The sequence below is a fragment of the Trachemys scripta genome, chromosome 2, assembly GCF_013100865.1.
Source record: "Trachemys scripta elegans isolate TJP31775 chromosome 2, CAS_Tse_1.0, whole genome shotgun sequence".
NCBI classification, from domain to species: domain Eukaryota; kingdom Metazoa; phylum Chordata; order Testudines; family Emydidae; genus Trachemys; species Trachemys scripta.
This window is the reverse complement of record NC_048299.1, coordinates 9295637-9367725: the sequence shown is the minus strand read 5'-3', so window position 1 is coordinate 9367725 and position 72089 is coordinate 9295637. Positions and strand designations below refer to the sequence as shown.

General features: G+C 46.4%; 2 protein-coding genes across 8 annotated transcripts in view; one reads left to right on the top strand and one right to left on the bottom strand.

The window, feature by feature from the left end:
* Positions 1-3803, top strand: part of ADCYAP1R1 (ADCYAP receptor type I) — a 179722-nt gene extending 175919 nt beyond the window's left edge. For 4 of the 7 annotated variants that reach the window (XM_034759877.1, XM_034759876.1, XM_034759878.1 and 1 more), the window contains one exon: positions 2968-3803. In XM_034759877.1, coding sequence (XP_034615768.1) covers positions 2968-3177 — 210 coding nt within the window. In that variant the 3' untranslated portion in view covers positions 3178-3803. The remainder of the gene's footprint in view (positions 1-2967) is intronic. The other 3 variants (XM_034759880.1, XM_034759879.1, XM_034759875.1) reach the window with 1 other exon arrangement.
* A 22542-nt stretch (positions 3804-26345) lies between these two features.
* Positions 26346-60740, bottom strand: LOC117871970 (vasoactive intestinal polypeptide receptor 1-like). The gene is given in 12 exon segments (XM_034759873.1): positions 26346-26717; positions 29716-29757; positions 31742-31871; positions 33034-33125; positions 34394-34496; positions 35612-35802; positions 36939-37071; positions 38273-38370; positions 42039-42148; positions 45634-45741; positions 47782-47881; positions 60672-60740. Coding segments are annotated over 12 exon segments (1329 nt in total). The 5' UTR covers positions 60705-60740; the 3' UTR covers positions 26346-26528.
* Positions 60741-72089: the final 11349 nt, after the last annotated feature.

Sequence of the window (72089 nt, the reverse complement as noted above, 5' to 3'; positions counted from 1 at the left end):
CCATAGCTTTACCCCTTCTTCATCCAGCCAGCCTTTTTCATTCACATGTACAAAACAACCAACAGGGAACTTGAATTTCGGCATTGTTTTTCTTTTAAAAATAATCATTGGTCTCAGTTTGGCACCATCAGCTGTGCATCCTAGTACCACTGTAAAACTGGACTTCTCATGTCCTGTTGTTTTAATTAAAATTGTTTTTTCACCTTTTTGATGGACAGTTTTATTTCCAACCATATCAAAATTCATTGGAGTTTCATCCATATTTCCAATACTACTTAACGCATAGCCATGTTTAGTGCGCTGTTGTATTACGTATCGATGGAAACTATTTACTTTGCTATCAAGATCTGCAGGTAATTTTGGGGCGATTTTCATCTTTTGCCTCAGTACCATATTATGCCTTCCCATGAATCTAGTACACCAGGATACAGTGGCCTTAAATCTGTTGCTGTGATCTGGGTTAGATTTGGCCCACTGAAGTGCAAACAAATGTATTTTATTTCGTGTCACTACATAACCGTTTTGGCGATGCTCATTCACCATGTCTGCTACATGTTTTTCGAGTTCTGGCCAATGTGGAGTGCCTCTTCTTAATACACACTTACCCCTTGGCATACTCTTTAATGCTTTTTCATTTGCTTTCCAGTCCCGAACCATCTTTTCTGTTACTCCATATTGTCTTGCAGCAGCGCAGTTATTATGTTCCATGGCAAAGTTTACAACTTTAAGTTTGAAACTGGCTTCATATTTCTTTCTTCTTGCCGGTGGAGCCATGATGGGGTTTTGACTGTTGGACATTTGTATACTGTACTGTATGTACTGGTGCTATACTGTATGAACAGGTACAGATACTGGTGCTGTACTGTATGCGGTACCCAGTATACAACAACCACCCAATCACGGCAAGCGATGTACCTTACCGGCGATTGGCTGGTTGTTGTATACAAAGCCTGCTTGGATTGGTCAGCTCTCCCTGCCTACCCAGCCCTCCCTGTCTCCAAGACTATCAGAGCGGTAGCGCAAACACACCTCTTTCACCCGTCTGGCCCGCCCTTGTATCCTATTACCTCCTTCTCTGCCTCTCAGATCTCGCACATGCGCGCCTGCGCCGCTTCACTGCAGTCCTCTGGAGCGAGATCTGAGAGGCAGAGAAGGAGGTACAGTAATAGGATACAAGGGCGGGCCAGACGGGTGAAAGAGGCGTGTTTTTCTGGGCACAGTGCCGCTCTATCTCTTTTTTCCATACCCCGGGCGTCCCGGACGCTTGCAGCTTGCTCCGCCCTTCACTTACACCTTCCCGGTGAGGCGCCCCCTCACCTCGTCATCGGGCGGGGATGCGGCCGCGGCCGTTTTTGAGCTCCCCCCACCATATGCAGCGACCGCAGATTCTCCAGTCCGGCTCGGAAGTTTCAGCACCCGCCCTATAAGACGACACCTGGCGTATAAGACGACCCCCGACTTCTGAGAAGATTTTCCTGGGTTAAAAAGTAGTCTTATACGCCAGAAAATACAGTACTTGTTCATCTTCCAACTGTACCTGTCATAGCATGTCCTATTATTGTGCCGTTTAGGTGACATACCAGGATGATGCTAGAAAGGGTAGCATACACACTTTCATATCTAAGAATAATAATAAATGGAGATATCCTATCTCCTAGAACTAGAAAGGTCATTGAGTCCAGCCCCCTGCCTTCACTAGCAGGACCAAGTACTGATTTTGCCCCAGATCCCTAAGTGGCCCCCTCAAGGATTGAGCTCACAACCCTGGCTTTAGCAGGCCAATGCACAAACCACTGAGCTATCCCTCTACCTGCTGTCACCCCTTTGTGGGGAAATGAGAGAGGAGAATGCAGGGTTTTCATTAGCCATACATCCACAAAAGGCGGATGGGGACAAGATGGGGATGAGATGTGTATGAAGCATATTCCATCTTGACTGGTTCGCCAAGGGCCCAATCCAAAGTCAATGCCAATCAAAGGGGAAGTCTTTCTATTGACTTCACTGGGTGGGGTGGTTCATGCCCAAGGAAAGATTAACTCAATAAATGCCAAATGCAATAGAGAGCAAAAAAGGCAAGCATGATGATGCAGATTGTTTCCACTCATAAGGGAAAGACTCCGATCTGATCTGAGGATGGTGGGGCCACAAAGTTGCAGCCCATTGTTTCAGAACTGAAAAAAAAATATCACCGACCGTTTCATCCCTCTGCTCTGGATATGGGGGTGAAATCCTGGCCACACTGAAGTCAATAGCAAAGTTCAACAAGGTCAGGATTTCACCTGGAGTATCCAAGCTGACCACTAACTGCCTGGAGTTAGGAAGAAAGTACCCTTAAGGGCAGAGGAGTCCATACTTGTTCATTACACGATTTCATGGCTAAGCTTCTTCTAAAGTATCTGGTATTAGCCGCTGTCATAGACAGGATATTGACCAGAGTCATGACCCAGATACTATGGGAGTCGGTGGGCTTAGGAACATTATTAATGTTATTGTTGCATTTTTATTTATTATTTGTATTATCATAATGCCAAGCAATCCTAGTCATGGACCAGGACCCCACTTTGCTAGATGCTGTACAAACACAGAAAAACAAAACAGTCCTGTCCCCAAAGAGCTTACCATCTCAGTGTAAGACAAGAGACAACAGATGGGGGAGTACAAGAAATCAGCGAGACAGTAGTCAGCATGGTAGGCAGTGGACATGACAGGACCTCAATGCACCCCTGGTCTGATTCATGGTGGCAACTCATCTTCTCTGATGTCAGTGAGCATAGACTGAGTGTACAATAGGGTTGCATTGCATTTCCCCACTGCCTCCACCCCGTGCACATCTAGAATTCTCCCTAGAGTTCACTGAGGGGAGAAGTTCAAGACGGGTCTTAAACAAGCATTGTTTATTTTTGAAACTTGATTGTCTGTCAGCATGTACCCGAGCGGCTAAGTACATAAAAAAATGACCTTTTAAAGTTTCTCCCTAAAGGTGCAATCAGAAATAAAGAGAAAATGGAGGAGCTGGAAAGTCAACCGGTATTTTGCTGTGGATTTCAAACATCGCCATCCCTCTCTGGCGAGCAGCGGAGTGAACGGGGGGACACAACTCTCCATTCTGAGCAAGAGCAGCTCTCAGATTCGGATGTCCAGCATAAATGCGGAGAATCTAGTGACATGAGCAACTAAATAACCCCTCCCCCGAATAAAACCCAAGACACCCCTTTAAAAAGAAAAAAAAATCATAATTTTGGTGGTGTGGGTTTTCTTTTTTAACGATTATTATTATGATTTTTTTAATGTAAGATGTGTCCAAAAGCATGAAACAAAACATCCCTGGCGTTTTGCAGAGAAGAAAAAAAGGATATTTTTTTAACGATCATTGTAAATACACCACTAAGATCCATGCCATTGACAAAAAAAATCAATAAAACGCCAAGCCCACCCCCACACACCCATTTAGAGCATCTGCAAGTAATCCATTGTCAGCCAAGTGTATCAAGTGATTGCTGTGCAGTTGTGAACATTGGTTGCCAAACTGATATAAATCTGTCTGTGCATGGACTTCATTGTTGTTATTTTTGGGGTCTGGGTTTGTTTGTTTTTTCTAATCCAATGCATCGTCACTATGCCTCATTCCCATCTTTGTTGTCTGAATATTCTCAGTCTCTTTGGAGTCTTAGGATATAGCTATAACGTTGGGATTAATAATGCCGGCCAGTTCACCAAGGACTCTGGAAATGGATTTCATGGCTGGATTTGGTCAGAAGAACTCAGCGGACTTAGAACATCTGCTGTGACTGTGTGAGACAGCATACCTGGAGAGAGGAATCCATGCAGCAGAGATGGGATCTGCTATTTTAGGTTCTAGCTAAGCTGTGAATTTTCTAAGAGGGCCATCCATTTGAGAGAGATCTATATTTTTGGGGTTGATAGGTTGGAGTTTTGAGTAATGTGAACAAAGATTTCTCCCCCCATTTCCCCCCCACCCCACTAAGAGGCAAAGGTCAGTTCCAGGATTCTCGCTTCCTCTGAATTACACTGAAACTCCTGCATCAGTGTCTGATCATTGTACTGCGACTTGTAGTGGCATGACGTGTGTGTGTGACCTCTGCGACCAGGCTGGCATTGACAGTGTTACGCCTCAAGTTTGCGAGCACAAGAGACTCAACAGGGGTCCAACACGGTGGTGCAGGAAGATTAATGTCCTCAGTGTCTGTGGAGCACCTAAGCTGAACAATAAGATACTATGGAAGGGAATGATAAAGACTTTGGATGATTGACCATATCTGGCAGTTTCTTCTGTCATTGGATCTTTTGTTTGTTCACCAACAGATATCATTAATGCCAATGTCAGAGAGACAAAAGAAAACGTCCTTTCCAACTTTGCCTTGTAGTAGAGCCACGACTGGATACATATCTACTTCAGTCAAACATCAATGATGTCAATTATTTCTTGAGAGGTTTTATGTGATGCATAAAGGCTTTAAGGACTGTATTTGCTCTTATTTCTTTGTGGATTTATATGTGAGTGTATTAAAAAACAAAATGACATTTAAATATGATGGTTTGGACTCAAACTAACAACAACCAGGGAATTCAAAATTATGGTTAGCTCTTTGTTCTTAATTGAAATGAAAAAGAAAGTGGGGGGGAAGATATAGACACAAAATTTTCCTGTCGGCAGAGATTTTGATTTCACTGGGTTTTGTTAGTTTAGTTCAAAACTTATAATGCCATTTTAAATATAGTTTTTTTTTAAAAATAGTTTCCTTGTTTTTAAAAGGAAAAAGTAATGAAAAGTTATGAAAGAAGTATTAATTATAATACTTAACACTCAGTGCTTTATGGGACGTATTCTGCTCTTAGTTACAGCAGTGTAAATCTAAAATAATCCCAGTAGAGTTAGGGGTCAATCCTGCAATCCATTGATATGGATGGATCACTTAATGATTACCTGTTGTGTTCATTCCCTCTGAAGCACCTGGCATTGACCACCGTCGGAAGACAGAATACTGGGCCAGATGGACCTTTGGTCTGACCCGGTATGGCCGTTTTTATGTTCTTATGAAATAAATGAGAATGCTGCCCTGACTACAGTGGGTGCAGGAGCAGAATTTATTCCAGATTCACACCACTATAAGGGTAAAATTCACTCTTGTACAGAAGACCAGTAAAAGGACTATGTACGGCTTAAATGTACTTTGAGGTCTTAAGTGGGATTTATATGATGTACAGGCTTTTTGCCAGTCCTCTGCATGGGATTGACCCTAACCGAGAGTAGAATTTGGCCCCCTATGTTCCAGACGTTGTGCAAAAATTACGTAAGTACTTTTTAACTGATAGATTGGAAACTTTTCTCTCATCAGATGCTGTAAATAGCTATTTTAGCCAGTTTCCCAATGAATCATGTTCTTAATGGACCAGAAAAGACACTGAAGAGGGAGAGGGGTAAAGTCAGATCTATCCGGTAAATATATACTTATAATTTTTTAAACAAAACTATCTAATATTAAATGAACAGATGAAATTTAGTTTTGTATTTTCTGTAGTATGGACTTTCACAAGGTTAATACTGACAATACTGTAAGTGTATTATAAAAAGAAATAATGGACAAAGCATATTTTGCATGAATGGTGACTAGCCAATTTTCAGCCATTGATCACTATATTTAAAACTTGCCTCTGGTTGGAGGCCTTTTTTGTGCCACATTTCAATCCAGAGCAAGAGGCTTTTCTCTGGCAGTTCTAAAATCCTCTCCTATTTGAGTTGGTGGGTCTCAGTCCAGTGCCTTGTGGGCAAGAGTCCACATCACAAAACCACTCTTGCAATTGGCACACATTGGAGGCTAGATCCTCAGCTGGGGTAAATCAGTGCACACCCTTGGTGTCCATGCAGCTACGTTGGTTTACCTCAGCCGAGGATCTGGCATGGGTCCATTATTATTTTTGAAAGTCTCGGCAAGAGAGGCCAAGGGCTGAAGGTCCTGGAGACTGAATTCACCTCTTGATTCTTAGAGGCCAAACTCAGGATTGAGGCAGGTTGATGGGATGTTGTGTTGGAAGCTTCCACACTATATGCTGTACTTGTTCAGTAGACCAGTAGTTCTCAACCTGCAGGTTGCTTGCGGCCCAAGCAGCACACAGCTGCAGCCCATGTAACATCCTCAGGGCCATACAGGTAGTATATATACTGTGTGGATGCAGCCCACATAACCCAGAGAGAGCTTCATATGAAACCCACAATGGTAAATAGGTTGAGAACCACTACAGTAGACCGATAGAGGACTTCAGTCTTTGAGATTTTCCATCCAGTATCATTCACCAGCAATGAATTTACTAAAAGTTGTAGCTCTCTATATACTTAATATATTCTATAAAGTACAGGCAAATCCCTTCTAGTGGGATTTTTTACTGGAAGTGCTGACCACTCTTACAGTGGTGGCATTCATGTGGCCACTCTAATGTTCAGTGTTACTCGAAAGATCATACTTCAGGTATATATAGAGAAACCAGTAGTTATCTAAACAAAGATTCTAATGCCATTGCACAAAATATGCTCTTGGGTAGCTTTATGTCGAATGTAAATTGAAGATGCTAGATGTGCATGTCACCACTTCTGGTGACCAGCATAACTAAGCGTCAAGATAGAAGGAACCAAAAGGAAGAATTGCTTCAAAGCGTGTGTAAATATCTATTCACGTGTAACAGTGTTTGTTTTATTTCTACTGTGAAATATATTTTGGAGTTAGAAAGTACATGTTATTAAAACAAAATGTAACTTAAAAAAATGTGTGCTATGCTCCTTGAGCCATTTTTATAATATGCCAATAATACATTTCCTGTCTAATTTTCTTATTTGGCTTTTGTAAATGTACAAAATCTTCTGTACTGCAGCTTTTGTGGGCCTGTAGCGCATAGAGCTACTGTTTCATTGTCTACCGTTGAATGGGGAGATCTGCTACGAGATGTATTTTAAAATCCTGAAAGAAATACTGTGTAAGAGAGGTGTGATTTTTTCAGTGGTGTTGGGCACCCTTATCTCCCTTGGACTTTATTTGGATTTGTGGGTGCTCGGCACTTCTGAAAATCAGACCTTGGGTGCCAAAATCTAGGCACCTCAATAAAAGAAGCCTGAATTTCAGAGGCACTAAGGGTGAAAAATCCGTCCGCTTTGCCTAACTTAAGTACTCATGTTTGAAAAAATTGAGCTTAAGATTTTAATGGCGCAATCTCAGTGATGTTCAGGAAAGACCCTCGCTTTTCTTTTTAGTCTGTGGCAGACGATTCCCATTGGATATGGAGGTCTAATGGAAGTTACCTCGTTACTGTAGTAGGTTCAGAGAAGAACAACCCAAGTAGATCAGTCCTGAAGTTGTTTCTGTGTTACAGTGTATGAGAAACCGTGTCCCTACAGCACTGGCACAAAGAACTAATTGCATGCAGCACTGTTAATACAGTGTTATGAGCCATTCTTTTCTAAGGGACCAGTCATCAAAGATGCTGAGTGGTGTTCAGCAGTTTGCAGGATCCTAATATTTATTTTTTTCTACAAGGGCTTTACCAGAACACTAAAACCAATGGACAACATGAAGTAGGCTAGGGTTTGCTTGGAAGATCCATGCCATGATTCCCACTGCACGTGGACATCAGTTAATCAAAGCTAAAGTTCTTCTGGATGTAAAACTCAGAATTCAAACTCTCTTTCTGTGTATTCCCAAAGGTGACAAGTTATGCCTATGTTGCTTACATTGCTGGTCGTTACATTAAGAGGGCTAGACAAATTATATTTTTGTGGCAGTTATCAGAGGTAGAGGTTCCTCAAGTGCCTTTTAGGACCAGACAGCAGTTGGGAGGAGGGAGGGAAGGGGGTAAAATCAATTTAAGATTATTTTTAACTGCAGCAAGCACGTTATCTCTTCTAATATATAAATTCATGATCAGTATGACCTCATACTACAACACAGTAAATAATAATATGCTGGAATTATAAGAGAAAGCCTACCTGGACCGTGATAGTATCCTTCTGCTTAGAGTCTATGAGAGTTTTGCCCTTGCAATGGGAATGGAATTAGGCTCTTTATGATTGTGGAATCAGATCCGAAGCTCACTGAAATCAACGGGAGTCTTGACACGAACTTCAGTGAGCTTTGAACAGGCCCATAATATAGGCCCTAATCTGGATTCTGGTCTCAACACCACTGGTGTAAATCTGGCATAACTCTGTTGACTTTACTTATGCTGATGTGAGGTCGGAACTGGCATGGCTGCCTTGAAACCTTGTAACAAGATGGTGGAATCTCATTAGTTCCAAGGTCTCATGAAATCTCCACCATTTGAGTTGGCAGAAATGTCACGGGATCAGCTGGTGAGATTTCAGCAGTGTTGCATCTGAAGTTGACTCTCAGCCATAATTTAGACTCCAAAGTGAACTGGCAGAAAGTTCCAGTCCTCTGATTAGTATGAGTCTAGATCTTAACATTATCTCCCTGGCCCATACGTACCAGAAAATAGATGCCGACAATGTAGGGAGTCCAGCAAAGCCATTCAGATGATTTAACGATGTAACAGCAAAAATAATGAAGGGAACTAGCTAGAGTTACATCTAGACAGAGTCTAGTCTCAACACAGATAACAGTTCCTTGTTTAACTCACATCACCACAATGTATGCTCTTGCTGTCTCTTGTTCCTGTAGGAAAGGTGTAATGTTCAAAATGTTCATCTTCTGGGAAACTTTGAATTGTCACTTCTGCTGAGAATCTCTTACATGTTCTGCTTTTTTTTCTTCCCCGCTTAAAAAAGTATTTATTTCCAAGATGCCAGAGGCAATATCTCAAAGCAGAAAGGGTCAGCTTGGAACTGCAGTTCTGGTTAATGCCTTCACCATGAAGTCCTCAAATCAGCAAAACTGTCTCTAAATAGAACTTCTGATGGAGTTTTCCATGGCTTCAGATGATCTTTAGTTAACTTCATCTTTCTGAAAGTGCCAAATGTACATTATGGTGGCTTCTTCTGGGGATGGGGAAGATCAAAGTAGACTAACCTGCTACCATCCGACTAGGTGCTCCTCTTCATCAGCAGAGCTAGATTCTTCATCAGGGTCAAGACAAAGGCAGGGCTGTAACCATGCCCCTCCTCTTTCCGCAGTAGCCAACGGAGCTGCGATCGTGCAGGGCAAAGCACAGGCTGCATCCTGTTAGAGGAAGTTGCAGCACTAGCACTGGTGTGTGCTCCTTGGGCAGCCTCCCAACACACACACACATACTGTGATTTAAGAGCCACAACATAGTCTGTAGCTTTTTGCTACATGCCAGTGAGCTGCTTAGAAGACAATCCAAATGGTAACTCCCCCCCCCCACACACACACACACACACATTCGATTTACATGCTTGTAAACGAGAGCAGTATATAGAGGTTTTATTTTCCCCCGTTTCATTTATGTTTCAGCAGGACTAAGGATTTCTGCCCTTCCCCCACCCCCCATACATTTTTGTGTGTTTGAACTGCCAAGCCTTCATGTACCTAAGGCTCTGAAGAACGTTTAACACCGTTTGTTTACATGTCATTAAAGAACAGTCTTATCAGGAGAACTGACACACCCCGAAAAGTCCCACCACGGGCAATCGGATGGCCCGCACAGATTTCACCATAGCCTGCCACAGTGGCTACTTTTTCAAGGCTGCTTGTTGAATTTGAGGCATTTTATAACTTCTCAAACACTTCTAAGAAGAGGATTTGATCACGTACTTTCCTTACTACTACTACGTTAATAAGAGAGGAAACTTTCTTTCAGTAGTATTTTTTTGGCAGTCTTAAAAATCTTGTCCACACAAAAAATAATGAAATGTGATCCGGTGGTTTTAGAAACCATTTGAAAGGCTCGGTATTCCCTGATGATATTTCCAGGCTTTTCCTCTATCTAGTTGGATACACTCTAACTTACATTACCAAACATAGAACTCTGGCCCGTCACACTGCTGCTACTATTTGTAGTCACCATTCTTTTCCTCTCCTCTTTTGAGGATGGTCTTCCCACTGCCAATGCATACGGTGACATTAAACTTCGCATTTAGCAATGCCAGTCCTCCACTCAGTGACCGTCTTCTTGGTTTCCAAACCCTGTGACTGTCCAGCTCTGAAGCCTAGAAGCTCTGTTTGTAGTAACAAAGGCAGTCAGTGGGCTCTGACTCACCCTATGAAGCCTGTTCCTGTATATTGGAGCTGGTCAACATTTTCCAACATTTTATTTGTCAATGAAAATTTTGAAATTTGACCACCGGGAAAAATGTGGACGCTTTGAGATATCACTCATTCAAACATCTGAGCTAATAGCCATTACTCCCTGTACTCTAAAACACCACTTCCTGTTCAATATCGCTTTTCTTGCCAAAGGAAGATTTGCTCTGCTCACAGAAGATGTCACGGTTCAGAAAAGTGTTTGATACAATTCAGAGCTTTCTGGATGTTGCGCCAAAATTAGCCAAACATTCTGAAGTTATGCAGCTCACTTATTATATACAGCATGCTCTTTTTTTGTGGGTAGCTCATGCTATCATTCCCACATATTATTAGTAGTAGTTTGTAGTACAGTCATGCTGAGAGGCCACGACTGAGATCATGAGTCCATTGGGCTGTTTTAGATAGATTGGATTCTCTCAAGAAGAAAAAAATGAGAAGTTACAATTCCTAGACTTCTCCAACTGCCCAGTCAGAAAGGACAGCATTTATCCTTTGTTAGATAAGTCTCTCAAGTCAACAATTATACTGTGGCTACTTCCTCTTCCTTCCTTTGAATCACTTTATTAAGAGAGGTTTGTTACTGCATGAAGACAGCATTTGAAATGAGAATGTTCCCAAGGTGATTTGCCCAAAGAGCAATAAGAATTATGTCCTAAATAATCGGGTTTCAGATAGGGGGGCTTTTCAGTTGCAGTGATGCTGCCATATTAGGGATATTTAAATTGTTTCTGGAAAACATCTGACCCTCCCTGACCCTTTGCTCATTTTTAGAACCAAACCCAGTTGCACTTTCTTCAAGACTTGGCTTTGAAACATTTAATCAGCTGGGTTTTTCCCCGCCCATCGTCCTTTTAATTTTGTTGGCACTGCACTTCCTGCTCCCAACCAAAATCAAACGATGCCAAAGCACCACAGGAAAGGCTGGTCTCATGGTATTTCTAGCCATGCCCAGGAGTATCGGAAATGCACCGAGATAGTGTTTTCCCGGGAGATTCACAGCTCTGTGCTTGCAGACTGCAGAAGCTGGGCCAGTTCAGAGAAACTTCTGAACATTTGAGTGTTTGCTGGGCTCTGACTGCCAACGTTTTTTAAATGTACCCAGCCCTAGTTAATGTGAGCAAAGTCCTGCTTGTCTTGCCTGGGTGCGGGGAGGGAGAGAGAAAAGTAGCACAGGAGCCTGTAACTCACCACGGATATCTGAAAAACAGCCCAAGAGGATTCCAGTCAATCACTCTCTGAGGAGCTGCAAACCCACTGGTGAACCTCTCCAAAGGTGTCATGTCTCCAGGTCCTTTTGAGTAGATGCTACTTTCAGCAGTAGACACTATGGCTCACAAAGACTCTACTAGTAGCAGTGAGAAAAGTATGCTATCGACCATGATTCCCCTGGGCACGCCCCCAAACATGCTACCAGCTGGCTTCACATGTGATGCATGCAGAGCCATCTCTGAGTCAGCTACAGTTGAGATCTCTGTTTGCAACCTCCCGGGTTATGCCTCTGTGTTAACTGCCTCGTTACCAAACCAGCAGCATTATACCTGGGGGCACCTTTAGTGAGTTAGGGCAGGATTTACTCAATATCTTTGAAGATGTCAGACAGGCACAACCAGCTACGGATTGCATCTACTATCAGAGAGCGGTGGAGTACGGAGCATGCAGTAATAGCTAATGATACTCTGATGTTAAGCTCGATGTGTTTTTGTAGTAGAGAGCGACATTCAGCTAAATGTGTATTGTACCTGGTTCAAGCTCTACAGAGCTTGAACAACATGCCCTGTTTTAACCCTTGTGATCCTTTCACCTGGATATTATTATTATTCCACATTTGCTTTCTTTGTGGGGAATTCATCCGTGTGAAGAGTTAATGTGTGGTATGAACCTCGCAGTGTCTGTCAGTAGCTGAAGTAACCTAGGCCTCTGCAGACACCTGTTCCAATGGACCTTATCACTGTACAGGAGTCTCCAGAGCTCTCAAGGTACCTGCATAATCTGTAAAAACACCTGCTAGTGTCTCCATTCTCTCTCCCAACTTCTTGCCTTTATAGTAGCAATGCAACATGCGATAGCTCCCGAGAAGAGATGTGCCAAGTTAATGTATGTAAAGCTGTATTTTGGCTTTTGAAGGTGTCAAGGAATGAAGTTACTGGCCCTCTGGCTCTAATACTGGCCTTTTTATTGTCATTAGTAACAGGATTTGGAGTTATTACATTTTGTTAAGTGGAAACACACAGATGTCAACTGCTGCTTACTAGACTAATCTTTTTGTGTGTTCTGAGAAACAGTTCTAGATTTTAACATGTATACTGCTGTAGATGACACAATAAATGTATTATCATTTTTGCACGTCTGTTCTGCTGTGAAACTGAACTCTCGGGCTGAGCCAACACTGCAAAGTTACCCTTTCGGGAACTAGCAGGATGCGCTCATTAATGAAGGTGGTTTGTTTGCTGGGAAGCACAGAGTTTAAGGCCAGAAGGGATCACCTAATTTGATTTCCTGTATATTACAAACAGGGAGGGTGCAAGGATGTTTCGCGCCCCCCCCCCCCCCCCCCCCCCCGCGGCCGCCCCCCCCACCAAGGCGCCCCCCCCCCCCCCCCCCCCCAGCAGCAGCTCCCCCTGGCCCTGGGGAGCCATGCGGCAGCTTCCCTCCCCAGCTCCCCTCTGCTCCGCCTCCTCCCCGAGCACGCCGTCGCTGCTCCACTTCTCCTGCCTCCCAGGCTTGCGGCGCCAATCCACCTAAATGCCGACGACAACCGGGGCGGCCGAAGATCCGGAGGCCGCTGAAGGACCCAAAATGCAGCATCCCAAATGCTAGCACCCTAGGCGACCATCTAGGTCGCCTAATGGGTTGTCCCGGCCCTGATTACAAACCATTGAACCCCAGCCAGTTACCCCTGCATTGAGCCAAATTACTTGGATTAGGGTAAAATATTACAGCTCTCAGGAGCCTAAGCCAGTGTGTGCCACAGGTGAAGAATAGGAGACACCGAAGTGCATCAATGCCTCAGGCCCCTGTAATGGCAAAGAATGATTTGGTGAGATAGGTCCATGTGATCCCAGCCAGGGACCCATGTTCCATGCTGCAGGGGAAAGCAAAAAACCCAATACAACCCCTCAGTCCCTGCCAGTCTGACCTGAGGGAAAATTCCTTCCCAGTCTTGAAAATGGTGATTAGTATGACCCAGGGTGAGCCCCACCTGCCAAGATGCTGAGAAGGAGAATTCTCTGTACTGCCTCCGAGTGATACTTCCTGGGGGCACCAGCATTGTGAGACTACCACCTGCTCTTAGCAGGAGGGCCTTGTCCGTGCCTGTTGGGGGTCAGCTCCCCTATGCCACTGGCAACACAAACATTCCCCTCTAGGCTTCCGAGGCCCTGCTGTCTCTCCACCAGTTAGCAATAGGGACACTCCCACCCCCAAGTCTTCCCAGCATCCCCCTGGAGTGCCCAGCCCCACGGCCATTGGACACACTCAGGATTCACAGAGTCGCTGCTTCCAAAGGACAGCATATCCCAGCATACCAGTTCCACCTCAGATCACCGCTTGGCTTAACACACAGCACTCAGATACGTGTATAGTGAAATCAAGTGTCAGTTTATTTAACAAAGCACAGAGATTCAAGTGACAGCCCGCAGAAGGATTGGAAATACATGCTTGCCTATAAAACAAAATCATAGCATGCATTCTACAGCCGAGATTTCATGTCTGGTAGAAAAATGCTTGCCCAAATCCTTGCAGCATTTTACCGCCAGACTTGACTGTGATCCTCCTTTCATGAGACAGACACACTGTCAGCTTGTCTCCCAGGTGAAGGACCCAGTGTGTTTCTTTGTCCCTCAAGATATACCGGTTTCATCCTTTGTCTTTATGCATGAACAGGACACCCCTCGCTGTTTGTTCCATCCTGCAGACTTCCCCTCTTGTAGATTTCACACTCTCTTGTTTAGCCTGTGACTCAGTATACAAATAGGCCTATAATTGTGGGCCAGTACACCAGTGGTTTTCAACCATTTTTTCATTTGTGGACTCCTAAAAATTTCGAGTGGAGGTGCGGACCCCTTTGGAAAGCTTAGACATAGTCTGCGGACCACTGTTCTATGGTAATGACAACCTTTCACAGACTGTCTTAGACACCCGGGGTCTGCTGACCACAGGTTGACTACCACTGCAATGGACGATAATCAAATGACCAGACAGGGAAATAGGCATCGGTTACCTCCTCCCTACAAGGAACATTTCCGAGGTACATCATCTCCTGGTGACCTGACTTAACTCCAAGACCTTAAGAATATAAAGTTCAGTACACATACATAATCCCTTAAACATTAACCATACATACATTTCACAATGATTATGTCAACCAGTGGGCTACTGGCTCTCATGGAGACCTCACATGCCACCCTTAGGTGAATTATTATGCATATACCCAACCCAGGGGATGCCTGTAAACCCCTACGCACCCCCGTGCCCTCTGCCAATTGGCACCAATGGGTCCCTGGGTCCACAGAGCCCACCCTACCAGTCTTTGGCTGCTGTCTGACCAACTTAGTCCTGGGGTATGCAGGCACAAGTCCTTTGTTATCAATGGGCAACAGGCATTCTTGGTTTAAAACCATGAACATAAGAACATAATAACGGCCATCCTGGTTCAGACCAAAAGTGCATCTAGCCCAGTATCCTGTCTTCCAACAGCGGCCAATGCCAGGTGCCCCAGAGGGAATGAACAGAACAGGTAATCATCAAGTGATCCATCCCCTGTTGCCCATTCCCAGCTTCTGGCAAACAGAGGTTAGGGACAGCATCCCGGCCCATCCTGGCTAATAGCCATTGATGGACCTATCTTCTGTGAATTTATCTAATTCTTTTTTAAACCCTGTTATAGTCTTGGCCTTCACAACATCCTCTGGCAAAGAGTTCCACAAGTTGACTGTGCATTGTGTGAAGAAATACTTCTTTTTGTTTATTTTAAACCTCCGGCCTATTAATTTCATTTGGTGACCCCTAATTCTTGTGTTCTGAGAAGGAGTAAATAACACTTCTCAGTTATTTACTTTACTTTCTCCACATTAGTCATGATTTTATAGACCTCTATCACAAGGGTTCTCAAACTGGGAGTCAGGACCCCTCAGGGGTTGTGAAGTTATTACATGGGGGGTTATGAGCTGTCAGCCTCCCCCCAAAACCCCACTTTGCATCCAGCATTTATAATGGTGTTAAAGATATAAAAAAGTGTTTTTAATTTATGAAGGGGGTCGCACTCAGAGGCTTGCTATGTGAAAGGGGTCACCAATACAAACATTTGAGAACCACTGCTCTATCATCCCCCCTTAGTCATCTCTTTTCCAAGCTGAAAAGTTCCAGTCTTATTAATCTCTCCTCATAAGGAAGCTGTTCCATACCCCTAATCATTTTTGTTGCCCTTTTCTGAACCTTTTCCAATTCCAAAATATCTTTTTTGAGATGGAGTGACCACATCTGCACGCAGTATTCAAGAGACGGATGTACCATAGATTGATATAGAGGAAATATGATATTTTCTGTCTTATTATCTATCCCTTTCTTAATGATCTCAACATTCTGTTAGCTTTTTTGACTGCCGCTGCACATTGAGTGGCTGTTTTCAGAGAACTATCCACAATCACTCCAAGATCTCTTTCTTGAGTGGTAACAGCTAATTTAGACCCCATCATTTTATATGTATAGTTAGGATTATGTTTTCCAACGTGCATTACTTTGCACTTAGCAACATTGAAGTTCATCTGCCATTTTATTGCCTAGTCACCCAGCTTTTGAGATCCCTTTGTAGCTCTTCGCAGTCTGCTTTGGACTTAACTATCTTGAGTAGTTTTGTATCATCTGCACATTTTGCCACCTCACTGTTTACCCCTTTTTTCAGATCATTTATGAATATGTTGACTAGTACTGGTCCCAGTAGGGACCCCTGGGGGACTCCACTATTTACCTCTCGCCATTCTGAAAACTGGCCATTTATTCCTACCCTTTATTTACTGTCTTTTAATCAGTTACCAATCCGTGAGAGGACCTTCCCTCTTATCCCATGACAGCTTACTTTGCTTAAGAGCCTTTCGTGAGGGACCTTGTCAAAGGTGGAATCAAGTGGAGCTGGACCAGGGCTGAATATGGTCTACTATTGCTATTATGTGAACTTTCTCTGTCAAAGAGGTTTGTTGCACATAACAATTTCAGGCATTTTTGTCCAGTCAACTTTGAAACATGCTAAGACATGAGGCTCCCATCACGTTCTTTGACGAGGATGTCGCAGGCCAACAGACTGTTCTGAACTGTTCCCTTCTGTCTTCACACTCTCAATTTCTTCCTTTAGCTACCCTTCCTTGGCCTGTCTCAAACAATGTCTGTCCTTCTGTAATAGTTACATGTTTGTAGCTGATGATCAAGCCAAGAGACACATATTTCAGGCCAGATCCTCAGGTGGTGTAAAGGGACATCTCTTTGTTGGAGTCCATGGAGCTGGGTCCAATTCCACCAGCTAAGGAGATTTGTTCTTTGCACTTAGAATTCTTCAAGCCAGATTAGACATCCTATAACTAGGCCGGGTGCTTGGCAAATGTGGGCTCTCAAAAAGATGTTGTAGATAAGTTACATGGTGAAAGTTTTACATGAAGAGCACGATCACAGTAAAATGCATGGATTGTTGCTTTACACCAATATACAGGATTCACTAGCATTACCAGATTTACTGAAATTCTCTGAGCACTCAGGTCTGAGATCTCCAAAGGCAATGAGTTGCCTTTAACGCCACTGAGTTAAATAGGAGTTAGGCATTTGAACACCTTTGTGAATCTCATCCCAGGAGCCTTGGTTTTCCAGCTCCTGTCTGGGCATCCTGTAGCTACCACCGTTCCACAGTGTTTGGAAGGCCTGACTGGCAAATATTAACAGCGCTATAATGATTGTCTTTGTAAATGAAGTCAGTGGATCTGGCCCATCCATTCTGGATGGACCTCTCCATGAGAAGTCCTAAGCCAGGTACAGCATATATGTGACAGTATAAGCTCTCCCATTTTTGTTTGCCTGAAAGTCTTGGTTTATAATATGGAGGAGATTCTTTCCCAGGACTTTAGACATGTCCTGCCAAGACAATCGCTATCACCAATTTTTTGGTGGCCTGCTCTCCTCCCGTATTATTCTTCTGGTCTTATAGAATGCTTTTAATGTTACACCACACTAGCCAGCTCACACACATAGCACTGTTAAACATGCAGCCACCTAGTCATCTGTTAGCAGTTTACTTTAAAAGAAAGAGACAACAAGTATTGAATCCACAGCCGAGCTGAAAGGCCCCAAGATCTAGAGCCTCAAAGGTATTTAGGCACCTAACTCCCATTGATTTCAATTGGCAGTAGGCAGGGCCATCCCTAGGGGGATTCAGGGCCCGTGACAACATTTCCCCCTCCACCCCAGTCCCCGCCCCCACTCCACCCCTTCCCCAAGCCCTACCCCTGCCCCACCTCTTCCCGCCCCTCCTCCACCCCACCCCACCTCTTTCCGCCCCTGCTCCGCCCCTTCCCCAAACCCCACCCCGCCTCTTCCTGCCCCTGCTCCGCCAGTGCTCCGCCTCACCCCCATTCCACCCCTTCCCCCAAGCCCCCGCCCCTGCCCTGACTCTTTCCAGCTTCCGCACCCTCTCCTGAGAGATGCCGGGAGCCAGCAGAGCAGGACGAGCTGGGGCTGGGTCGCTCGCTGCTGCCGGCGCCAAGGTCCCTGCTAACCTCCCAGGCCACCCCGGACCCTGCATCCTGAAGCACGGGGGGCCTCCAAAGCATGCCACCCCAAAGCGCAAGGCCCCCCCCAAAGCACACCCCCCTCCCCAAAGTGCAGGGCCCGGGGCAGTTGTCCCGGTCCGTTCTATGGACGGGATGGTACTGGCGGTAGGTGCCTAAATACATTTGAGGATCTTGGCCCAAATCAACATCCTTTTCTCTCTGGCATAATCTGTGAGTTGCATTAGTCGACCTCCCTCTCTCAAAGGGGCAACTACTGAGCTTGGCAAAGGCTGTCGTGTTGGTTAAACAATCAGGAGAATGACTTCAGCGATGACAATGCAAAGGCCATAAATTAAACCAAAGGGTGTCGCTTAGGATGCAGCGGCATAGCGGTTGAAGTAGAACAGTGCGATTGACTGGCTAGGTTTTGTGCTAGCCGAGGTCAGGAGAAAATCTGCTTCCCAATGGGATTTAGATGCTACAGTGGCTCCCTGCTCAGGGGTGAATTCTTCTGGACACAACAGACAACCCTTATGACAGACAAGAAAGGGGAAAAGGGAAAAAGGGCAAGCTTTGCCCGTGCTCTGCCCATCACAAAGAAATCCTATACCGGGTCATGCAGCCAGTCCTGGACTATTTATCAGTCACCATGTGGGAGAACTACAAAGTATTGCTACGTGAAACCAGGCCTGAATGAGGCCAGGCTTCAATATTGCAGCATCTAATTCATAGAATCGTAGGACTGGAAGGGACCTCGAGAGGTCATCTAGTCCAGTCCCTGCACTCATGGCAGGACTAAGTATTATCTAGACCAGTATTATCTAATTCAAGAGATTAATGCTCAGTGAAAGAAACCACAAAGCAGCTCCCTTATCACACTTTTGGCTGCATTAATAATATAGCCGCACGCCCAAAGCCTCTCGACTGTGACTATATAGGGTAGACCCTCTCCTATGGCTGAAGAGGTGTCGGCTCAGCTCAAGGAGAAATGGGCGTGCGAAATTTCCTGGCTTCTGACTCTAACCACTAGGCTGACTGCCCACAGCCTGGGCTCTAACCTAGGGTCATGGCCAGGTCACAGGGGTGCCTCAGCCACATCCCTCTGCCTCAGTTGCTGGCTACAGGTAGGGCATTGGTATCGGGAGTATGTGTGGTGGCGGGGAGGAGGCCTGGATATGTACACAGCTTGAGGACCCCTCTCTTAAGGGTCAGGCACCAGTGGCTGGGTAAGCCAACTTCAAACAGCTTTGAATTGGCAAGAGTTGGGCAAAGTTGTCTTAGCACCGCCCAGCCGCGGCAGACCCATGAGTGCTATATTTTAGCGACACACCAGGCTATATCTTGAAGCATGATGAAAAGGGCCCAGTTTGGTAACATGTAAACCCTCGTCTCAATGTGAAAATGCTGTTGGGTCAGACAGGAGGCCTTGCCCACAAGGCTAGGGGCAAAATTCACCCCATGGAGGTGGGGTCGGGGACAGCACAAGACTTAGGTCAGGCTGTTATTCAACCAGTTCCGCTGGGTACAACCTTACGCTGTCAAAAATCACCATGCCTCTCTTACAGTTGTGCTAAAAGTAAGATGCAAACGAAACTGCTCCACGTTAACAATGCTAGCCCTATGTACCTGAGGGGTGGGTGGGTGTGAGCGAGAGAGATTGGAGAGCTTGACAGAAAGTGCTTGACCTTGAAGGAGCAACAGTTTCTTTGCTTTAGATTTTTCAACACTTTGTGATCTGCCCTGTTGCATTTTATGGTCTGCCCCAGGAGTCACAACCCACCAGTTGACAGACTGACAGTAAGAAATTGTTTAAATTTTATTTAAGCCAGGTGGGAGACACGTGCCCATCCTCCACCGCCCCCGCTGACGTATCAGCTGTATGCCAAGGCCAATGTTCTATTGACATTTAGGCACATTCTGTATTTAGGCACTCCAAATGTGGCTGACTGCCTAGCTTTGTCTATTGGTCTCTGGTATTTTTGCATATTCTAGAACTGCTTACAAACATACACCACAAGGTGGTAGCACCTCCCCACACGCAGGAACCACACTTCAGTGTTAGCCTCTGTGGAAAACCTTTTTACATTGTTCAGGCTCTGATATGAGGCTTCATGTCCCCCCTACCCGCCCAATTTTTTCTTGTCGCTAGTGAAGAAGGGACCAGCGGCCATTCAAATCATAGGCTAGTCTCTGCCCTCTGATGTGTCATACAGATTGTTAACACAGTCAGGGGCAAGTTTTGCACTGATCCAGGTGTGATAGTTGATGCAAATTATATATTAAGGTAGTTTGCATAGTTGCAAACAATTATTCTTAGAACCCTAAACTTCAGCGTATGGTCAATAAACCCTGACCTGAAGCGGTGCCAGGGGTAGGACATAGAGGTGCACAAAACTTGGCATCTGGGGGGAGGGGTGCTGGAGCATGTCTGGAAGTATTAGGTAGATTGTGGTGAAGAGGAAGACCATTGCTGGATATGTAGGGGGGCTGGCTGGGGAAGTGTGTTGGGGTGACTGGGGCAAGAATGGTGTCTGGGAGGCAGTGTCTTGGGGGAAGCAGGATGGGAGGCTCGGGGAACTGAGGGTCCTGGTGGGGAGAGTGGCAGTCTCTTGGAAGAAGTTCGGTGATGGGTGTCTGGTGGGAGTAGCTGGGGGGGGAGCTAGGGCTACAGCATGGTGTTGGGGTTGCCTACGGCACCGTAGGAAGTGCTTGAGGCCCGGGGTGCAGGAAAAGTACCTCTTCATCTTGTCCCAATGGCCACCAACGGTTCCACGCCTGCCCCTTCCGTATTTGGCTCCAGCAGGGAAGCTTTCTGTTCTGTGAGCACTATTGTGGCTTGGGGGTGTGTGTCACACAAGATGGCTGACACTTGGCAGCCCCGTGTAATAAGCCATGGGTGGGAGAAGAGGGGAAAGACCAGGAAACAAGGGGGAAAACTGCTCTTGGGAGAACATTACCCCATAAAGCTCAGACGATTTATTATTGTAGAGCCCACTACTGGTCCATATGAAACTGGGGGAACAGCTCCCCTCAACTTCTGTGGCCATCAGGGCCCAGTCCCGCAAACACTTGGGCACATGGGTAACTTGACTCCCGTGAGCAGCCGTATACAAATTAATGTAACAGTTTACTTGAGTAAACTTTCATGTGTTGAGGTAGAGGGCTGTCTCACTTCGGGTCTACATGACTCTGGGTTCAACTCTCAGAACAAATGGGGATAAAACAGCCATCGATAAATTTAGGCTGGCAACTTGAAGGTTTCTAACCATCAGAAGAGCGAGGTTCTGGAGCAGCCTCCCAATTGCAGTAATGAGGGCAAGAAACCAAACTAATTTTAATAAGGAGCTTGATCAGTTTATGAATGGAATTAGATGAGGGTGTTGCTTGCAGTGGCACTTGCAGGGGGCTGGTCTTGACCCAAGAGGTCTCTTCCAGTCCTATGTATGCAGCTAGGTGTCTGCCATATGGCCCCGATCCTGCAATTGATTACAAGTGGGTGCACACTGTTAGGATATAGATATGCAAGCCTGCTTGTAAAGGCCTATACTATAAGAATTTAGGTATATGTTTATCATTTAGCTAGTTATAGAGGTATAAAAGAAAGAATCAAAACCAATCAAAATCACAGTCCACCTGTGTCTGGGCCTTCTCTCACTGTGACAGTCTGAGGCCTTGTTCTTAGGCTAAGGCCTTCGGCTAAGCAGCAGTGGCAGCCGTAAACTGGGAAGCGAACGGTCACATCCTCACATCCCAAACCAGTCACAATGAAATAAGGTGCTATTGGGCTGTTAGGAATACAGTCCTGTCCTGATAGTGCCCATCACCACCAGATAAAGATGGTTACAGAAAACTTAGTTTGACAGCAGCCTGTCTGGAAAGAAATCACTTCTCAATAGTTGTGGTTGTGAAACCCCTATTTCTGTATTGTTTTATTTCTATGACCCCCACAATTTTTATTGTTAATCTGTTTGGTTCTCTAATTGTTTCTGTCTGCTGTATAATTAATTTTGCTAGGTGTAAGTTAATTAGGGTAGTGGGATATAATTGGTGAGAGAATTCTGTTACAATATGTTAGGATTGGTTAGGTAAATTTCAGTAAAATGATTGGTTAAGGTATAGCTAAGCAGAACTCAAGTTTTACTATATAATCTGCAGTCAATCAGGAAGTAAGGAGGGGATTGGAATTATGTTTTGCTAAGCGGGGAATGGGAACAGGGAATGGGAACAGGAACACAGGCAAGGCTGTGTGGTGTCAGAGCTGGGAAGAGGGACCCTGAGGAAGGAAACTGGAATCATGCTTGCTGGAAGTTCACCCCAATAAACATTGAATTGTTTGCACCTTCGAACTTCAGGTATTGTTGCTCTCTGTTCATGGGAGAAGGACCAGGGAAGTGAAAGGGTGAAGGAATAAGTCCTCTAACACACATCTGAGTGGTGCCCCATTGATGGCACGCAGTTGCATTGACTTCAACTGCTGCAAGGGGGCTTTTGTAGGACAATCTTGTCTACAGTGAAGAGGTCATAGCTGTAAATCTTTATTTCCTTGCCTTAAAATTGATCCATAGTCAAAAATATATGTCTATTCATTTAATTTTCCATCTGAACATGAAGATCTAAATATTACTAGGCCACACCAGCCATTATTATTTTTATTTTATGTGTCTACATCTGCAGTATAAAGAAACCACAAATCTGTGTCCAGTTGCTCACGTTAAGCAATGAGAATTTTAAACAAAGGATCAAAATGATGCTCTTTTACAAGAAGAGCTGATGCGGTGCCCAGGGTAGACATAGCATAAGGGGATGGCCCCTTACAGAGAACATTAGGGTTGCTGGAACTAAAAGATAAGATTGTAATTAACAAAAGGATGATCTGAATTACTTGGTTGGGAGTCTAGCTAGGTACAGTCTAGTTTTAGTGAGGGAACTAGAGATGTAGGGCTTGAAGCCTTTGATCTGACTGGGCCGTGGGGCAGGGCCGTATTGTGATGATGCCTTCCAACAAGAGTTAATACATGCTTTGCAGTTCTAGATCACTGGAATAAATGCAAAGGCCCAAATCCTGAGACATGGACTTTGCTCTGGCAAACTCCTACTCATTGAAATGAGAAGCTAATTAAATAAAATCTGAGTGTTGACTTGTGCCAACAAGATCCAAGCTTAGAGGGGAACCTACAGCCAAGGAGTCCCCGTCTACATGGAAACAGGAGACAGCACCCTCCCCACCATCACCTCCCTGGGCTCTGGAAGAGGACGCTCTGGGAGGTCAGGCTCTGTATGGGAGTGAGAAGGAGATGGGGACAGGGCTGGCTGGGGTTAGGGAATGGGAGGCCCTGCTTTGGGTGGGGAGGGGTTGCTCATAGTCATTCAGTCTGGGGAGCTTATTTGGGCCTGTATGACATTACCCACAGAGCCAACACCATGGTGCGATCCTCCCAGAGGGGGCCAAAGTGGAACTGCACTACCAGGAAATGGAGGGGAGGGATGCTGGGGGAACAATACCACATCTGAGGAATGTCTAGCCCCTCCCCCCCCATTATCCCGGTATCTGAGAGCCTCACACCCTTTAATGCATTGATCCTCACCACCACCCTATAGGGCAGGGCAGTGCTATTGGCTCCACGTTACAGGTGGGGAACTGAGGCACTGAGGTCCATAAAGATGTAAATAGAGTGGGATTTCCGAGAACGCCGGGGTGCCTGATTCCCATCAGTTTCAGTCAGGGTTAAGTGCCTCTTAGGTGCTTTTGAAGTCCCTATTAGGCACCTAAACCCCTTTTAAAAGCTCAGACAAGTTACTTGAGGCCCACTCACCCAACAAGGCTGTGGTGGAGTAAGGCCTTGAACCCAGGCTTCCTACATCTAGAACCCTAAACACTGGACCACTCTTCACTCCATGGACACTTCGGGCATCTGCCCAAGTGGTCATGGGTTCCTGCAGCCAGGTTTGGGGGCAGGCCTTGCAGCATATTGGTCCTGAAAATAAAACTGTACCCTCAACTGAACCATGGGAGAGGAACCCTCCAAGGGAAACCCTCATATAGATTTCCTTCCCCTTAGCTTAATCCTGGGAGTTTCACCATGGAAGGAGACAACCCAGCCCTTGAATAAGGGCTTCACGTTTTGGCCAAAGCACCATCCTCCTGTTTACAGAGAGGACTATTAAAGCAAAGAGGTTGTGATTGATCAATGTTACCCCGTGAAGCCATCGCTAAACTAGGATGTGTTGGCTCCCAATTCCCTGCCCTACCCGCTAGATCATACCACGAACACAGATACTGTGGGCTGCTGGGGACAGTGAAACAGGGAGCAATCTTCAGCTGAAACCTAGCAAACTGAGAGAATGCCAACCACAACAAAACCGGGAATATAGAAATTGCCATGATAGATGAACTAATGATCGATCTAATGCAGAATCTCCCCAACAGATGAACCTGAACAGTCTAGGGCCAAGATTTGTAAATGTTACTCAAAATCATGAGACATGTAAAAGGGGACTGGTATTCAGAAGATGGATGCCCTTTTCTGAAATGCAGTCATCTTTTAAGTTATCTCAAGCTGAGCAACCAAAATCATGTAGCTAGGTGGGGCCAGCTCCCCTTCTGGTGTAATTTGGTGCAGTTTCATTGATCTCAATGGCACTGTGTCGAGTTTCAGTAGTTTAGGATTGGGGTCAGTGTACCTAAGGGAGTGAATTCTCAAGGAATGAAAGATCGGGTCCCTAATTTCTCTGCACCAGAAGTGAGAAGTGGGAGATGTTTGGGACAAGAAGTTCCACCATGCAGATTCACCGAGAATTAGGGTGACCAGACGTCCCGTTTTTAAAGGGACAGTCCCGTATTTAAGCCCTCCTGCAAGTGTCCTGACTTTTTCTTAAAAATGGGCAAATTGTTCCACATTTTCTGTCTCACCCCATTAGTGCTGGTGGGTCCTGCTGCTGGCCGGATCCCTGCTCACCATTCGCCCTCCCACCAGTGGTGAGTCGGGAGGGTCCCTCTTCAAGGTTGGTGGCGGGGCGAAGATGCAGCATGTGGGTCTGGCCGCTCCCCCTGCTGATCCATCAGCACAGCCCCTGCTGCATGCTAGCTCGTGGTCAGCAAGGCCCAGCTCCCTATCCTATTTCTGGCTGGCACTGGCTGCGCGCTGTGATGGTTGGTGAGTGTGGGCAGGTGCCAGGCAGTGGCCAGTTACATGTCACCTCTGCTGCCCACCCATCAGCCCTTTACGTGCTCCCCCTTTCGCTGTCCTCTCCCCGTTTTCCCCTTCACCCACCAAAACCCCGCTGCTCCTCCATATCCCTACCAGCCGGGCGCGTCCTGCTCCCAGCGCTGTGCGGAGAACCAGCCTCTGGTGGGAACGCTCAGCACACCAACACCAACGCTCCTTCCCCCACTGCCTCTGGCTGGGCTGGCCCCTGGGAAAGCCCAAGACCCTCTGGCCCAGGGTGCTGGCCAGGAGCCGAGCCCTGCACGTGCCAAAGCCCCGCACAGCACCGGCACGGGGAAGCCTCTCCGCCCCTCGGCTAAGCTCTGGAGTTGGGAGGAAGTGATTTCCAGCCTGTTAATGCCCTGAACCTGTAGGCTCCACTGCACCTCCCCAGGCAGGGGCTTATCACTATCTTCATCCCCTACCCCGCCACACACTGGGTCCTGCCCCCAGGGCACACAAGGTTGCTCCATCCCCTAGGGTGCTCCTAGGCCCCCACCCCTGCTAAGCCACCTCTGGCCGGGTTTGCTGAAGGCCCTGCAGTGACGTTCCCTGGGCCCCGGTGCACAATGCATCCTTAGGGCTTAACCCTTTGCAGCCCTAAGGCGGGAGGACAGGAGGCGGCTGGGTTATGTCAATAGCCAGCGGCAGCCTGGAGCTGTTAGCTGCCTTTCGACACTGTGCGGGCAGGAAGGGACAAGCTGTTTCTAGCGAAGGAGGGGGGGAGGAGAGATGAGCTCTGCAAAGACACGGGCCAGGTCATCCCTTCCCCCAATCCTCTTGCCCTGTGGCTGGAAGCAGCTCCCGTCCCTTTCCTCCCACACGGTGCCGAAACGCTGCTGCTGGCCACATTCTGGTGTGAATCCTGGGAGAAATCTGAGGGGGGGGGCATGTGACCCCATGTGTCCCCCCACGTCTTGCCTTGGGAAGATGTGGCGCCAGGTACCAGAAGAGGCGGGTCCGTCCCAGGGGCCCAGCCAGGCATGGCAGGCGAAGCGCGTCAGGCAGGGAGGGTCAGGTCAGTCAGTCACCCACCCTATGTGAGAGAGGTGTATGGGTGTCACCTCTCCTTGTGTGTGGGGGGGGTAGGAGTGTGTGAGTCCCCCCTCCCTGTGTGACCCCTAGAACTTTAAAGATAAGAAGGTAAATAAAAAGAATCCAACTCCACAGTATTTCTTTTTAACGGGGGCTCAGTCAAGTTGATGTTCATTTGAAGATTCGTACTGCATAGTTCTGATTGATTGCCATTGACCTCGCTTGACCCGGTCAAGAGACTCCATATCGGCCATCCCTCCGTTCATTTTTCAGGAGACAATACTGTAACCACCGAGCTTGCTCTGGGAGGCTCACACGGAGGATGTGCCATTCCGGAAGAGGGAGGTTTTCCTCTTGGGGCTGATTTTTTCAAGCAGTGATAACTGAGTGACGTAGTTAACAGGGCTGTTTTCTCTAGACATGCGCCGAGGTTTGCGGGTGAAGTTCAGGTACTCTTGGTATTGCCACTTACGCAGTCGCTTCTTTAATTCGACCTGAACCTAAGGAAAAGAACGAAACGAGGGGGGAGCGGGAGACGTAGAACGAATGTGGCTATTCCAATTTCACAGACATTGAGGCTAAGATTTTCAAAAGAATGCCTGCCCAATGTTAGGTGTCTAAATCCTAATCTAGGTGCCTAAACAAGTGGATTGATTTTCGAAAGCGCTCAGGACGCAGGGGGTGGCTGGATGAGCTGCTGCTCAGAGGCCCCCAGCAGCTGCCCCACCCTGCCCCAGAAGCTCCCCCCGGACCCACCCACCAGGGCCCCCCTGGAGCAGCGGCTTTCCCCAGTTAAGATGTAGTCGGGGTATTTATAGTACAAGCCGTGGACAGGTCACCGGGCATGAATTTTCGTTTATTGCCCGTGACCTGTCCATGACTTATTAAAAATACCCACGACTAAATCGTAGCCGTAATTATAGTCCCAATATTAGCGTGATCCCATGTAAAGTGTAACCTAAAATAATAAAAAAATAAAATAACTTAATGGAGATATCCTATCTCCTAGAACTGGAAGGGACCTTGAAAGGTCATTGAGTCCAGCCCCCTGCCTTCACTAGCAGAACCAAGTACTGATTTTGCCCTAGATCCCTAAGTGGTCCCCCTCAAGGATTGAACTCACAACCCTGCATTTAGGAGGCCAATGCTCAAACCACTGAGCTATCCCTGCCCCCTAAAATAAACTTTTTATTAAACTTTTTATTACTTAAAATAAAAACAGAAAACTTTTAAGGCCAGAAGGTACCATTACGGTTATTTAGTGTGACCTGCTGCTCCGCACAGGCCAGAGAACCTCTCTCACTAATTCCTGCATCAAACCCATAACTTGTGGTTGAACTGGAGTGTACCAGGGTGGAATTTTCCAAAATTCACAAAGCTCTGAATTAGGTATCCAGGCTCCCCATGAATTGTATGGGGAGTGTTAGGTACCTACAAAAGGGATTCTCAGAAGCCAGCACGCTGAGCGGGGAGCCGCCTAAGCTAGCCAGGAGCTAGCTAACACAGAGGAAAGAGATGAGGTTTAGATCCTCTTAGCTATTTAGTTATTTAATGCCCATTGATCTGAGCCTCTAAGTGACTCTCTCTGCTTGAGATTCTCAGCTGTGAATGCTCCCCTGGAGTTAGATGCCTAAGCCAGGTCAGCCCTTTCTCACAAAAGCCCCCCCCAATCCATAGGCGCTGAGTACCCATGGGAAAAAAATGGTGGGTGCTGAGCACCCACTGGCAGCCCCCCCATCAGCACCTCGGCAGCCCCCCCATCAGCACCGCCCCCTCACCTCCAGCCCGCCGTAATCAGCTGTTCCATGGTGTACAGGAGGCGCTGGGGGGGGGTGGGGGGCAAAAGGGAGAAGCAAGGGTGGGGCACGCTCATGGGAGGGGGCGGAGCAGAGTGGGAAGAGGCAGGTGGGAGTGGCGTCTTGGGTGGAGCGGGGGCGGGGTCTGGGGCGAAGCCAAGGGGAGCACCCCCCCGGCACATTACAAAGTCGGCAACTACGCCCCCCCATCCCATGAAACCAGCAGCCACATGGCTAAAGCACTCACCTGGGAAACCTGAATTCAAATCCCTACTCTGCCTGATTTGGAGCACGGACATGAACGCTGTTCAGTACATCCCAGCTGTATACCCCAACCAGCCTGCACTGCGTGTTCTGGGGTGGGGCGCTCACTCGTTGGCCAGAGGGGAGCAGGGATTGATGCTATAGCCCAATGGTCCCAGCAGTCAGATTCAAGTCTCCCACGGCCCTTGTGAGTGGCCTAATCACTCGGCTATTGGTACACCCAGACCCACTCCCGGAGCTGCATTTTGTGTGGGCCCCAGTCCTGTAGGCATGTGCCAAGAAGGCTGAGGACAGATATGGTTGGTCTCTGTAAATACATTGTGGGGTTAAATACTATGTAAGGTAAAGGGCAATATCAGTCTAACCCCCACAATTCCTGGGTGTGGTGCTCTGGGTGTGGTGTTCTGTCCCCTCTAATGGCACCAAATCCAGTTAGAGATTAATGACTCTGCTGTAGCCTTAGCTAAGAGGCATGTGGTTTTTAGCTCATGCAGTAGAGGTTCATGAATTTAGCTCTAGAGGTCCCAAGTTTGATCCCGATGACTGGGTTAGCTGTGCGGTGACATCAGGGCTTTGGCAACTTTGCACGTACCCACCAGGGGGAATTTAAGGCACCTGCAGGGTTGGGTGGCAACTGAGTGGTGGTTTTGAGAATGTCAGTGGTGCCTAAATGTTGGACTTAGGTGCCTAAGGAGGCCACTAGGTTCTGGGTACCTCTGTGAATCTGCCCCTTTTGTGACTTAGGAACACCCATCACTTTGGAAGTCCATGGGACCCGTGCTTTCAAGTTGCTTTGGTGCTTTTGAAAAATCCCACCTGAAACATCCATATTTGCTTATGCCTTAGTTGGCTTCTTAATGCTCTTTTTACAAGGCAAATTCAGGTAAGTTCTGGCCATTCACGTTGCAAGCTCCATAAAGCACATATATAGTATAAAAAAATCCCGCATCTTCCCTTGGAAAATGACCACTTTTTAAAACAGATGGCACGTTTGGCTACATTTTCCAAAGTACATCATAGAGTCTTAACAATAATCAAAGAACATGAAGCATAAGGTTGAACAAGAGTATCTGGAACCACACAGGCTGCCCTGGAGAAGAAAAGAGCTTGCTAGAGGAAATAAAAGCCGAACAGAGGTTCGATATGTATCCAGAGACACTAAGTGAACAGACTCTCTCATGACAGGGGAATCCCTGATACCTTGTCAAGGGGTCACTACCTCAAAGCTGATGTTGTGCCTTCCTGTAGCAGACCAGAATTACATGTATTTAGACAAAGTAGAGAAACACAGGCAGGAAGACGGATAAGGCTATTTCATGCTTTCAGGAGCAGCTCAAAGTCATTCACAATGGCCTATTCTGGAAATTGGAACACAAGGAAAACAATGGAGGCCCCTGAGTTTCAAAGGTCTTATGCAATCGCATGTCTTGCTACTTACCTCTCCATTTAAGAAGCAATATAGAAGGGCGACAACAAAGCCCTAGGGAATTAAGGGGGGAAAAAAAGGTTATTTCTAAAAAAGGTGAACTTCAGCACAACAGGCCTTGGGGAAACAGATAATTGTAGAGTGAAGTCAGCCTAATTAATACTTTGATTAGGACACACAATAACATAATGTTTCCAATCAGTATTTTGGTGGCGTGACACTATTCATATGACTTTCGTATTTAGACTAAACAATGTCATGGACCTGATATTGTATATGTGCACCACTGACCTCTAATGGATATAAGCAGAACTGCTCCCGTGTGAGAGGGGCCCTGTACTGCTAGCAGCTAATCACAATTCTCCTTTAGCTCAGGTAGAAGGGATCTGGGGGTTTTGGAGCAGGCAGATCTGAGTTCTAGCCCTGGTTTGGCATGCAATCCTGCGTGTATAGCATGAAATCCTAGGCAGCCAAAGCTTTTTTTAAAACTATGTAGCCGTGAATTATAAGGCTGTAATTATACAGCGGGTTTTGACAGCATCTTTATAAACAAGGCAAAGACTGTCATCAGTGCGATCATCAGAAACCTGTCATGTAATCACAGCTATGTAATGAAAGTGTGTTTTTTTAAGTACCTGAGTGTGATATTTTCCAAAAGGGAACAGACAATTGCTTCTGCTCATACACCCCTAAATGTTCTCCCAGAAGCCTGAAAATACCTTTCTGCAACAATCAGACCAGACCCTGACCCCTGGTTCCTCCCTTGGACTAATCCTCCCTGGGGCCTACCATAGAGAGCATCTGGAGAAGACACACCATGGGATAAGGACAGCTACATTCTCGGGGGTCAACATTTCCACCTCATGCTTTCTCCTTTGGGCTGCAAGTTTACCAGTAAGTACATGTGCACAGCCGGTGTCTATAATTTGATTCAAAAGAGGCTGAAAAATAATACACTATAAAAACTTCAATTTCCCTTATAGACACTGTTTGTGGCAAAATATTTCTTCAGGGTGGAATTTCCACAGCTCCTAAGTGACTTGCAATGGCTTTCAATGGGACTTGCGCTCCTAAGTGATGTAGACAGTTTTGAAAATTACAGTTCTGGTGTATTTCTTTCTATTTCTAAGGCCAAGGAGGTGCCTCTCCATCGCCCTGTGTATCCTGCCAATAGTTCAGTTTGCCTACAAAACTGTGCAATAAACCATGGCACAAAATCCAGCCATGATAGAGCAGGCCAGAGAGCCAGTTTCATGCCCGATCTCCTTCTACCCCCCTCCCCCACCCCTGCCCCGCAAGTGCCTGGCAGCTTGCCCAGAACATTAAGAGATTCAGGCTATTTCTGACCAAAAACGGATGACCATTCCAGGGAGAAAACCCTGCCAAGAACCAGAGAGTGCCAGCTAGTGCATGGTGACTCATTGCAACCTCAGCAAAATGACACAAGAGAGGTAGTTTCTCTTATAGGCAGGTCCCAGGTAATTCAAGTGTACCTGAGTCAAAAGCAACAACTTAAATTCTGTCTCAAAGCCAACAGGTAGCCATGAGAGCATGGAGCACTGGTATAATGTTCACTGCATGGGCAGTTCGTATCCCAGTCTAGGATTAAGCTTCTGAATAGACTTAAAGTGTAGCATCATCAGGTGTGCATTGCAGTCATCTAATCTCAAAGTGACAGAGGCATGGATGAAAGAAGCAAGGTCTACATCCAAAAGAAGAGCCATACTCTTCTGGCCATGAGAAGATAGAGAAAGCAATCCTGGCCACAGCTGCTACTTCATCACGTAATGGCAGTTGTTGGTCTAACCGGACCCACAGACTACGAATTGAAGGGTGGGTGCACTAGCAATGGAAGGAGAGAGACTGATGTTATTTCTCCTAACCTACTCTTATCGCCTGTTTTATCTGGATGGAACGTCAGCCAGCAAATTTTGATCCACACCCCAGCCTTCATGAGACACCAGGTAAGGCACTCAGTCACCCTTCCCGGATCGGGCAAGGTCAAGACAGTTCTTAATTCAATCTTTATTTATCATACCTGAAAGGAGCCCAAGCCCAGCTCAATATAAAGTCTAGCTTCCAATCCAGTGCTTTCTGGGCAAAACGCAAACACGATATAGTGCACTCCAAAGAGTGGGATCAGGAGCAGGGTGGATTTAGCTAGTCTCCTGGGAAATGAAAAAAAACAACAACAGAAAACACAAACATGATAGACTTGACAACATTTCAATGAATTTAATGGAAGGTGGGAAACTAACAGAACTGAGACTGAGGGTGTGTGCATACAGCGTAGAAATGCACAATGTGAGGGGGAGGGGATTTTTAAAGCGCACTAATTTGTTGCACATTAATTGGTCTGTGTAGACCCTGCTGGTGTGTAATAGTTAAAGTGCATGAGGGAACTTTCAGCGTGCACCATCAGGATTCACACGGACCAATTAATGTGCTTTAGAAATAACACCGCTGTAGTGCCCTAGGGTGCACCATGTAGACAAGACCTAAATCCTCCATTTATCTACAGATCAGGCACGGTCTGTCGTCGACGTGCAAAGCCAATGTGCGTCTAATGGCGATAGGGTCATTCGTTCTCTATGCCTTTGCAATCTTTTTTCTCTTTCCTGTGTCAGCGGGCATGGATGCCAGTCTGTGGTACTCATGATGGTGGTTCTTCTGATGGGGCCATCTGTCCATTTTGAACTGGATGCACCAATTCTTTTCACATAGATAATCAAACATGCCTTTTGGGCTGGATTGGACTGGCAATCTAGTATTGAAATTCTCCAGCCTTACCAAAACCATGAGCCAACTAGTCCCCTGAGTGGTTCTAAGAGACCATTTACGAGGTTGGCAGGGCTGAGTCTCTCAAGAAGGGCATGATATGCCAGGGAGTACAGAACCAGAATGGGAGGAGTTAAATATCTGGGAACCAGATCCATCTGGAGCTCATTAAACTACAGGGCATAGCTGATGTGCATAAAATAAGAACGGTGAGAGAGAGAGGAGGGGCCAATTGTGTGGCAAAGCATGGAGCCAACCTAAGTAGAGCGGGTTAACTTGATTGCAATTGGTTAGGTGCAGGACTTTCAGTTGGGCCTGGTTGGTGGCCTAGCATGGAGAGGACTTTATATGGGGGCCTCTAGAAAAAGAGGGCAGAATTTTACCTGCTCATACCTTAGAAACAAGGCGGCAACTCGACTTCGGGGGTTTTTTTGTTCTGGGAGTTACCTTCCCCACTATTGAGGAAGAGGCCACAGGGGGGACACCCCCAGGAAACAATAACTTAAACCAGATCCAACAGGAGATAATAGAAAAAAAGATATCATCACTTACACAAAATGACTAGACTGGCTGCCGCTGACTTCCGGAGATTGTAATTTCTGCACCAGAATTCTGATCACATTGACAAATATAATAAAGTTAATCTGCAAAGAGAAGAAGGGGTTTCTAAGCTTCCTAGGAGACAAAGCCAGATCTTCAATGGGTGCAAATCAACGTAGATCCATCCATGTCAAAGCAGCTATGCCAATTTATGCCAACTGAATATCTGGTTCTCAATCTTTACACAATCAAATAAATAATAAGGACAACATTTTCTATCTTCGATGCCTAAAGTGACACCCCCAAATCCTTATTTAGGCACCTAAGTAAACAATCTGATTTTCAATTTTGATGTGCTTCCACAATGACTTTGAACAGGAGGTTTGCCTGCTCAGAGCCTGAAAATCAGGTCTTTTTTTTTTATGCCTAATGATGGATGTAGGTGCTAATCTTTAGGCACCTCTGTTTGAAAGTTTTGACTGATGCTCATTTCTATAACATTCCACAAAACAGATCTTGCACCACAATTGAAGTCCGTACGAGTCCTACTTGCATATACAATGGCCAAATTTTGTCCTAAACATGCATCCTAAAGGCTCAAGTGCAAAATGCTCTCGCATAAAATTGGAGAAAAGACTGATGAGAGTCTGGGTAGAGGGGCAATATTATTCAGTGGTTTGGAGAGAAAACAGAAGAATAAAAACAGGGGAAAGAAATGACTAGGTATAGGCATGTCACAAGCCCCTTATTATTATTATTATGTATTGGTATTGTGGTAGCTCCTAGGAGCCTCAGTCGTGGGTAGAACCCTGTTGTGCTAGGGGCTGTACAAACACAGAACAAAAAGACACCCTGTGCTCCAAAGAGTTTACAATCTAAGTACATCCTCACATTTTGGATGCAAGAGTAAGTGACAGAAAATAGATGATTTTACACATTATTCTACACAATGAGCCTTTAAGGCTAAATGTTCCTGTACCTGCAAATGTGCAATGATCATGCATGAGTGTCCTTATTTAGGCATGTTCCTAGCATTAAACTCTGAGTAATTAGCCTTGTATCACCTGTGTGTGATCTTGCACTATTGCCAATTTTGGTGGCACGCATGTAGCTTACATTGGCTGAAATGGAGTACAAGACAAACGTCCCAGGGCAACATTCTGCCCTTCATTTGTCATTTTCATGCATTTCACTGCTGCTTGTCTCTCTTCCACTCACAATATAGCAAGTGTTATGCAACAATTTCCAGCTTCCTAAAATTCAAAACAAATTAAATGCGGTATGCGGCACTGTATCCCTGTCTGACTGAAAAGAGATATGTGCTTAGCTTTCAGTTCTTCAAAGGATTCAACAGATCAAAGGCAAAACTCACTAATACAGATAGCAGTATGGGTCCCCTGATGATCCATAACACTGCTGTATTCTCATCATCATCATCCCAGCATCTGAAACAGGAAACTAAATAATTACCTGATCTGGTTTGTGCTGAATATTAAATGACTCAAGTCTTGGTACAGAAAAGTGGCTGTCGTTAACGCTTGTTGTTAGCAATTTAAAAGCATCTCCCAAAAGTTCTTCCAGATTTTCACTCCCAAGAAGGTTACTCTATAGCCTAATGCAAAGAAGACTTATCCAGCAGGAGGCAAAGGTAGAGGAGGTGGCAGCGTTTAGGGTACATGTGGCTACACGCTGCAGTGAAAAACAGGCTGAATCCACACTGCAGTGCGTAGCTTTATGCAGCAGTGAAAAGCTCTGGCAGCAGAGAGGCCATGGGGAAAGGCCAGAGCCTTTCCCTGCTGCCTCCTCCTTGCCAGAACCAGGGCCGGCTCCAGGCACCAGACGAGAAAGCACGTGCCTGGGGCGGCACATTGTAAGGGGCGGCATTCCGGCCAATCTTGGGGCGGCCGGCCCAGCCCTGAAGGGGCACGGACCCCGACCCGGGGGGGCAGGAACTAGTGATCCCCGCTGCTCATCGTGCCGCCGGCCTCCCCGGGACACGCCACTCCCCGCCGCCTGCACCGGCCTCCGTCTCCCGCGCCGCTCTGAGCCCGGCCCGGCCGAGCCACCTNGCACACGGCCCATCAGGGAAATCCGCCGGTGGGCCGGGCCAGTTTGTTTACCTGCAGCGTCTGCAGGTTCGGGCAATCGCGGCTCCCACTGGCTGAGGTTCACCATTCCAGGCCAATGGGGGCTACTGGAAGCAGCGGCCAGCACATCCCTCGGCCCGCGCCACTTCCAGCAGCTCCCATTGGCTTGGAACGGCAAACTGCGGCCAATGGGAGCTGCAATCGGCCGAATCTGCGGACGCGGCAGGTAAACAAACCGGCCTGGCCCGTCAGTGGGTCTCTCTGATAGGCCGTGTGCCAAAGGTTGCCCATCCCTTGATTAGTGCATTACACTCACACCACCAGATACTTCATGGGGTGTCTAGAGATTGACAAAATTTCCACCTGGGAATTTTTGAACAAAAATAAATAAAATGCTGCAGTTGCATTGAACATGTGCTACCTCATGAATTGTCAATGCTCATAGAAAATGCATCTTACGGCAAATGTTTTTCACAGCTCTAGGCATAACTGTAAGAAGGCACATATACAAACAAAGGGAGAAAACATGAGTGTACTAACCCCAGCCAATCAAAATGAACCACCACACGTACTGTTTATCAGAAACAAATGTCAACAGCAGCAGTGTTTGCAAGTACATCCCTTCTACCAGGAGCCAGAAGAAGTTGGCTAAAATGCTGAACTGAAAGAATGCCACTGCAACCTTACATGCAACCTAGAGACACACAGGAAAAGGAGAATATTAGCTGCAGTTTCTGAAGTTAGACATCTTCAAGGTCCTGGGAAAAAGCTGGAAAAATGTGAACCAAGAGAAATATGCACTTACACAGGTTCTGATCTAAAGCCTATTGAACTCAGTAGATTTATCATTGACATCAACGGGGTTTGGGTTACTCCCATAAATTATACAATTCTAGTGAGTTGTGTACAGTTGTTTGAAAGTGAAAATTTGGGCCTCATTGTGGGCCAAACTCCTTACTCATGTAAGTGGATGCAAATCTGCTGGAGTTGACAGAGTTGTACCCTCATACACCAGAGCTGAGTTTGGCCCTTGGTATTTCTTTCTGTGTCTGATGTGATTTGCTACTTTGGTATATTGAGGGCCATATTGGAATTGCAAGCTATCACTGTAAGAGGGTGGGGATGGTTCCTGATCCTGCTTGCAGGCTAGGGATCCTTGTAGGAAAACATGGGATCTGGGCCTACCAGAGTGAGTCTGAATACTAGACAGTATTTGGTCCTGCCATGCGGGCAGGGGACTGGACTCGATGACCTCTTGAGGTCCCTTCCAGTCCTAGAATCTATGAATCTATGAATCTATGAAGACAGACAGCCTCAAGTAAAGTGGGGTGAGCTGTGCCTCTCTGTTTTAGGGAGCATCCTGTTTTGTCTCTCTGTTTGGTTTTTTTGTGTGTGTTAATTATTTAAATTCTATTCAATAAAGTAGTGCTATATTGCAATCCTCCCGAAAGATAAAAACAAATACTCTAATTTGTCTGTGTGTATGCCATAAACATAACACCTAAAGTACACCTGTACCCCGATATAACGCTGTCCTCGGGAGCCAAAAAATCTTGCCGCGTTATAGGTGAAATCGTGTTATATTGAACTTGCTTTGATCGGCCGGAGTGCGCAGCCCCCTTCTCCCCCCCCCCGGGGAGCACTGCTTTACCGCGTTATATCCAAATTCGTGTTATATCGGGTCACGTTATGTTGGGGTAGAGGTGTATAATGAACTCAGACCCATTTTTTCCCCCATAAAACCAAAATACAGGAAATCTCAGCGTTACCTCTGTAACAAGGATTAACCAGTAAAATCAAATACAGTGAGAGAGAAGAAAAGATGGATACCGTTGACATTAAGCAGTGGTCCATATTTTCATCAGCAAACAAAACAGCATCTTTAATGAAAACAGCAGTGGCTCGAAGGATGAAAGAGACAAACAGATGCATGTGGATGTAATTCCGTGTACAGTGGAATTTTCTGAAATGAGAACATAAAAAGGGAAATCACTCTTCAAAGAGAAATTTCAGTCTGCCCCATCTAAAAACCAAACAAAGGAATCAATTCTGTCTTCAGACATCACTCAGCAAGTCAAAACAAGTACAGCAGGGCACGCTTTCCCTGTCGTGCCCCAGCAACTTGAACTAGAGAACTAGAGAAGCCATCTCTAGAAGCAAGGCAATAGGTTAGCTCATTCTCTGTGTTCCCGGACCTCTACTGCTATTACTATGGAAAGTGTGGTGGTTTTATGCCTATCCACTGGAAAACAGGCTGAGACAATTTGTGATTTGATTCAATGCTCATTGGAGAGACACCCCTTTGTGACTCCAGTGGATATTGGATTGGTCTCTTATTGCACAGGTCACTGTGTTGATGCTAAATAGTAATGATTTCCATTCATTACCACCCAAGGCTGGATTGGTACTAGTGGCCTAAAATCAAAAGGTTCTGCCCCCTATCATCCAAACTCAGCACACATAAGATCCTCAGAACGGCCATACTGGGTCAGACCAATGGTGCATCTAGCCCAGTATCCTGTCTTCCGACAGTGGCCAATGCCAGATGCTTCAGAGGGAATGAACAGAACTGGGCAATTATCAAGTGAGCCACCCGTGTTGTCCAGTCCTAGCATCTGGCAGTCAGAGGTTTAGGGACACGCAGAGCATGGGGTTGCATCCTTAAACCATCTTGGCAAATAGCCATTGATGGATTGATCCTCCATGTATTTATTTAATTCTTTTTTGACTGTGCAATTTATTTTCCCTCCATCTCTGTGCACAGCTCCTATAATCTGCAATGGATGGTACAGGCACATCTGACGGGAGTTTATGGAGAGAATGTCCTTGCTAAGCATGGGGAAAGTAGTTACCCTATGTGAACTGTGAGGCCATCATGAGGTGGTTATGCAGCATTGACACAAACCATAGTCCCATTAAAAAAAAAAAAACTCCAGGAGGAATAGTGAGAGGGTACACATTCAAGTCTTCTGTTTTAAAGTCTGCTGGGAAATATCACACCTTAAGGGATGGAGAATAGGTTACCATGGATGGAAATATAGTGTCTGTGATAGAATGCAAAAACTGGAAAATAAAACCACTGGAGAGACAAGTCACAGACATGAGAATTAGGGTGAAGCTGAACAGTGTCTCGAAATACCTCAAAGGCTGCTGCGAGCGTTTACCTGAAGATGGCAAAGATAACGAGAGCTGTAATGAGTGAAGTCAGAGATGTCGCATAGCCAGCAGTGTAGACATGCCAAAATGCAGAATAATATGATTTCTATGAGAAGAAGAAAAGATAGAAAAATACAGATGGATGTGCAGCATTCATCCCAACGTGCCCATTTTACTAAGGCTCAATTTACTTCAGTAAATAGTTACAAAAGAAGCTCTTTTGGTGCTGAGAACACTTCTCTTCCCAGCCACCTCAGCCATATAATATAAATTATACTTTACATCTCCAAAGTGCTTTATAGTGGATAGGGGCTCTAGATTGGGACTTAGGAGACTTGAGTTCTAGAGTTGTCTTTGCAACTGATCTTCTGGGCAGCGGCAGCTCCAGGCACCAGCGCTCCAAGCACGTGCCTGGGGCAGCAAGCCGTGGGGGGGCGCCCTGCCGGTCCCTGCAAGGATGGCAGTCAGGCAGCCTTCGGCAGCTTGCCTGCGGGAGGTCTGCCGGTCCCACGGATTTGGCAGCAATTCGGCGGCGGGTACGCCAAAGCCACAGTACCGGGGACCTCCTGCAGGCAAGCTGCCAAAGGCAGCCTGCCTGCCATGCTTGGGGTGGCAAAAAATCTAGAGCCGCCCCTGCTTCTGGGTGACCTTAGGCAAGGCATTGGCCCTCCTGTGCCTCAGTTTCCCCATCTGTAAAATGCAGATAATGATTTGGGCTCATTGAAAACTTTCCTTTGAAACTGGTTTTCAGCAGAAAACTGGGTTTTTGATTAAACACATTTTCTTGTGACATGTCTATTTTACCAGGAAAGTTTTGGTTTTTTTCCATTCCACACCCAAAAAAGCTTTCAACCAATCCCAGATAAATTTCAGATTTTGGCTGAAAAATTTCAATGTTTTGAGAAAACATCAAATTTTTCTGCAGAACACTGCCCTTATTTTCTGACCACCTCTAACAGTGACACGTACCCCTCCGCCCCGTGTAAAGGGCTTTGATGTGTATAAATGTGCTACATGGGCCTGATCCAAAGCCCCTTGAAGCTCCCAGAAAGACTCAATTCACTCTAAGAGCTAAGTATTGTTAAGATATGTCTTGGTTTTACAAAACCTTGTGGCTTGGGTTTTATATTTGCGACACAAACCAAGGAGTGTCTGGCAGCCGGACTTCATTTATTTGAAGCACCAATGTTTGGGAGTATTTGGATAAAGGCGCCTCGCTGTGGCCTATCCCAAATCCTCAGTGAAGGTCCGATGGTTCAAGGTGCTGAGCTTTTACAACTCTCATTGAAGCTGATGGGAGGCGAAGTCACTCAGCCTGTCACCAGTGTTCAACACCTTGCAAATTCTGTCACTAACTAATTGTTTCAATACCTAGGACCACATGCAAAGCCCATCAGAACTAATGGGAGTCTAATGAACTTGAATGGCTATGGATCAAGCCTCTAGCGAGTAGGTACAGCTAAGCAAAAAGGAACAGATGAGGAAACTGAAACATTATGGAGTTGAGAGTGACCCAACATCACACGGTGTGTTAATGGGGTTCGTTTCTGAGCTCTGACGCAGAGTCCTTAATTCCTAGTTTCAAACTCAGCCTACTAAGGGTATTTCTATACTGCAATCAGAGGTGTGACTGCAACATGCATAGACATACCGAAGCTAGCTTTGATCCAGCAAGCTCGAATATCAATAGCAGTGAAGCCGGGGCTGCACAGACTAGCCACTCAAGAATATAACCAGGATCCCGGGTGGACTTGTACAACCCGTGCTGCCGTGGTTTCACGGCTATCGTTATGCTAGCTCCGGTTGGTTTAGATGTGCTGCAGTCACACCTCTGATTGCAGTGCAGAGGACCCTAAGTGTTATTGCCTCTTTGATATTACACTTTAACACCACTAAGTTCATTTTGGCATGTTGCGTATTGATGTATCCTGAGAAAAACAGGAAGCACCAGCAAGCTTTGCCTGTGCAAATTGTTTCCAGTTTCACTACAGGGCCACCTGCTTATTCCAAATCATAAGGAATCAAAATCCTTAGTTTGTTGCTGGTCAGTCAAATTTCCTCAGGGCAGATGCAAGTGCCACATTGTTCACCAGTTCATCCTAACCCTAACCTCGTTTATCAAAAGGCTGAGGAGATGCCAACAACTCCAGGCTGAGACAGTCATTATCCATTTTAAATAGGTCCAGAAACATTGGCAGTAAACCTGCCCATCGGAGAATCATCCTGGCATTTTGTGAAATCACCCTAACATTTTCGATGTAATATGCGACACAAAGATGGAAAGCAGGAGGCTTGTTCAGTAGGGCCAGGAGCGCCGCCAGCTTTTCTGCCGCCCTAGGCGGCGGAAGGTCCCACCCCGAAATGCCGCCCCCCACAGAGGCAGCGGAAGGTCCTGCCACCGAAATACCGCCATGGTCGCTGCCCCCCAAATTGTAGCGCTCTAGGCGACCGCCTAGGTCGCCTAATGGGTTGCGCCGGCCCTGAGTAGGGCAGGCGCAGGGCCGTCCTTACCATACACAAAGTACACAGCTGCGTAGGGCACCAAGAAACTTAGGGCATCAAATTTCCTGGTGCCCTGCACAGCTGCGTGCTGCTCCAGCCTCTGCCCTGCCTCTTCCCATCCCTGAGGACTGCAGCAGGGCTGGGCCTGCACTCACCGGCGGCGGGAAGTGCAGGGACCCGGCCTCAGCTGTGCCACTGGTGAGTGCTCGGAGGTGGTTCCCCCCTGTCCCTCAAGCCAGCCCCCCTCCCCACAGAGGCCTGCCCCCCGCAGGGAGCTGCGTAGGGCCCCAGAATAGCTAGGGATGGCCCAGGGCAGGCAGGTGGGCCAAAAGTGCTTTCCCCTTCTGGGGTAGCTGACAGAAGCACAGTAAGCAGCAGAGTCCAAACAGGTGAGGGTGAAAAGGGTACTCGGGTTCTGAGTGCACAGAGAAAACACTACCCCACTATCTCTCCCGTAGTGGGTTTTATACACCGTCTCTGGTATTACCACAGGAGCTGAGCACCTCATAATCTTTGATGGATTTAACCTCAGAACACCACGAGGTAGGGCAGTGCTGCTGTGTCCCTGTTTTACAGAAGGGGAACTGAGACACGGAGAGGCTAAGCTACTTTCTCAAAGCCACATGGGCAGAGTAATGACTTGAGCCACGTACCCTAACCACTGGACCATCCTTTCTACCTTCAGAGAAGGCTGTTGAACACAAGTGTCTGGAACCCTAATTTCAAAGGAACCGTGAAGACGACTCTTCCCCTTTCGCTGTATGCAGGGTCCCCCCAGGGAAGCAAAGGGTTAGGCAGCAGGCTATCTTCTCCATCCAGATAGATACAGAACACAGCAGGCCAGACTCTTCTACGCCAAGATCCATTCAGTGCAGGATGAGGGGGCCATAACTGGTTCCCCAATTCTCCACCCTGCATTGTGTCAGATCCAGCTCTGATGTCATTTAGCCCAATGGGCCATATGACAGCTGAGAACTGCCGGAGTGCCATCTAGCCCTAGTCCCCTCCTTGATACCCCCACCTATGCTGGGGCTGGGTTGGGGTGGTGGAGGGGTCAGCTCCACCAGCCTTGTGGTAGCTTCCTCCCCAGCACCCAGGGAAGTCTCAGCTGGACAGTACAGTCAATCTTCAGCCATTTGCACCACTTACGTGGTGTAGGGTCAGAGCAAAGGAGAAAATCTGGCTTATGTATATTCAGCATTCCTCAGGATGTTTTCATGGGGGCAGTTCTGGGTTTGCTCCTACTAGGTGCATCTCCAACCCAATACTGACCTGATCTTCAGGGCCTTTACTGGAACCTTCATCAAATCCGCAGGCAATAGAGTACGGTGGGTACGGTTCTGACCAATATGCCTCTTGTGTACAGTTTCTTTGCAGAAAGCCTGAAACAGTGAAACACATCAGCAAATGACGCATGTTGTTTAGCACTGACAAGAAACAGCTTATTCTTAGTGCCCAAATCCTCAGATCTATTTTATTACTTATCGATACTTCTGGATGCGCCAACTGCTTTTAGCAAGATTGGCTATACAGAATTAAAGCTACTTTAGCTATCTACCTTGTGAAAGGCTGAGACAAATATTCAAATGAACGGGAAAGGAACAAAGCAGCTTCCAGGTTTATATAGGAATTGCATACTGTGAGCTCAATTTTTATACAAAGGCACCTAAGTCATGCATCCAAATCGTGCCTTTAAGAACCAGTTTGGGTCTTAAGATATATGACTACTCAGTTGATTAGCAGGGCCGCCCAGAGGATTCAGGGGGCCTGGGGCAAAGCGGGGGAGCGGACATAAAAAAAGGCGCCACCCACTGCAGTGCTTCTACTAACCGGGTGGCGCTCTGAGTCTGCGGCAGCGAGTCCTTCAGTCACTCCGCGTCTTCGGCAGCACTGAAGGGCCCACCGCCAAAGTGCCGCCGAAGACCCACGCCGCCGCTGGGTGAGTAAAAATTAAAAAAGGCGCCTCTAGCCAGGAAAGAGATTCTTGGCCAGGGCTCGCGGGGCCCGGGGCAAATTGCCCCACTTGCCCCACCCTCTGGGCGGCCCTGTTGATTAGAGACACAAGGTGGGACCAACACGGCTACAACAACACTGCAGGGCCAGCTTTAGGCCAATTCCACCAATTCCCCCGAATCGGGCCCCGCGCCTAAGAGGGCCCCGCGCCTAGTGGCAGGGCCGCCGGGGTGGGGGCAAGTGGCCGAGAATCCCTTCCCTGGCTAGAGGCTCCTTTTTAATTTTTACTCACCCAGCAGCACTCCGGGTCTTTGGCGGCACGTCAGTGGCGGGTCCTTCACTCGCTCTGGGTCTTCGGCAGCACTTTGGCAGCAGGTCCTTCAGTGCCACCAAAGACCCGGAGCGAGTGAAGGACAAACCGCCGAAGACTACGAGTGCCGCCCGGTGAGTACAAGCCCCACATGTTTTTTTATGTGTTTTCTTTTTTTTTTCAGTCATCGCTGCCGGGGCCCCGTCAAAACTGTTCGAATCGGGCCCCACACTTCCTAAAGCCGGCTCTGCAACACTGTATACCCACTTTATAGCATTAATAACAATACTTTGAATTTCTGTAATATCTTTTACCCAAGGATCCCAAAGCACATATAATTTCTGATCACTTCCAAGTCTGAAAGACTTAAGCCTCTCAGTACTTCAGGAAGGTAGGGTAGTATTATTATCATCCCCATTTTTATAGATGAAGAAATTAAGGCTATGTCTACACTGCCCCGTGAATAACTAGGTCACCAAAGTGCTACACAATAACTCCCCCATATGGATGTTGTGGGCACAAACTAAAAGGTTCCTAGTTCACATTTAATGTAGTTCAGTTTGAAGAGGTGTATGTTAGCGGTGTCATCAGTAGCTTGCCCAAGGTCACCGAGGATTTGCAACAAAATCGGGAATAAAAACCAGGAATCCTGGCTCCAAGAACCCCACTGCAAAACTATCCATCCTCTCAATTACAGTAGGATAGACAAAGTTATCTGGACTCTGACATTTGGGCTCCCATCCTTCCAGTCATACAAATGATGCCACTATTTTAGCAAGATACTCCCCGCTGATTGTCACAGCATTTGGCTTTTGCTTTTAAATGGTGAGAGGGATTACTGCTAGAGCTGGCCAACATTTTTTTCAATGAATGTTTCACTGTTGAAAAATGCCATTTCAGCCACATGGATACTTACTGCAGGAATTTGTCAATTTTGATGAAATTTTTTTTAAGGGGAAAAAAAAACCCATCGAAAAGAAACATTTCAATCTTCTTGGAATGGGCCATTTCACTTTTTCGTTTCAAAATGACTTTTCATTTTGAATTTTTTATTTTAAATGATTAATGATAATAGCCAATATAAAAAGTCAAAATGCAAATGAAACATTTCAATTGTATCAAAATGGAACATTTCAAATGACCCGACACTATTTTTTCCCCCAAAAAATTAGTTTTGTGAGAAATTTCAATCATTCTTTTTTTTATTCCAATTCGGAAGAAAAATTAAATTCGAAAGGTCAGAATTTCCCATAGAACACAAAGGCCTTGGCTACACTGGTAATTCAGTGCTGAACTCGCTGCGCTCAGGGGTGTGAAAAAACACCCCCCCTGAGCGCAGCGAGTGCAGCGCTGTAAAGTGCCAGTGTAATCAGCGCCTGCAGCGCTGCACGCTCGCTCGCAGCGCTGCAAGCTATTCCCCTCGGAGAGGTGGAGTACTTGCAGCGCTGCGAGAGAGCTCTCACAGCGCTGGCGGCGCGACTACACTCGCACTTCACAGCGCTGTGAAACCGCGAGTGTAGCCAAGGCCATATTCTTAGTTTCCACCAGCTTTAATGATAACTTTATCAACTTTCAGACTGCATAATTGGGTATGGGATTATTTTAAAAGGGACTATTCCTTTGAGTAAGGGTGCTCAGGGCCTTTTATTTTCCACACCAAATTCAAACACAACCTTTTCAAATGCTATTCTAATCTCCAGCATATTCATGCTGGGAAGTGCTTCTGTCTTCCAAATTTTGGGCTGCTAAAATGGGCCAAATTAGGAAGAGTTTTCTTTTTTCTAAACTACTGTGCATGAGGGCCAAATATGTCCTTTGTATTTGTGTATGTCATTTCTACTACTTTCAATACCATTGCAAGTAGTAGTGCATTCCCAAGAGGATTGCAAAAAATCACTCTTTACTGACTTTTCTCCATCTCTTTACAAATGGCTGAGATCAGCCCAGATCAGAATGAGCAAAGGGATTGTGAAGGTATAGCTGTCCAAGTGAAGGTATTCGTGTTCTGAAGGAGATCAATGGTTTATCCAGTCCATTATCTGGTCATGGACATTGGTGCATGTAGGATACATTAGAGAACCCCCCCCCCCCAAAATGTACCTAATGAATATATGTAACCCTGAAAAAGAATTCTTCCTGACACCACTAACCTTATGCCCTGATAGCAGTGGCAGATTACTGCATATGCCAATGGGGCTTGGGCCCAGGGGCCCCAGCCAATTTGGGGACCCCAGAAAAATCTCCCCCCACCCCAGCCCGGAAGCAGAGCTTCTCCAGTCTCGGTGCCACAGTGGGTGGGGCGGGGCGGGGCATGGAAAGGAGCGAGTGGGGGGCAGGGATGCGGGGGGAAGGGGCGGAACAGGGAAGGGTCTGCAGGGGAATGGGTGGAATGGGGCAGGGCCATGGGTGGGGCCACAGACAAAAGTGGGGGGCAGGGCCACAGTTCTGGTTCCGGGTCCCCCTCACTTGCTCCAGCCCAGGGCCCCAGAACTTGATCCAACTCTGCCCTGATGCATGAATGTTGATTGCTTTAGTATCTTAGCCCTTATGCATATTTTTAAATGGCTAGGAACCTTAATAACAGGGGGAAAAAAACATTCTTGCCCTGTATGTTGGTGATTTCTTCAAAGAAACCCGGGCATGCAACTTTTACCACTTCTCCAAAAGTGGCTTTGGGCCAGCAACTCAGTCCATCCCAATCCCCTGGGCATCCTGGAAAGAAAAAGAGTCTTAAATTAAAGAGACGCCTGCAGAATGAGGCATTTCAGAAGTCTTGCAATCGCTTACCGAAAGATTGCCCGTGTCTTTATTAGTGGACCAAGTGCAAGACTCAGCTGCAGTTCTTATGTAGCCCAGAGTCACAATGGCATGGTGTGATGCTGGCAGACCAGGTGCCAGCTCTTGCCAAGGCTTTAGGTGTGTGTTAGTAACTGGTTAAGATGGGTATTGGGCTTATAACAACGTCTTTAGCGTTCAGACTTTATGAAATGCTTGTAAATTGCTGTATGCATTAATCTCACTTATACTTTCCTTGTCACCTGCCATAAGGAAATATTTACGTTTTTGCATGTAACTGGAAAAAAATGTTTGCTCTGAAACTGTGAACCCAATCAGGAAGGACCATCTCCTGCACAACAAGCAAGCCTATCAAAACTAAATGGGCCACTGTGGGACATTACAATACAAAGACTTTGTTAATTGCCCCCTTGAACTCATGAAGAGACTGTGTGCAAAAGGGCTCATCCCATCAGCTTGGATTCTGGAAAAAAGAAGGAAAAATCCCTGACAAGAATTTTTTTATTTCTTTTGCTGTCTGGACTCTCCTGTGAGAGCTACTAAACTGAAGCATAGATTAAATTGGGTTAACCGTGGCCTAAAAGACATTTGGAGCTGACAGATTCCTGCAACTCTGTCACCTTGTAAGACCATAGAGTGTACCACAATTACGTATTTATGCTTGCCTGCTTTAACATTGTAGTAACTCATTTCTTTTCTTAGTTCATAAATCCTTAGATAGTTTACTAGAGAATTGGCTACAAGTATTGCCTTTGGTGTGAGATCTAAGGTACAAATTGATCTGGGGTAAGTGACCGGTCCTTTGGGACTTGGAGTAACTTGAATATGTTGTGATCTTTGGTGTATAGCAACCATCTAGCAGTAAATCCAGCTTGCCTGGGTGGCAAAATAGACTGGATTGCTTAAGGGAACTGTCTGTGACTCCATGGTAAGACTGTATTAGTGCTTTAGGAGTTCACACTTGCTACTGGTGAAATCTAATTATAGAACACACAACCAGTTCGGGATCTCTGTCCTGCTTCTTAACAATCCAGTATAAGGGTGGCACTCAGGCACTCCAGGCAGCATGACACATGGTTGTGCTAAATCCCATGCAGTTCCACAAATTTAGGGGGACATTGTATTTCTGTTTTACAGTCATGGACACAGTCTCTCACACATACATTTTTCATCTCATCTGTTTCTTTTCTTTTCTTGAGAAAGTGAACATAAGAGTCAAGCAAAGCAATCCTAAAATTGTACAATCATCTTGAAAAAGGAGCTCTTTTAGTCAGTAAAACAAAACTGGGCAACAAGAAAAATTGCCAATGGGTTTATCCTCACATCACATCTGTAAGGTAGGAAATTACTAGTATTCCCATTTTACAGGTAGGAAACAGAGGCACAGAAAGACTAAATGATTAGCCCAGAGTCTCACAGGAAGTCATGACAGAGCAGGGAACTGAACTCAGGTCTTTTAAGTCTCAGGTTAGTAACTCGGGTTCAGTTCACTTCCCTGCTCTAGCACAGACTTCCTGCGAGACCCTGGACTAGTCAGACTTTCTGTGCCTCAGTTTCATTCTGTAAAATGGGAATAATAGTAATTGCCTACTTACAGGGGCGATGTGAGGATAGCACAACTAGCATAAATTGTCATAGCTCCACTGAAGCCAATGGTCATGTGACAAATTATCCCCACAGAGGATGTGCCCCACCTAAGGTTATAATACTGGCTATGAATGTAAGCAATGCACAGATAAAGTGTATTATCAACATCAAACACCATTACAATCAAAAAGAAATAATAGATGCTGCAAGATACAAGTTCTTTACAGAGCACAAGTGATGAGAAAAATCAGGCCAAACCTTCCGAAACTTTACTCAAGAGAGCAGTCCTTGCTTATGTGGCTAGCCCTGTTGAAGTCAAACAAAGACGGCTCATGTCAGGTTTTGCCACATAGGGCCTATGTCTCTCACCTTTTAAGTTGGGTAAAGTAGCTTCATTTTTTTCTAAACATAGAGCCTGGTCTTTCACCACCTGTTGGAATATCTTGCATTCCGGGTGGATAGAAGCAACCTGGGCAAGAGATAGATAGAAATGGTGGGTGCGATTTAACAGGTTGCATTGTGAATAACTCTCCCCTTTGCTGACACATGGCTAACTACGCATGGGTGTTCTTAAGAATCTTAATGCAATTATTTCTGATTTCCCGGGGGTGCTCAACCCCAGGCCCCACCCCCACTGCACCCCTTCCCCCAAAGCCCTGCCTCTTCCTGCCTCTGCTCCACCCCCACCCCACCTCTTCTCGTTCCTGCTCTGCCTCCTCCCCCGAATGCACCCTTCCCTCGCTCCGCCTCTTCCTGCCTCCGTTTCTCCCCCTCCCCCCCAGTGCCTCCTGCCCACCGCTGAACAGTTGTTCATGAAAATGTGGGCCTCTTAGGTACTGACTGAGTTATTCACCTTGCTAGAGACCATTTCTGTTGGCCCCAGATGAAGGAGGATATTGAGCACTATGTAACTCAGGTCTGTCAATGCCTAAAACAGCTGTTCAGCGGCGGGTAGGAGGCACTGGGGTGGGGGAGGGAGCTGATCAGCAGGGTCTGCCAGTGGGTGCTAAGCACCCACTATTTTTTCCCGTGGGTTCTCCAGCCCCGAAGCACCCACGGAGTTGGTGCTTATGAAATTAGACTGTCAGCGCTTTGGGGCAGTGACGGTCCTTCTGCTCGGTGTTTGTGCAATGCGCAGTGCAATGGGATCCCGCACAATACAAATGATTCACAATAGCAATTCCATCCAGGAGGAGCCATGGTGTGAAGTCATGGGGTCTGAGCGCATGTGTTTGTATTAATGGCCATTAATGGTAATGATGCTACTTACACAGAAGATGGGCAGTGGGAGTAGTAGAAGAGTTTTTCATTATGGTCTGAAATCTGATATACATTTTACATTAATATAACAAACAGGTGTGACCCTGCCTCCCCTGGGAACCCCCACACTCCCACTAAAGTCAGCGAGAGATTTATGGGGATGCAGTGAACAATCTCCAGATATTTAAAAACATAGTATCAATGTATACATCAGGAAAAATGAGGGGTATCCATACACTCACAACATTGAAGTTCTCCTACTAAGCTGAAAGAAGTGAAATCATGGTTAAGAACAGTGCAGCAAAGTGGCATTCTTGGCCACGACTCGATCTAGACCAGGGGTCGGCAACCTTTAAGAAGTGGTGTGCCGAGTCTTCATTTATTCACTCTAATTTAAGGTTTCGCATGCCGGTAATACATTAATGTTTTTAGAAGATCTCTTTCTATAAGTCTGTAATATAGAACTAAACTATTGTTGTATGTAAAGTAAATAAAGTTTTTAAAATGTTTCAGAAACTTCATTTAAAACTAAATTAAAATGCAGAGCCCCCCAGACCGGTGGCCAGGACCCAGACATTGTGAGTGCCACTGAAAATCAGCTTGCGTGCCACCTTCGGCACGCATGCCATAGGTTGCCTACCCCTGATCTAGACGGCCCTCACTACGGTGATATCAGTTCACAATCATTTATGGGTCTTTATCCTCACAACATCTTGAGGGTAGGGTGACCACCTTTTCAAAAGGCAAAAGCAGGACACTTGCAGGAGCCCTATCCCCCTCTGTGGCTCCGTCCCCTGCTCCTCCTCTTCCTCCCCTCCCCCCGAGTCCTAGCCCACTGCAGAGGGCAGAGCAAGCCCCTGCTTCTGTCCCCACCCCCCAGGGCATGCTACCCAGGGCAGGGTGGGGACACAGCAGCCTGGACTCCCTGGGCAGCACTTACTACTCCCGGCTGCAGCTTCCGGCCTGGCCAGGGGGTAGGTCCACAGGGAGGGGAGAGAAAGAGTAGGGGGTGGAGCTTCATAGTGAAGGAGGGGCTAATGCCCACCTCAGCCCCCCAACCCCCACTACTGGGAAGAGACTGGTGCTGCCCCTAAGCCTCGGGCAGGCGCAGAACCACGCTGCAAGAAATCTGGGACAAATGCTGTCCTAGAGTCATTCAGTCCTGGACCAGGACTTGACCATTGCATTTTGGGACTGTTCCACCCAATTCAGGATGGGTGGTCCCCCCTACCTGAGGTACTCCTCCCATTTCACAGAGAGGGAACTGAGGCGTAAAGTAGGCTAAGTGATTTGCCCCAGGTCACACAGGAAATCTGCGGGAGAGCTAGTCTCTGAACCAAGAACTTTGGAGTCCCACTCTATTACCCTAGTCACTAGGCCAGCTTTCCTGCCTACAGCTACTTTATTCACACCAGAGCCTGAGGAGGCCAGGAAGGAAAGGGGAGACAGATGGTGGTGCTGGAAAAAATCTTTGTGCGCTCAATTTAATTTGATCCTATTCTGATTTTCAAATGGTCTCCACCAAACTGACAGAGGGCCTGATTCTCCACACTCTTTCACTGGTGTGAAACAGGAGTAACTCCACGGAACTCAGTGGAGTTACATAGCGTAAAACAAGTATACGTGAGAGGAGTATTGGAACCAGAGTATCTGAGAGCTACGTATTGACAGCACCAAAAGTTTCATTCACCTGAAGCCACTGGGAGCATATGAGTGAATAAGGCAACACGATTTGGCTTTTTGCAAGCTGGCCTATTTAAAACCCACCCAGAAGCACTGAAAATACTGATTTAATCTAAGTGACAGATTGTAGATTTACTGAGACATTTCTGAAGAACACTGTAAAGCCACCCTAAGCCCCCAAAAACTTTGAGAGTACAATACAGTCCTGTCTTTTATTATACCAATCCTGTCACAGGAAGTTGATTTATAGGCTTATGGAATGCTGTCAATAAACAACGCAATTTAACAGGAAATCAGGATTCTATTCTTAGCCTGAATGGAAACTTTACTGCCCACATAGACAGTTAAAACTGCACAATAATATCCACCTAGAGAAAAGGACAAGACTTCATCTTTAAAAATCCTCTGAGATGGCTCACATGCCCTAATATGAGAATGGAAAGAGAATTAAGGAGTTAACATAAAAAGAAAATGAAGACACGCTATAAGCAATGGTTAATTTTCACCCATTATGCTTTGACAATGGGTAACCTTCAATATATGTTTTTAAAATCAGCATGATCACCTCCTAAAATAGCATCTCTCATTATTGTACATTAGGAACGCGCTTCTGAATTGCTATTATTCAGAATTCAACACAATGCTTCTTTCATTTTTTACATTTTCAAATATATGGCATGTTGCACTGCACTGGCCCAACAAACAACTTTAGAAGCAGTAATAAGACGATTACTATGAAAATCAACTGCAATTTACATTTAAAAAAAACCAACAGCCATTCAGTTGTTTGGCTGGAAATAACGTGTTACTTCAGCTCCTAAAGTGTTTGTAACTGGCTGTTGATAATGGGAAACGGTTTATAGTTGGGATAGTTTTACGCTGGGTGTTCGAAAGTCATAGGCGTACAACCTGGTGCAATGCAATTCATTTTGCATAGAGAATCCTCTCTCTGACATATCACAAAGTGAAACCAGTTGGCAGCCAGTGTCATCATTATATAGGGCTAGCTTCTGTCCCCCTTACACCGAGTTGAACCCAATTCTGAAAATGGTCCCACTGATGGGAATGGGACTAGTTGCAGAATATGGTACTGTTCAGCATAAGAGTGAATCAGGTCCTTAGTATTTAATGTTTATATGGCACCTTAAGCTTGCATGGAGGTAAAAGAAACAGTCCCTGTACTGATGGGCAGACCATGAACACTACAGGAACCAAATTACATTGTTCCATCTAGATGTAAGTGGAGTTGTGTGTGTCATATATGACTGCATTGCTAGTACCCTTCCCCCACCCCGCATTCCTATCACTCAGAGCTAGGGTGATCAGCTAGCAAGTGTGAATCATAGAATCATAGAATATCAGGGTTGGAAGGGACCTCAGGAGGTCATCTAGTCCAACTACCTGCTCAAAGCAAAAAAAAATCAGGACAGGAGGTAGGGGGTAATTGGTGCCTATATAAGACAAAGCCCCGAATATCGGGACTGTCCCTATAAAATCCGGACATCCAGTCGCCCTACTCTGAGCATTAATCTGAGATCAGGTGGGTTTGCTGGGCATTTTAGCACTTGATCCACTTCCTGCAAGAGAGATCCCCTTTCCTGTAGATGCAGCATAAACCTGCCTTATCATACTGATGGGGCTTGACCTGCTAGAATTCTAAACTCAGTGGTTCAAAGATTTCCCCAGTGCAGTAGCTTGTACAGGTCTATCTCAGCTCTGGTATAATGCAAGTCTATCCTCAGGATTAGGTGGGTCTCTGAGAATTAAGATGCTCTGTATTTGAGAATCTATCCAATTCATGCATGGTATTCTAAGGCAGCGGTCAATATGCTATCTCTACCAAAGGTGGAAACCTGATTATGTTCCAGACTTCTCCTCTCCCTTACCCCATTCCACTGCTACCAGAACAGGTCGTCTTTAGGGTTATCTTGTTCAGTTATTTTAAGAAAAGTTGTGGCCCCTTGGCCACTAGCATCTGTCTTCATTGGTCCCTGCTAGGACTTTGTCCCGTACACAAGTGTTAACTAGAGCGGGTAGGAAAATGGGGGTTTTATCTGCAGAAAAATTCTACAAAACAATATAAAAATATTCAGTTTCATCAAAACATTTCCACAGACAAATTCAAATGTTCATCAAAAAAACTAAAAAAAATCCAAATCTTCTGCACGGAAACTAGATTTTGACAAGAACATCAAAACAGTATTTCATGTCAGTTTGATCCAAATTGAAATATTTTGGATTGCTAAATGGAGTCAGAATATTTTGATTCAAGGCTGGTTCAGTATTAGACTGTGTCCACATGTGCTGCTGTGATACCTCATGGGAGTTGTCCTTTGGGTCCCATTTTCCCCTAGGGGTGAGGATCCCTGGCCAGACTATATCTCCCCTGGGCTATAGGAAAAAAGGGGAGAGAACCCTTAGCTATCCATCACTGAAGGGACAAAATGGGCCAGCGTTCTTGGAATCTGTGAAAGGTGGATCCCTCAACCACGTGGGTTGAAGATGCTGAGAACTGACTGTAGGTGAGAAATTGCTTGAGACCAAGATTATAATCTGTTCAATTTCAGACACTAGAAAGTGTGTTTGAGTTTGTTTTATTTCCAACCATTTTCTGTTTCTATCATCTCTGCTTAATATCACTTAAGTTTCTGTTCCTTAGTAATAAGCTGATTCTTGTTCTATTATAAACCTCCCTCAGTGCTGTACATTAAAGTGACGTGCCGGTCCTCAGCTAAACTAAAGACTGGGGTGCATTCTGTCTCGTTGGAGACAGCGGACGTGGAATTTCTGGGAGTGGCCAGTGCGACAGATAGGACACTGCTGAGAGATGCCTCTGGGTAACTAAGGAATACTGAATGTTACCTGCAAGGCAAAGATTAGCCCGGCAGAGTCTCCTGGCGTTTGCTGGCAGGAAGACAGCCTGGTGCGGCAGGGAGCTATCAGACAATTTAAGTTCCAGCACAGCTGTCTGTTGCAGAATTGAGAGGTAACATAGTGGCTTACGTTTCTGGGCTCCCTGAGGAGACCGTCACAAGTGCATCATGGGAGATGTATTTAGGCTGGTAAATCCAGCCTACAGAAGAAAAATGGAGGTATGATGCTCTTGAACGACAATTCTCACAAGGCGCCGCAGCAGCTTCTCAGGAGGATGTGGGTTAATGTCAAACGGAGCTGAAGTGAAACATTTCAATTCAGGCACGTCAAAACATTTTGTTTTGACAGCAAAAGTGAAAACAAAGTGCTTTGATATCTCCGAATTTACAGTTTTGGTTTTCAGCCAAAAGTTTTTGACTGATGGAGTTTAGTCAAAAACGTTTTGGTTTTCAGGTGTTTGTGTTTTTCAGTAAAAAGCCAAAGATTTCCATGGAAAGCAGACACTTTTTACAATAAATAAAACAAACAAAGAGGGGTTGAAACCCCATTTTCCATCGAAAAACAGTTTCAGTGGAAAATATTCAGCCTGCTCTCATGTTAACAGCCTTTCTCTTGCAAAAGAAATCCTAGGAATTCTTTAATAGCTGTACATTTCATTTCAAAGAAAGCGTCTCCAAAACTACAGTGTCCGAGCACCATAATGCCACCTTGTGCTTCACCATCCCAAATTCTTTCTGTGTCTCTTAGGAGACTCCAGTCTAACTGTTGACCAAGATCACTCATGCTAAAATTATGAGCAATTAGAACTTCAAAATGTTAACAAGGTGTTTGTTCTAAGCTACCAGTTCAGAAGTAAATTACTAAATGTCTGTTTTTGTCAAGACGCCTAGTGGCACAAACCATCCCATATGTTAAATATCATCATGACTCGTCAGAGCTTGCAAATCACCACAAGTCCAACAGCAGCCCTACCTAAGGCCTGGTCTAGCAAGAAACAAAAATGATGGTGGAGCTGTACGCTACTGAGCGGGTAGCCTTACTGAAAGCAAACACGGTTATACCAGAAGAGAGGGAAATTTTCCTTAGAAATACAACTTGTGATGATGTTAAATCTGTTGGCCTTCCTCAGGCTTTAAAAAAAAAAAAAAAGTAAATTATTTTGCACTCAGAAAACCCTTCTGGCCAGAACATTGTCTGCTGTTGCCGACTGTCTCTCACTTGTACTTTACACAATACTTGGTTATTCATCTTAAATGATGAACAGTAACAATTTAGGGCTTCAGACTGCAAGCTGCTGCATGTCCTCAATTCACAGTGGTCTCAAACCATCCAAGGTACTTACATGGCCCCTGCTATCATTGTTTCTGAAACCTTAGAAGCTTTGCCGTATTTATCCTCACAGTACCCCTGTGTCCTATTTTAGGGATGGGGAACTGAGGCACAGAGCAACTAAGGGGCAGATTTGCAAAGGCATCTAGCTTATGAAACCCAATGGGAGTGAAGCACCTAAGTATCATGTGAGCTTTTGAATATCTACCCCTAAGTGACTTGCCTGGGTCACACAGGCAGCCTGTATCAAAACAGGGACTTGACCTCAGGGATCTTAAATTACTGCTCTAATCACTGGGTCATCCTTCCATCTTCGTTCAGAAAACTCAGCACCGAACAAAGGCTGTCTACCTTCAATAGGGATGGGTGTGATAGAAAATCCTAAATTCAAATCTTCAAGAACTAGGGTCTGGCCTTGTAAATCTGTCATATTCTTAACATCAAAATGCTTAGAGCGCTGAAAACTCCAGCATTGTGCAAATAGGAAAGGACGTGATACTCTGTTTTGTTTGCTTTGAGAAATGACAGCTTGTCTGTATCAGAAGAGTAAAACCACAAGCTGTATCACCTTGAGTTGGGGATCCTTTCAGGTCTCATCAACTGAGCAATGCCAAGTCTGACAAGTGCTTGGATGCGAGACCGCCAAGAAACACCTGCCTACTTCAGAAGGCATTACCTACTCAGTTGGCAACTACCGTCACAGCCCAGCCAAACATAATGCCCCAAGGACTGCTATGATCCCAGAAATGCAGTCTTCAGACGAGCCATACCACAGCGGTCCTGACAACATGTGGCTATTAAAAATTCTTAGCACATTTTGAAAAAAAGCAGGGCTGTGAACCCCGGGCTGGGATACATTCGATCTAGCCTCAGAAAGTCAAGCCCCTGTACAATGTCTCAAACTGGGCAGCTGACTTCACCAGACCCTTTTGCCAACATAACCCAAAGTGTTCTGAATAAATTTGTAAGCAAGTCTGCCTGGACATTATTCACAAGCAGAAAAAAGGGCCAGATTCATCAGATAAATTCATAGGCTGTAAGGCCAGAAGGAACCATTATGACAATCTAATCTAACCTCTAACCTATCCTTGCAACAAAGCCCGTTGCCAACTCTGTCCACATATCTATTCAGGGGACACCATCATAGGACCTAATCACATCAGCCATACCATCAGGGGCTCGTTCACCTGCACATCTACCAACGTGATATATGCCATCATGTGCCAGCAATGTTCCTCTGCCATGTACATTGGCCAAACCGGACAGTCTTTACGCAAAAGAATAAATGGACACAAATCAGACGTCAAGAATTATAATGTTCAAAAAACAGTCGGAGAACACTTCAACCTCCTTGGTCACTCGATTACAGACCTCAAAGTCACAATACTCCAACAAAAAAAATTCAAAAACAGACTCCAACAAGAAACTGCAGAATTGGAATTAATTTGCAAACTTGACACCATTAAATTAGGCTTGAATAAAGACTGGGAGTGGATGGGTCATTACACAAAGTAGAACTATTCCCCCTACTGTTACTCACACCTTCTTGTCAATTGTTGGAAATGGGCCATCCTGATTATCACTACAAAAGTTTTTTTTCCCCTCCTGCTGACAATAGCCCACCTTAACTGATTACACTCATTATAGTTGGTATGGCAACACCCACTTTTTTCATGTTCTCTGTGTATATATATATATATATATATATATCTTCCTACTGTATTTTCCACTGCAAGCATCCGATGAAGTGGGGTTTAGCCCACAAAAGCTCGTCTCTAAGGTGCCACAAGTACTCCTGTTCTTTTTGCAGATACAGACTAACACGGCTGCTACTCTGAAATCTATTAGCATGCTGTCCCCACTATGAAAACATCATACAGACTCTGTGCTGCCATCTAGAGGTCTGTCTGATAGGGCCTAAAGTTGGGCCCTGTCACCAGTCACCACCCTGTGCATATCCTCATGGCAGGACACTGTGCTGCAGTTTTCTCAACAGAGTTTCCAGACTCCCTTTAGTGGCTTATGGGAAACCCTCTGGCCAGGCCTTTGTGAAAGTTTAACCTCCCCTCCCCAGGGTAGTAGAGTCCAAAGGCACAGTGGGTCCCAAAACAAACGAGTCTTTGGGCTTAATTCCCAGCCCCTCTGATGTTCTTCATGCAGCTACACTCCCTCTGGGCTCAGCTCTCAGACCCCAGCCTTCTCCTCCGGTGGGGCATTCCATACCTTGGCCTGTCTTACCACCATCAGCAGGTCCCTGATAAACCCAAAGAGTCTAGTATCAGCCCAGCCTTCTCTCCAAGGAAGCTCTGACCAGCCACAGTCCTACTCAGCTCAGATCAAGCCAGCTTCTCTCCCCAAGCACAAGCAGCTCATAGAATATCAGGGTTGGAAGGGACCTCAGGAGGTCATCTAGTCCAACCCCCTGCTCAAAGCAGGACTAATCCCCAGATAGATTTTTTACCCCAGTTCCCTAAATGGCCCCTCAAGGATTGATCTCACCACCCTGGTTTTAGGAGGCCAATGCTCAAACCACTAAGCTATCCCTCCCCTCAAAATAACATATGGAGATATACCTGTGTCATAGAACTGGAAGGGACCCTGAAAGATCATTGACTCCAGCCCCCTGCCTTCACTAGCAGGAGCTGATCTGCTGTCCTTCCCAACCAGCCAGGACTGAGACAAGCTTTCCCCCTTTTCACAGGCCTGACTCCCATTAGAGGTGTAGCAGGCAAGACTGATTATGCTCACCACTTTCCACTAACCCTTTCCAGCCCACGTGGGGTTTGTTTACCCTGCCGCAGACCCTGTGTTGTTTTTTGGGTCTGTTTCAAGAGTCTATATATTGCTCTTTCACCAGCTCTGGTGCCGAGACATTCTCACAAACATAGACTTGACTGTTTGGGCTAAATGGAGTCACACAGGTATAAATGATGCTGACGGTATTTACTTAGTCTGCTATTTGCTGCATGAGTCAGGAGTCTGCGCTTCTTCCAGAATGCTGCTATAAGGAGTTATAGCCAAGCCTGCAGCCGCTTGGCTTTCTGAACTATCTGCCCTTTTCCCCAGCTTGGTTTGGAAATTACAAAAGGTAGCACATCCCACAGCCCTAGAAAGAAGAAATGATGAAAGTTAGCCAAACCTTTCTAAAGCAGCAGAAGGGTTCCACCCTGAAGATTTGGGTCTAAAAATGGTCCAGTGTGGTTCTCTCTTATCCAAACCATTCTGCCTACTGGTTCTGATTGGCAGCGAGCATCTTGATCATAGCCTCTCTTTTTAAAATACCTTTTACTGACTACCCTTTGGGTTACCGTCAAAATTCCTCATTGTCGTTTGCTAGGTCTTACACAGGCTTGATCCAGAATCCTTGCTATGTAAGCACATGTGTCCAGTCATTCTCTCCAGTCTGTTAATTAGATTATTTCAGAAGTCTTTTTTGAGTGAACATGACAGGCTAGGGGGCATTTTCCATGTGTTTTTCCTCTTTCTGAAGTTGATTACCTATGGAGTAAGACAAGCTGATTCACTGTCTGCCTTATAGGTTTCATTTAAGCAATAACTTTTCGCGACTGTTTTTAAAGGTTGGAGCAAAGCTTGAATGTTTGTCGGTTGTATCAGATTATATCTAATTATCTGCCTGTATCTAAACTGCATAGATCTATACATATAGATATATATGTACATAGATATGTGGCTATCTATGCACATAAACCTTGTAGACCTGCATATATGGACATATTGCTGTAGTTTGTGTGTAAATATATACAACAGACATTTTCTAACTATTACCTGGAGGAAGAAATGAAAACGTAGTGACTTGAATTTATCCCAAAGTAGGTCAAAGATTTAATTACCACTGATGCTTTAAAAAAGAAATCACTGCCCAATTTCCCCTCTCAGTATGGGTAATACCCATTGCCATTAAAGGCCTGCTCCTGTATTCAGTGCATACCCACAGTTCTCTGTGGAGAGGAATTTAAGATGCACAAGGAATGGAGGATAAGACCATAGAGGGAGTTAGGTGGCGGGGAGTGTCTTAGTCAGTAGAAGCTGTGTGTCTAACTTCCCATGAAATGCTTCATTAAGACATCTTTACACATCAGTAGCAACCCCTCCTTGTTTACAACAATTACCTTCATTCCACTTTACTCAGTAAATAGGCTTTTTGGCTAAAGAGGCATGGGTAGTCCTGTGGATGGGGCATTCAACTGGTCTGTGGCTTGTGCAAGTCAAATCCCCTTTTTGTAACTCTGTCTCCCCTTCTGCCCCTGAAGGCAGACAATGTCTCTTGCTATGCATTTGACAGTGTGGGGTCCTAATCTCACTTGAGTGTCTAGGTGCTATTGTCATTGCATAAAGAATAGTTTTAGCTCTCTTATTGGCCTGGCTTTGCAAGGTGATGAGCATCTCCTGGGAAGTACCAACTACTCAACTCTTACTGAAGTTGATGGGAATTGAGGGTGATCAGTGTCACACAGGAAGTTTTCATCATCTTGAATGATTGGGCTTCTCGTTTATTTTCACTCCTGAACAAATATTGTTGAAATTATTCTTCCACTCGAACTTGATCTTCTGGCAGAGGAAGGAAAACATTTGCTTTCTCTAAACACCTTGTGAATTTGGGGTTTTTCCACATTTCCTATTTAGAATCCAAAGTTTCTCCTCAACCATTAAAAAAATGACTGATCCTTAGCTCACCGACTCTCCTAACAGATGCGTCTGACGCGCAGGTGTGAGTGACAAAATGATGCCAAAGGCTAGGCAGTACCTACAGGTTGTCAGGAAGGAATTTCTGTCCTGTCTAATCCCATGGGACAAGTATGTTATGACTGATACTGTCTGTTATAATATTTTGACAAGATAAGATAATGACTGGCCGTGCACCGATGTGTAATCATTCACCCCAGCCATGATTAACATGAAACAGGAAATTCTAATACCAATGCTGGGGAACAGAGTTTATAAACACAGATTCTAATCCAGCACACAGGTGTTACTGCTCACTGTGTGGGCACATAGACAGTGATGCCAACCCCTCTGTGAATTTAGACATAGTATAGCACAACTTGGTGCTTGATATCACTAAAGGTATTCAGCAAAACAGCATCAGTGCTCTATGGACTTGAATGTGCTTTGCACCTCTCGAAGGAAATACACACCTCTGTTATATTCTGGTTTTGCAGCAAAGTTCTCTTCCTCATGATCACTATAGCCCAGGGGGGTCCCCTTCAGGCCACTTGAACTTGGGATGTGGACGCTTTGCATACTTTTCCATTTTTTTTAAACTGATTGGACAATATACAGCTAATCAAAGGCTTGATCAACCCTAAATCACACGCAAAGCCTCCCCCCTGGGGAAGTGGCGCACTGGATAACTCTAACTTGTAAAGTCATTTTTTTTAGCATTTGACAAATGAATCTCTCCTTTCTTCTGCCCTTTCTTCCCAGGGCTGCCCAAAGGATTCAGGGGGCCTGAGACAAGGCAATTTCGGGGGCCCCGTCCATAAAAAAAAAAAGTTGCAATACTATAGAATACTATATTCTCATGGGGGCCCCTGTGGGGCCCGGGGCAAATTGCCCCACTTGCCCCCTCCCCCCCCCCCGCAGCCCTGTTTCTGCCTATTCCCAGCATGGTAGGGTTTGGGTTTTTTTCCCCACCCCCTCCCCTCTTAGGATGATAGACACCATATCTGTACAACAACCACCAGACCCACAAGCGAGGTGCAACATCCAGATGCGTAGGGAAGAGGGAAAGTGCCCCATCCAGAACGGATGTGAGCGCAAGTGGGAGAAAATCAGATGTGGGGACCGGAACGCAAGTGCCCCATCCAGATGTGAGTCCAAGTGCCCCATCCAGAACGGATGTGAGCGCAAGTGGGAGAAAATCAGATGTGGGGACCGGAACGCAAGTGCCCCATCCAGATGTGAGTCCAAGTGCCCCATCCAGATGTGAGCGCAAGTGGGAGAAAGCCAAATGTGGGGACTGGAGCACAAGTGCCCCATCCGGATGGGAGCGCCCCCGGCTCTGAGATCACCCCGCCGCCCGCCCGCGGCAGCCCTGCGTCCCTCCCTCCCCAGCGAAGCGCAGCTCAGGGCGCACGGTGCACGGCACTCACCAGCGGGAGAAGCACCCAGGAGAAACTTAGCATCTTCAGCAGCCGCTGGCAAGTACTCTGCGCTCTGGCTGCCGGAGCCGGGGCTCAGCCCGTCCCCACTTCCCAAGTCCCGCCCCTGCCTCCTCCGGATCGCGCTGCAGCTCCCTCCCCAAGGGTCCTTCCCCAGCTTCCCTGCGCCTAGGCGAGTCCCACTCCAAATCCTCCCAGCCTCCCCAGAGCGCCCGCTCGCCAGTCTCGCCTTACCCTGAGGCTGGGGGGAAAGGGGCGCGCTGGGTCCCCCTGGATCCTGCCGAGGTTTGACCCCCCCCCTCAGGCCCCGACTTGGGCCGTCAAAAACAAGGAACTGCTCCTTTTGACCCCCCACAAAGCTCCCACACACACACACACACATCAAGACAGCAGCGCTGCAAGAACCTGCCCCGGACCCACCGTGCCCTAGAGGCGTTGAGTCGGGCTCACACAGCCATCCTTGCTCTCTGTTCTGATGGCCTCTTGGCTGGGTTTGTGGCTCAAATTTGCAGGGGCTGACAGGAACCAACTGCCAGATCCCAGCTGTGGTGGCGCTGAGGGAGCCTCTGGGTCTGGAGCTGTAGGGGGCAGCTGGAGTCGCTGAGCTTGTAGGCAGTGAAATGTGAAAGATTAGGGCTGGATCCATCCAGGGATCCCAGGGCTGGATCCATCCAGGGATCCGGGAGGCTATTGTCACAAGATGCCCTGATGCCTGGAATGTCTCAGAGCAATGGGAATCATGATCCTTGTTTTCTATTTAGCTGGTGGGATTTGGAAGAGAGGGGCAAAACACTGGCAGGACCCTGCGGGGTGCAGGAGCCAGAACTGGGTTTTTCCCATACGGTTCTGCCAGGCTCCATCGGCATCTGGAGTGTCTGGAACAGAAAGCGGAGCTAGAATTTCTCCTTTGATGGGACAATTTAGGAGCTTGGGTAGAACATATGGCAGGATCCAAGTAGATCCAGCTTTAACCCAAGCCCCCTGAATCTCTACATCCTCTTCTACCCTTCCTAGTCCAATGCCTCCAGTCTCTTTATCCCTCAGATCTCCTTGAGCCCACAAATTCTCACATCCTATTCATTTTCCTGGGGCCTATGACCTCCTGCCCCTCTCAATACCTCCCTAAGCCCCAACATCTCCCAGAGAAACTCACCCAGCTGCCAAATTCTCCTCTCCCCACAACATGCCAGATGCTTCTTTCCGCCTTCTGCAGGATCCTAAGCTCTCAAAACTTCTCTCCTCTGAGGACTTCTGAGGATGCCTCTAGCCTCACCCTTCATAAGATTCCCCTGCCCAGCCCCACCCCACCCCAGAAGCCTACAGTGGAATTGCTGTAGCAGGGTGTAGCACAGCACATGAGCACACTAAGCCATGCTCTGCTACGCTGTATGGGGCCCTTTAAGATAAAATGGACTTCAGTGCCGATTTGCATGTCATTAATCATTTATCCTCATCCACAGTGTTATGGGCGAGTGCAGGATTCAGCATCAAAGTGAATAAGCTGATGCTGAAATGCTGCCCTTCTCCGTTGTTGAAATTGTGGCTGCGGGGGAGCGGAAGGGGGGTGTTGCCTCCTTGCTGTATGTACCAGAAGGTCATTAAGTAATAGAGCTTCAGGCCAGATTCTCTCCCACCATGCAAATGTGTGTGTGTTGGGGGAAGCTACCTGACAACAGAAGCACAAACTGCACCTTCTCCTCCCTTCCAAACCAGGGGAGTTTGCATTCGGCTCATCGAGCACAGGGGAGTCAGGCAGAGGGTGTGTTTTATGTCAGGCCATCTCCATGCACTGAGTCAAAGAGTCATCCCAGGAAGGAGCAAGAATAGGAGAGATGGGGGAAGGGAAGAAAGAGAGGAAAGGAGGAATCCAGGCAGGGTTTTGCAGGGCTGTATGTGGAGCAGCCCCTGGGATCCAGCATTAGTCAATTAGCTCCTCCAGCCCGCCAGCCCATTCAGAGTGACTACTGCTCACCAGCGTATGAGGTCTGACAGTCTGGCCAACACTCAGCCAAAGGGCTGAGTCAGACCCTCGCCCTCCCCAAGGATAATGAGCTCGGCCAAAAAAAGCAAGAGATGTTCTCAAGCCAGGGTTTTCAGTCTGATTTCCGAACTTCCCCTGCTCGCCCCCAGGGCATGTGACAATTACTCCACTGCCAGCTCTCACAAATGTATAGCCAGCCAGGTGACACTGGCCCCTACTGCTGGAGCACTTGCTAACGGATCCAACTTCCATCAGGTTTCCCTTGTGCTGGACACTGAACAAACGTAGACTCATCTCAGAAGGGACCACCAAACATCCACTCTATGGAAACCATTTCTAATCCCTTTTGAGCTGGGCAGGCTTAGACCTGGAAGGCTCTCCTGCTAATTCACAATGCCTCAAGGCATCAAACTTCCACCTAAGTGTAATAGTACACCTTTAAGAAAGAGGCTGCTTAATGGAAAGATACGTGTAGCAGATCAACGTCAGATCCTTTTGGAGTCTGCACAAGCAGGATCTTCCACCTTCTACACGCACAGAGGCATAGTCTCCCGCACACTACTTCCGGCCTCAAAACACAAGCTACAGTAAAGTGTCCCACCCATTAATCAGCCCATTAATCAAAAATAAACACTAAAATGCAACAAAGCTAATATTAACATCCCATCCAAATTCTCTTCTGAATAGTGTTTTGCAACAGAAATTCACTCCAATAGCTCCAATTATTCCAGGGTCTTCAGTTCAGTCCAAAGTGATGCTAACTTTTGCCACGTATACATTATTGCCCTTCTGCCAAACATTACCAGATTTTGCAGGCCTTTTTCATTTGGAGAGAAAATGGGTGTGGCAAAGTCAGGGACTGTGTGATTTGTTTAGTTACAAAATGTACACAAGTCCTTCTTCCTGGCACAGAGCTGGTAACAAACAGCACCCAGGTAATTCCTTCCCTCTTGTAGAAACCCCCACTAAGTCACCTTCAACTACCTGAAGGGGGGTTCCAAAGAGGATGGAGCTCGGCTGTTCTCAGTGGTGACTGATGACAGAACAAGAAGCCATGATCTCAAGTTGCAGTGGGGGAGGTCTAGGTTGGATATTAGGAAACACTATTTCACTAGGAGGTGGTGAAGCACTGGAATGGGTTACCCAGGGAGGTGGTAGAATCTCCATCCTTAGAGGTTTGTAAGGCCCGGCTTGACAAAGCCCTGACTGGGATGATTTAGTTGGTGTTGGTCCTGCTTTGAGCAGGGGGTTAGACTAGGTGACCTCCTGAGGTCTCTTCCAACCCTAATCTTCTACGATTCTATGACCACCGCCCTTTTCCCAGGTGCAACTCTCTTGCCTCTGTCTTTCTCCACCATCTCATATTAGACTCACCCCCAAACTGATTGCTTAACCCACAGGCCTTGTTTCATCTGGGAAAAACGTTCTAGCTGAAAACACCTCATCTAAGCCCACTACATGACCTGTGGGACTATCTTTTTTTGTGCAGCGCCTTTGCAATGGAAAAGAAGCTCAGAAAGGACTAGAGGATACCCTTAATGACTCTCTGGGAGTAGTTACTGCATGTCATCTTTAACAGTTCCCATGGGGAGTTTCATCTTGGATGACATCAGGATTCCTGATTTCTCTTCCTGGCTGTGGGAGCAGAGTGTGCGTTAGTAATTACAGATAAACAGATAGCCAAATTACAGATAGCCAAATGTAATACCACCTTTGTTTTGGTCATCTGCAGAACAGAGGCTGTGACTTCTGGGTGTAAATGCACAACCTGCTTCCCTTTGAGCTAAAGAACCAGCTCTGTTAGTAGAGAGCCATTGTTGGACCCATAGTAAACCTCCACCTATGGTCGAGCCCGTAAAAAATGACAGAGAGCCACACTATTTTAGTGTGGGTTACACAAATACATAACTTCGCACATCCTTCCTGAAAGGTAGCATAGCAAAATGGCTGAGACTCAGGTCTGTTCTGTTAGAAACCTGGGGTCTATCCCCAGCTCTACCTGAAGTGACTTCATGCAAACTCTCTATTATCGTACCTGTAAAACGGGTGAGCGAGAGTTACTTCCTCCTGAGGCCTTGGTTAATCAGAAGAGTTGTGAAGTGGTGCACAGAAAGAAACATGAATAGCAGCATAAGCCAGCCGTAGGGCTGCTTTGCGTCAACATACCTGTGAATCTGGCCATTGCGCTAGGTGCTCTACAATCAGACGGAGACAGTCCCTGCCCCAAAAAGCTTACAGTCTAAATGGGAAAAATAGACAAGTATCAGAATGACATTATCCCCATTGTACAGAGGGGGAAGTGAGACACAACAGACTAAACAACCTGCCTAAGGTCCCACAGGAAGGCTGTGGCAGACCTCTTGAGTCCTGGTCCAGTACTTTAACCATACTATCTGCCTTCCTCCATGGGACCTTTGGTCCTGTTTCCAGTCCTTTCTATTTTTCTCTAGGTGCCCAAAATACACCCATCAACAAAGGTGGGGAACTAAGCGTAGGGTTAATAGTGTAATACTTGCCCTTAGTGATTGTGCTGGCGCTTGTCAAAAATACATAGTTCTGCCTTTGATACAGACTGTCACTAAGCAATCCCTTCTGCAGCAATTACAGAATAACACATCTGAGATAAGGACTGACTCAATTTTCTTATGGCTTGATAGTCCTCCCACCCGCCTGCAAGCTTACATAGAAGTGGGTAGAAATGCCTTATTAGTGCAAGTAAGTGACCCCTCTGAATGTGTGAATCTCAGTCAATGCCGATGTCTTGGGACTGTTGCTAACACATATCCCAGAAGTTCTGAGTGTATCAGTGCTGATTTAATTAAAATGTCTTGACATTTACACAGCTCCCCTGAATGTTAATAAGAGCCGACCTGCTTTCTTTGGAATTATCTGGAACTCATTCTATTTTAATTTGACTTTTCCATAACAAAAATCCTCAGCAGTGTAACTGTTTCCCTTCAAGCGCATTTACGGAGCTTCAAAAGGAGGAGCGTGACACTCCATAACGGTGCTGCAATGCGCCCTAGAAGCTAACGAATCCATGAAGGTGAATCAGTTGAATACAAGTGACTTTGCTAACCAGTGTTTTGATGGGTTTGAAATTAAAAAAACTGAAAGGATGGAAGAAAGGCTGCAATTACTGGGTGAGCCTAATGCGATGCTTAGACAGAATGTGAAATTTACCGACCAACATAGTGCAGCTATAATTAAAGAGAATGTTTCATGATATTTTAAAAATAAGTCAATGAAGGGTGTATAAAAAGAATTTAAACTCTACATCTGTTGGTGCTCCCATTGGGCTGGGGAGGGGAGGAAGGAAGAAGTGAAGACAGCTGGAGAAACAGGCTGCTGTAGATTTGTTCAAAGTAGTTATGGAATTCTGCACAGAAAGAGGAACACTCAGAGCCGGGCAAGGATAATCTATTCAATGAGCTTTGCTGTGTGCAATGGAAGTGAAGCTGCTCTGTGATAATTTATGAATGCTATGTGTTGTCCTGGTTACTGGGATGGTCAGTTAGACCATGTGGGCAGGTCCCACCAGCCAGACACCTGGGGAAGAATTCATTGTAGTAACTGAGGGCAGGTCTTCACTACGGGGAGGGGGGGGGTCGATTTAAGATACGCAAATTCAGCTACGCGAATAGCGTAGCTGAATTCGACCTATCGGAGCCGACTTACCCCTCTGTGAGGACGGCGGCAAAATCGACCTCCGCGGCTCCCCATCAATGGTTCTTACTCCCATCTCCGCTGGTGGAGTAAGAGCGTCGATTCGGGGATCGAATGTCGCGTCCTGACGAGACGCGATCATTCGATCCCCGAGAGATCGATTTCTACCCGCCGATACAGGCGGGTAGTGTAGACCTAGCCTTAGAGCCGCCTCAACTAGTGTCCCATCACCAGCCATTGAAGATATTAGCTGCTAGGAGTCGCAGCTCGGCTACATGCCATTGTAGGCAGTCTCATCATACCACCCCCTCCATTAGCTTATCAAGCTCAGTCTTGAAGCCAGTTAGGTTTTTTGCCCCCACTGCACTTGAAGTCTTTAAATCAAGATTTGGGGACGTCGGTAACTCAGCCAGAGGTTCTGGGTCAATTACAGGAGTGGGTGGGTGAGGTTCTGAGGCCTGCCAGGTGCAGTAGGTCACACTAGATGACCATGATGGTCCCTTCTGGCCTTAAAGTCTATGCGTCTATACATCTATGTTTCCTCTACATATGTGGTGGGTTAGTTTACTAGGGGCTGGAAGGAAAAAGCTGGAAGGACAAAGAAGGGTTTCAGCTAAGCCCTCCCCTCAGCAAACACTTGGAGGCTGTAAGGTGGCTCTGTATTGTCGGTGGCAGCAGCGGCTACCCCTCAATATAAGGATGATGTCTGCTGGGGGAAAAGACATTGATGAGGCTTAAGATGGCCGAGGAGGCCAGTTCGTGCTTTACAGGTTTTTGTGCCTATGTGATAGACAATTGCTTGGAGAGAGCACAACTGCTGGCCGGGACGCTGTATCCTTTCCTTTCTCCTTTGCCGTTTCTCAGCCCCTTGAGCAAGGCGATTCTCTTCAAAACGGGGAGAGGCTTGGGTGTATGATGTGACGCCATTGCAGAGTGTGGCCAGCCAGCTCTTCCCAATTCATGGGGTCAATGCCTCCCTTCTTAAGATATACTTTCAGAGTGTCCTTGTAGAATTTCCTCTGTCCCCCATGGGTCCTCTTATCATGACTAAGTTGAGAAAAGAGGACTTGCTTCGGAAGACGAGTACTAGCCACCCTCATGCAATGGATAGCCCAGCGAAGTTGATGTTTCATAATCTTTGCCTCAACACTGGTGATGTTAGTTGCAGAGAGAATGCTGCCATTGGTGCGATGATCTTCCCATCTGATACGGAGAATCTTCTTAAGGCAGGGCTGGTGGTACCACTCCAGATGCTTAAGATGGCTTTGGTATGTCACTCATGTCTCGCAACCATAAAGAAGAGTCGGGATGACCCCTACATTGTAGACCAGGGTCTTAGTTTCCATCTGCAGATTTCGGTCAATAACGACACGACGGAGCAACTTTCTGAAGGATATGCTGGCACAACGGATCCTATGTTCAATCTCCATTGTGGGTCTCGGTATATACCACTAGTCACAGCCTCTTGAAGGGAAGAACCACAGGTGCTGAACCCAGTTGGACTTGCTGGGTGAGCATGGTGGATGCACGGGGTACTGCAGCCCAGAGTCTGGTCTAAAAGTGGAAGGATCGTGATTTCCGTCCCCAGAAAAGTAAAGGCATGAGGCTTGAGGGGTTGCACTCAGAGAGACCTGAAAGGGGACCGAGGTGAAGCTAGCCCTGCAACCACGGCAGCTATGTGATGCACTTAGTCTGTCTGGGAGAAATTGACTCCACCTGCATATTTGGGCTCAATGTAGGGAAGTGGAATTCCCACCCCCACAATGACAGCACAGGGGACTTCTGGACAAGTATCTCTTCGTGGTTGTTATGCTATTTTATGAGCTGGAGTAGCATCCGCAGCCCCTTCCCTCCAGTGTAGTGGGGCCACTGAATCCACAGACAGTGCTCCAGAACCCCTTCCCTGGCCTGTCCCCAAACTCACCTTCAGCACCAATCTCACAGGAGTTTAGATGAAGACCAGTTCCATTGTGTGCCACTGTACCAATGGCTAGGCTGCTGGTATGTTGTGACCACCATCAATCATGATGCCCAGTATTGCTTCATTGTTTCCTTGTGTTCCGCCATCTGTCTGTCGTCTGTCTTATACTTTGTTTGGAAGTTCTTTGGGGTGGGAACTGTCCTTTTGTCCTGCGTGTGTACAGCGCCTAGCACAATGAGGTCTTGGTTCATAATAGGGTGACCAGATGTCCCGATTTTATAGGGACAGTCCCGATTTTTGGGACTTTTTCTTATATAGGCTCCTATTACCCCCCCATCCCCATCCTGATTTTTCACACTTGCTGTCTGGTTACCCTAGTTCATGATAAGGGCTCCTAAGCACTACAGTATTACAAAGAATAAATATAACCAAACTCACTTGGGCCAACAGTGGGGTTTCAATCCTGGGGCTTATAGAGTTAAAAGAATGGGCCACTCATTCATGGGCTAATACTAAGTCCCATAGCTGCTAACTCTGGTAGGCTCATTAACCTCTTATGTGGGAGGACAAAGACCCATCCCCTCCAGAGTGTGTTACAGCAGCACCTTTGTGCAATCCCTGTGTGGGTTCATCTCCTTGATACAGCCCCTTTGCTGCTGTGCCTTCACTGCTATTGTTAGCTGAACTAGCTACATTAAAGCTAGCTTGGTATGTCCACACGGGCTGCAGTCACACCTGATGATTGCAGCGTAGACAGACCCTAAGTCATTTAGAAGCCTAAGTCCCATTTTCAAAAGTGACTTAGGGCCAGATTTCCAGTGGCATTTAGATGCCTAAAGATGCAGCTAACTCCCATTGAAATCAAAGGTATGCACCTAACCTGCTTATCCCATGAGACATCAAGCAGTATTTTTAAGCACCTAAATACTTTTGAATATCTGGCCCTTAGAAGCCCAAGACATATTATCAATGAGATGTAGGCTGCTAAGTGCCCAAGTCACTTTTAAAACTGGGAGTTAGATGCCTAAGGGTACGTCTATACTTACCTCCGGGTCCAGCGGTAAGCAATCGACATTCTGGGATTGATTTATCTCGCCTTGTCTAGACGCGATAAATTGATCCCGGATCGATCCCGGAAGTGCTCGCCGTCGACGCCGGTACTCCTGCTCCGCGAGAGGAGTACGCGGAGTCGACAGGGGAGCCTGCCTGCCACGTCTGGACCCGCGGTAAGTTCGAACAAAGATACTTCGACTTCAGCTACATTATTCACGTAGCTGAAGTTGCGTATCTTAGTTCGAAGTGGGGGGTTAGTGTGGACCAGCCCTTAGACACAAAGGCCTTGTCTACACTGGTGGTGCATAGGCTCCAGCAGCTCCCTGCAGTGGGGAAAAGTTCCGAATCCAGCAGCAGGGGGGCAACGGTAAAATAAAATAGCAGTGTAGATGGCGAGGCCATGCTTGGGCGTGTAGAGAGCCATGTAGGGTATAGTGTATATAGACCCTAAGGTTCTGGGGTGTCTTTACTCTACTCACCTAAGCAGCCCCTCTCTGTTTATACTAATATTTATACCCACGTTACGGGGCCGGGCAGTGTAGGGAGTCAATACACCGCTGTAAGTGAATGTGAAAATACCCTTAGAAGCTTTGGAAAAAAATTCCTTAGATCTTGCCACAGCCCCTCTTTTCTGACCCCTTTCTAAAACAAAAGGCTCTAATCTTCTCAGTCTGTCTCATTTTTCTCAGCTGCCTACGAGCCCTTATATTTCTTCTGCATCCTTTTCACCCTTCCTACAAATCGGAGGGAAGTTGCTTTTTTCCAGTGACTCTTGGTACAATCTTCAATACCTAATAATAGCCTCCAGAGAGCTGGCAGCCAACTGTTCCTGTGCTCAGAAATATTTTTTTCCCTGCATCATATTATTCAGCCAGCCTGGTGTTTTCCCCTAATTGTGTGTCAATCAAAATTGGCTTTGAGAAGTCAGTGGAGCGACACTGATTTGAACCAACTGAAATCTAGCCCTCAGAGTGACATTTACTCCTGTAGTGAGTGCCAGCCTGAAGCTTATGCCCCTCTTAAGTCCTGGTTAAGTCTTCAAAATAGGGTGTAAGGAGGATCTAAACAATGGACAGACCTTATGCTACTCTTTTGCACAAGGGTGACGGGGCGGAGGGAGAGAGCAAAACTATGTTGCCACCAATGGGGGGAGGCAAAAGGGGCAGCTGCCCCGGGGGCCTGGCAATTTAAAAGGGCCAGGGCTCCTGCTACCACGGCAGTGGCCAGAACCCAGGGCCCTTTAAATTGCCGCCGGAGCCCTGGGTGGGGTGGGGCGGGCAGCGTGGAAGGGCTGGCTGGGGGAGGCTGACCCCCCAACCCCGCCCCTTCCGCCCGAGGCCTTACCCCTTCCACCCGAGGCCCAGTACCGGTAAGTCTTTTATGTTACTTTCACCCCCGTTCAGAGTACAGCGTTCAGAATGAGCAACTCTTCTGTGCACATCGCTCACGGCAAGGACTGTCCCTTTCGGTGGGTGTGGATGACACCGCCTCCTTGTAAAGGCAAAGGACAACACGGGAGGCAGCGGTATCAGCAGGGGTTGTAGTTTCAGTGCTCTATGTGGAGGGGCACTCCTGGAGGTACTGTGCCTCTTCTGGGACACAGTGCCTTCCGCCCAATGCCAGGCAGTGCTCAGAAAGCACAACGCTGCTAACTAGATACCAAATCACCCACCGCTGTGGAACACGGAACAGACCCCTGACCACCCATGCCTCAGAAACTCTCTTTCAAGTAGGCTTAATGCATTATGTTAACATTTGCATCCTTACGCATATGCAGCAATACCTCCCATTTGAGCGAAGTAAATAACGCATTGAATGATGTTTGAAATCTTTTTTCGGAGGTTACTATTAATATGAGTTCATTTATAGCTTTAAACAAATCAGAGGCTTAATTCACCCACTATCGGATATTTTTGCCTTGCATGATATGCTTCACAATAAAATGTGCTTTCACTTGGTTATTAAAGGTAGAGGAAGATGAACTGTGTGTGTGTCTGTGCGTGTGTGTGTATGTGTGTGTGTGTGTGTGTACATATGCTTCTGTTTAAGGAAATCATTGACTGTAATCTCTTCAGTCCAAAGATAATTAAAAAAAAATATTGGGAAAATAATGACACTAGTCGTAAGCAGTTACCCATGGAGTCAGCTACAAATGCCTCGCAGAGCTGTGTCTTCAACAAAAGGTTGAACGTGATTGTTGGGAAAGCTATAGATGGGCTGCTTAAGACTGGGGGTTTCCTACTGGAAGTGGGTTCCTTCATGCAGATGTCACTGCACTTGTGTTTGCAAACGCTGCCGCTGATCGATGCTTAGCATGTCAGGGAGAGGCAGTTTGATGGGGTCAGTCTGGGAGTTTCAAGGAAGCCTAAGAGAGGTAGTTGCTCAGCTCTCATTGTAATTCAAGAAGGTATGTGTGGCTGCCTAACTCCCTTAGTCTCCTAAGCAAATCACAGTCTTGAAGGCTTTGTGTCAGGTTCTCTCCTGAGCATCTGGTGCTTTGCTATTCTTTTCCTCCTAACAGTCATTTTTCTTTTGTTCTGTTTCTTTTTGTGCTGGGAGAACTATAGCCCCAAACAAACAAAAAGGTTGGTGGTGTCCCATGGATAAAGATGTGGCAAGCATGGTACTAGCAGATGTTATCACAGACACCTAGTCAGGCAGGTTAGAGATAAATTGGCACCAGAGGCAGGGCAACCCAACGTTTCCCCCTTCAATCCATCCAGAATATAGCTGAAAAGCTCATCTGTCTTGCCAGCTGCTCTGAACAGGACCAGCTCCTACTCATATC